The 72089-nt window shown below is 39.9% G+C and overlaps 1 protein-coding gene across 5 annotated transcripts; it reads right to left on the bottom strand.

The window, feature by feature from the left end:
- Positions 1-16964: 16964 nt before the first annotated feature.
- TMEM196 (transmembrane protein 196) lies at positions 16965-37251 on the bottom strand. 5 transcript variants are annotated; one of them, XM_030010329.2, is made up of 5 exons: positions 36879-37251; positions 24118-24174; positions 22040-22294; positions 20095-20168; positions 16965-17820 (listed from the first exon to the last, which is right to left on the bottom strand). In XM_030010329.2, exons 1-5 carry the CDS (start codon positions 37023-37025, stop codon positions 17814-17816), a joined length of 540 nt encoding a protein of 179 aa, XP_029866189.1. In that variant the 5' UTR covers positions 37026-37251; the 3' UTR covers positions 16965-17813. The 5 variants fall into 5 exon arrangements, with proteins under 5 accessions (XP_029866189.1, XP_029866187.1, XP_029866188.1 ...); XM_030010327.2 differs by having other exon boundaries at positions 36861-37245; XM_030010328.2 differs by having other exon boundaries at positions 36867-37211.
- Positions 37252-72089: the final 34838 nt, after the last annotated feature.

Raw genomic sequence — 72089 nt, 5'->3', positions numbered from 1 at the left:
AGTTTAAAAGTGGGGTTGACACTTGAGAAGTATTAAAAAGGAGAATGAGGGATTCAGTTATGTAGCTATTTTATTCTTTTCATCTACAGACTTTAACAGGTAGATTGAGTATCACCTGTATTTATGGTAACAAATTATTATGTTTTCTTTTGTCTATATTTTCTGATGCAGTTAAAGTTACATGCTTTCTATTTCTTTAAAGTTATATGCTTTTCTATTGAAAGGCCAGAAAAACTGAAGCTTTTACCCCAAATGTAATGGAAATGAGAGCCAATTAATTTTTGAGGTTCAAAAATGTAATTAGTTTTTGTCTTTTGACTATATGGTTTTGTTTTGGATCAAATATGGCCTTCTTTGGATATCATCAAAAAAATTGTTCTCATTGTATTTCCAACCTACAAGAATGAAAAAAATACCTCAAATCTGATGGGAATTTTGTTCTCATATTGTAAACCAAAGAGGCTGAGTAAATATCATAACATGTGGCTGTTTATTCTGAACAAAATCTCCAAAAATCCTGGCATTCCTTTTCCAGGAATATCCTTTGTTAACTGAAAGATAAGCTTTTAATTATTTTGAATCAGTATATGATATATAAAGATCTGCCTAAATGATGAAGAAATTCTTCCTCATTCTCTGCTTGAAGGCGAGCATAAAAAAAAAAAAGTCATCAGTATGAAACAATTCCAGACTTATTATTTTTCTGCTACCCTTCTCAGGCAGTGTATACTACTTCAGAAACTCTTTAATGTCATTGATTTTCTTAGAAGAGCTGAGCCTTTGACTATCAATAGCAGCATTACCTACCTTCAGGCAAATAAAGGGTAGTAGTCATTATTCTGAGTGGATACTGAAGAGCTCGATGTCTCCATTTGCATTTGAGTACTGCAGCTCTAGGTGCTGAAGCAAATGCACCTGCAGTAATTTTAGGTTATCTCCAATGTACCGTGCCTATAGTAGCTGTTATCTAAAAAAGTGTTTGAGTGTCACTCACCTCTGAGTGATTCAGTGCTAGGTATCACTTGATGCCTGAATGACCTCTCTGAATCATAAGGCGTAAGAACAGACATAGCATAATTTTTAGGCAATTGCCAGGTTGCCCTAGTTTAAAGAGAAAATTTTATGTTCTTACTTAACTTCCTGCTGAGTTCATGGTTTAGTTTGGCAGCTCACAGGGTTCTCATTGAACTGGTTCAATTGTTTACCATCACATCCATCCACCCACATGCAAAAATCCCAAAATAACAGAAGTCATGGTTATAGTAAAAAAAAAATAAAATCAAAACACCCCCCCCCCCCCCCAAACAACCAACCACCCAACAACCAAAGCAAAACGAAACATGAGAATCAGGGATTCTTCTGTGAGAGTCATGACAAAAATACAATTTTAATATTCCCTAGACTGGTGAAAGTAGTAAAAAAATAAATGCAGTGTGGGCAAAATCCTGCTCTCATTTCAGATTCTCTTTTCACTTACTCAAATCCCTTAAGAGCATGAGAAATTTCTGAAGTGCAGCATTGTCCTTTATGTAAATTTAAATGTGACATTATTCACAAGGTTCTCATTGTTATTTTTACCATCACCATCTTCCTGGAAGCAAATGAGATGCAATAGTCAAATCCCAAGATATTTGTTAGTCTTCACTCAAGCAAATTTCAACTGAAGCCAAAGGAATTGGTCTGAGTAAAGACCAGCACGGCATGCTTGCTCCACCAGAGAGGTACCCAAGTGTTGCCCTAAATGTCACATCCATTCTCCAAGGCAAAGGTGTCTGTTTAATAGAAGTGTAGCCCTTGGTTGCCACCTGGACAATGCAGTGCTCTGCATTTCCACTCCAGTCCAACAGATCGTATTCTGCCAGCCTTGCCAGTACTGGCTTGCACACAGGATAGGCAGTTACTTATGCACCAAGTAGCTGGAGAGGAAGTCCCTTGTGCTTCTGTTTGGGCCTTAGAAATCTACAGAGGGATCTGAAGACTTAAGAATACATTGTGAAGTGCATCTGTTCTATATATTAGGAATAACTTACTCTGTCTCTAATTCTCATTTGTACATAATGCAGTGGAACTCTTTTCAAGTGTTTGTTGGACCTATTCAGAAATACCAAGTTGACTCTGAATGGGGAGAACTCCTTTTTCTGTTTCATTGTGAAAATGGGTCTGAAAACTGGAGTGTCTTGACTTAAAGCCAAGACTGAGTTTCTGCTTTGATTTCAGTGCATTCTGGATTGGGCCTTTAGAAATGGTTTCTGCCTCTACTACACAGGATTAACATGGTAGCAATCCTTGAGCACTCTGGCTAGTAGACACAGACAGTTGAGTCTCAGTTAGCCAGGTTTGCATCATCAACATTAATGATGATGCAAATGAAATATTACTATATCTTCAATGAGTAACGGACATACACTGCTGTGCCATAATTGACACAGGGAAACAATAGCACAATGAGAGAGTTGGGCTTGTTTGGTCTGGAGAAGAAAAGGCCAACAGGGCTGTCTTCAACAACCTAATGATTAGCTATGAAGAAGATGGACCCATAGTCTTTGTGGCAGTGCGCAGTGAAAGAATGAGAAGCAACGGCTGCAAGTTGTAGCAGGGGAAATTCTTACTAGTTACAAGGAAAGGGTTCTTTACAGTTAGGGTGATAATCGCTAGAACAGGTTGCCTGGAGAAGCTGTGGGATCCCTGTTCTTTGAAATACTAAAAAAATGCTTTGGACCAGATGGCCTCCGAAGGTTCCGTCTGACTTAAATTATTCTGTGATTCTAGATTGCATGACAGCTTCATTACAGAAAAATAAATATTTGACAGTGACACAAACAGGGCCAGGGCAGTCTTTTAAATCAGGGCCATGGCAGTCTTTTAAATTAGAGTTCATACTAGTAAAAGCTGAGGAAAGCAGAACAGATATGACTGTGCCCTGCAGCAGCCCTCAATCTGTCCTGTGGTCTGAGAAACTCTTTATTTATACATCTACAAGGCAGCCATCAGCAAAAGCATTCTAGATGCCTCAGGGAGTGCTTACAAAGTACTCTCTAGTTGCAAGATGAGATAGTATAGGATATACATCACTATACTCCTCCTGCTCCGGGACAAATAGAGGCCATAACTCCATTGTGTCAATTTGTCATTGACAGAGACTTCTCCAGAGACCCTGGTGGCTGTTAGCTGTACTCCAGGTGTGGCCTCAGCGGTGGTGAGTAAAAGGGAAGGATAACCTCCCTCAACCTGCTGGCAATACGTTGTCTAATGTAGCCGAGGATACCATTTGCCTTCTTTGCAGCAAGGGCACATCACTGGCTCATGTTCAACTTGGTGTCCACCAGGACCACCAGGTCATTTTCTGCCAAGCTGCTTTCCAGCTGGGTGGCCCCCAGCATGTACTGGTGCATGGGATTGTTTCCTCACAGATGCAGGACTTTGCACTTCTCCATGTTGAACTTCATGAGGTTCCTGTCAGCCCATTTCTCCAGACTGTCAAGGTCCCTCTGGATGGCAGCACAACCCTCTGGCACATCAGCCACTCCTCCTCTTCTTTTGTTATCTGTAGACTTGCTGAGGTTACGCTGTGCCCCATCATCCACATCATTAATGAAGATGTTAAACAGGATGACACTGTTCAGTTAAACAGATGTTAAACAGTAATGCCACTGTGGTTGTTATCCATAAAATAGCAACCACCCTTCACCAAAAATTACGACACTGTGGTTGCTGAGTTCTGCAATATTCATCTCAACTTGAAGCAGGAAATAAATGTCCTAGATGCCACTATGTGGTTACTGTTGGTTCACTGACATTTAATTAATGACGTTTGTTGTACTGCTGCTCAGCAGATATTTCAGATTGCGTAGTATATGCTGGATGAGGCAAAGCGTAACTAACATGCTTACTCAGCACAACAGCAGTGTATTGCATCAGCGTACTTTGCAAATTGAAGTAGGCTTTTTAAAAGCACTCTGTGCTCCAAAAATAATGTGACCCTCCATTTGCAACTCTCAGCGCTGCTCAGTATTGTGACATTGCTGATATTTGCTAATGATCAGGTGCTGAAGGAAATTTGGAAATGTCACATTGCCAGCCTCTACTTGCACAGCATTTTAAATCTCAGCCCTTCAACACTTAGGCACACAGAACACTTTGCTCTGAAAATGGACTTCAATGAAACTGCTCATGCTAACAGATAAGCACGTGTCAAAGGGTTGGCAAGGGCTGGAGTCTTAGGTATTTCCACAAGCAGTGTCGCTTCCCAAGCGAGACTGGTCTTTGACAAAGAGGGCAATCCAGCAAGACTTTGAATTAGGAGTTTAAATTATTCCCTCACCAGTGAACCAGTCTCCTGGGCTCATACAACACTCTGCAGTCTCTGCACAGCACAGTTACTGTGGAGAGTGTGGGGAGGAGAGGAGTCTAGACCAGGACAGCAGAGCACAGAGCAGTCTTTTAACTACTTGCGCCTAATGCTGATCTTGCAATAGTCTATATACAGACCCTGTGTTCCCCTTATGTATTCTTATAAGTCTTGTAAGACATGTAAATGAGAACTTTTCTTGAAATCAGTGTAACTTCCCACAGGGTATTTCTCCATTGCATGCATTTTTGCAAGATAAGGACTGTGCATATTAGATATATGTGATAGATGAGAAACGTGAGTGGGAAGCTGAAATGCTAAGTGTATTTATTTATGTCAGTTTATATTTGGAGCTTAATGAGCTAATAGTGAAAGAATTTAAAGAATACATGTATGTTTTAAGGAGGAATTTGAATCTACAGACAGCTTGATTGAATTGTGCAATTAGAATAATTTGCACTTAGTACACAGACATTACCCATGATTTATACTTCGTAAACATCTATATTAGCTTGTTTTGCATGGCTTTAAAAATATTTGCTTTTGTTTTCTTTAATTAAATTAATTTCTTGTAAATAACTCTAGCTATTTGTGATAGTTGCAAGTGCTCTCATCAATAAAGGAACTCAAATATGCTGAAAGAAAATGATCTGATTTCCTGAAATACACCAGTTAAACATGCAGCTTAGCTGTTTGAGTATGCTATCTGCAAAATCAAGTAAAAAGCATTCCTCTTGGGGCTGGCTACTATTATTATGGCATTATTTAAGATTAGTAAGAGGCTCCTGGTGTATGATTTCCTTTTTTTTTTGTTTGTTTGTTTTGTTTTTGCCACTACTGGTTGGGTTAGTAAGTAGCTAGAGGGTATAATAGCCCTGTTGAACTGGTGAGGCAAAGCACGCTGGAAGTTCTTACTAGCAGTGATAAGAAGCCATATATTACTGCTGTTAAAACACTTCTTTCTGCTGTTGCCATAAAAGAGTTTCTCAGATACCTAACGCTCTGGAAATACAACAAATTTTTCTTTTAAAATTATGATCATGTAATTGTATCATGTTTCCTATACCATTTTTTTAAGCCTAACTTTGTTTTTATGTTGAAATGTGTGTACATGTGTCTGTAAGGCATGTTGCCTAATAGTTAAAGTTAAAATTAGATGTTTGGTTCGTTCAGTTGGCACTGCTAGTGACTGCCAGGGTGCAGCAAGGGCACTGTCCCACAGGACCTGAGCTAGAAGAGCAGAGCATGTCCTTGATGATAACCAGGGTCAGCTGGGGTCCACTATGAGCCCAACAGGTCCGTAGAGAGGAGGCAAGTCTGAGGTCAAGCCTAAAAGTCAAGTTGCTGGGTCAGGGTCAGGTTCAGAATCAGAGAGATTCAAGACCTAGCACATGTGGACCTGCAACAAGGACCAAGGTTCAGCCTCCACTTAAATTAATCTCCCAAGAAAAGGGGAGAGCTTCTGCTGAGGCTTCTTCCAGCTTTTTCTCAGAGAGCTCTTTCTTCATAACCATTTCAAGGCCTGAGAGCTGCTTGTTGAGGTTGGGTCTTAGCCCAAGCAGCCAAACCCCCAGGAGGGAGGGAATGTACTCAGGGCCCTGTCAGTGATTGAGTTAGTTTGAGACTTTGGGCCCATCAGCTTGACTGTATTTATCTTGACTTCAGATTACATATCAGTTTGGTACAATAATATCAACCTCACACAGATGTTTTGAGTCTTAATTTATGCTCATTAAGTACTTTGACATGACTAGATGAAATATGCTTTTTTACTTATCATAACATTATTATTGCACGGTGTTATTTCAGCCACTGAGCCAGTAACATGCCATGTATTTTTGATTCTTTAAATAGAATTTGAACCCCACCTCTCAGTGTTCCTCATATAAAACCAATGATTTTGTGTAGTCGTGGCTCCTTGGCAGCATTTGCAGGTGATTACATATGTACTCATCGGTAAGAGAGACTGAACTACAGCTGCATTGTTACTATTAAATAAAGGTACTTTATCTCACTATGAAAAGACCATATGAGTAACCAAAATACTCATACTTTGCCATGTCACAGTAGTTGTACTGCTTTTAAGTCTACACAATGAAGTCCTTTCTTTCCAGTAGTCCAAACCATGGGACACAATTACATGTAGGTAAGGAGAACCTTAGACTTGAAAAACTGCCAACTAAAGTCAGTGTGAGGATTCATACTGCTGTCAGCATGCAAAGAATCAGATAGTCCCACAGCAACAATAGGACACAAAATCTTGGGGAAAACTAGCTTGTCACTACAACAATGGGGAAAAAACTCTGCCCAGTCTTTTTTCAGCTAGACAGGATAAAGAAAAAGCAATAAATGAAGCCTTTGAACTCTGAGTTGCTTTCCATGAGCAACAGCTTTCTACAAAAGCTTCAGGTTAGTAATGATGTAACTCCCTCAGGTGTATTGCAATAATTATCAAAATGCAAAGTCTTTTCATTCATGGAAAGTATTTTTAAATTATTTTTTTAACCACAGGTAGAAGAAGCAGATATTTTTCATCTTTAAAGTAATTCCAGTGGAACATCTTTTGCAGAGTAATAGAGTCTCTCAGGTGATTTGATCACTATGGTGAGTTATCATCATTCCTTTTGGCAATACTCTAATGAGGAAAGGAATACAGAAACATTGGACATGGTTGATTTAGGAAATAGTAGGAAGGAACAACCTCGAAAAACACTGACTTGCCGAAGTTATTTATGTTTTCAGTTGCATCTTGTACACCTCACTAGTTAACTTTATGCACACACTGTAGGTTTGGAGGGTTTTGGAAGGGTCTCACTGTTGGCCAGTCAGAACTGATTCTTCTCCCATGTCTGCTTTTAACCTTGCTGACTTAAATAGAACTAATACTGATTTTCAGCCAGGGTAAGAAAGGGGATAACAAATCTGAGTGTTTTGGTTTAAATCTTTACTTCTGAGAGTGAAAAAACAGTTTGCCAATTAAGTCTGTAATAGAATTTTCAACTAATGGGGGGGGGGTGTCCCCCTTTTTTTTACTGGATTGCTTATGGTAAGGGCAAAGGATCAGTGATGTTACAGGTTCATGCCTGGATATACCAGTGCAGGAACTGTTGTTAGGCTGCATTGTGTTGGTGAAACAAAGCTCTGAACTGTCTTGTACAAAAAGAATCAGATCCTGTGAAAGACTTAGACAGCCAAAACAGGATTGAGATGCATTTCAGGTGCCAATTCAGAAACTCCGTTTTAATCCTGGGACAAAACTCAGTATGAGTTGTCCTGTGCTGCCTGAAGCTCAGTGTGGTGCACTGGGCTGACCTGCCCCGCTTCAAAAGGCTCCTTCTCCAGCTCCATTCTAAACATTGCCAGGAGCCAACCTCTAAGCAGAACAGGTCTTGAGGGCCCTAATCTGTGTGATATGATGAGAATACCTGTAAAAATACATGGATAGTATCATCTGTCTGCTCCCTGCAACCCATTTGTAGTCTTTTTTCAAATGCGGGTGGATGACAAGCCCTTATTTTACATAGCAGCCAGAAGAGTGAACTGGGAAGTGGCTTTGATTCCCTTCCCAGACAGAGGAGATACAAAACTGCAGTATCAGGGCGTGCTTTAACAACCCAGCTGTATGACTGTGGGACGACAGGAAAAAAGTGGGTTAAAACTGAGCTGTCCTGCAGCTGCTGGAGCGGGGAGTGGCACCGAGTAATGCTGATTTTTTTTCAGTAGTCTGCTTCTGCTTTCAGGTTTGCTTAGGCAGTCGTGGAGGAAAGAACCCCCAACACCCAAACCTGAAAGAAACGGTGTGACAAGCTGACAGCAAAATTCAGGGCTTGTAGCTGACTGTCCTAATCAGTAGTTCCCAGAGCTGTGCCGCTTTGTGTGCTCCTCTGTGAAGTAAATCATGCCTGCTTCATTTCGACAGAAGAGGGCCTCCCAGCTTAACCTTTAGCAAGACATTTGGTGAACACGCTAAGAAATGGGGATAGGAGCTTGAATGCATTCAGGCTGAGCAAAAGGGGCTCTTGCTGTTGAGTTGTGATGCGAGAGGTAGAACCGTGAAGTTGTCTCGAAGCAGCCTGAGCTTTTAAGTGCCTGGTTCCTTCACAGGTTCCTGATTTAAGGTAAAGATTCAGAGCTCTGGATCCCGAGAACAGGAAATGTTTCCTCTGGAAACGATCCCCTTTCTCCCTGACTAGCCAAATATCTAAAGAAACTTGGGATATCCCACTTTGAGAACAAGGCACATAAGATATCAGGCTTGCAAGGCCTAGTCTGCAGCTACCCAAACCATTTATCAGAATCTAATGCCTTTTAACGCTGTACTGGACTCATTAGTGGGATTTAATTTTACATGGTCTTAAATTATGCTTAGCCTCAGTTTGAGTCCGTGTTACGCTATTGCCATTAGAGGCTTTCTAAGAAAATCCAGGCCTGTTGTCAAACTCAGCTTCACCAGCACAACCAGGCTCAAGCCAAACTCCAGAGGAGAGTGGTGGGAGGACATTGCGTGCTTTAGTAATCTCCCAACTTCTTCATGGCCAGAGGAGTCAGGTGTGGTGCAACTGCATGCAGCCCGGTCCACTCCCAGGCAGCCAAGGGTCAGTTCTGCCAAGGCAGCGTGGCTGCGGCAGCCAGGCTGGCAACCGGTGGGAGCTATGAACAGTGAAGGCCACAGGGTTCAGCACACTTAAACCCATGCTTAGGCTTGCTCCTAATCTCTTGCTGCTGAGCTGTCCAAAAAGCTAAGTAATCTGGGCTAAACCAGCACCGCGCTCATTCTCGGTGAGCAGCATCTGCTTCTGTAATCACCCCCTGTGCAATCAGTGGGCCTGCTCATGTGGCGTTGTGTATTGAGGGTGTCAGTTGGAAAAATACACTCTTTTTTTGTCATTCTGTTTTCATTCTGTGTTTCGGAGCAGAAGGCAAGGTGCCCACGTCAGTGTTGCGGATCTTTGGACCATCTCCACAGACTCTTGCTGACAGGAGGAACTGAACAGCTCTCCCTGGCAGCCTCCTCCCTGCTGGGCTGCCTGCATACCGGCGAAGAGGACAACTTGGGGCGTCTTTCTCTTCCTCACTTTTTGCTGATTTCCGACTCAGCAGAGAACTGTGAACACTCTTAGGAGGAAGAGGCCTCCTGTCATTTTTCACTGCAACTGTATTCCAATGAACCTATGGGATATTCTAACACAATATAATTTTCCTGGCAAGTTGCTGCTATTTCATACCGAGAGGTTATTTATTTATTTACTGGACATGTATAGTCGTAATTATGCCTGGGCTGATGCATTATTTTGGATGACCTGTCTTGTACAGATTTATAGATTGAGAATAATTGAACTTGTTGGCTGTCACACACTTTTGGTAGGAAATATTACATATGTTTATATGGAAAATGATTTAAAGTTCTTATATTTATAAAGTGAGCATGAGCCTGCCAAGTTATGAAACTTTATTTGGAAATAAAGGTTCTACTTAAGTGTTCTTAAGACAGTAGTATAAACATTGGAAATGTAAATGCCAAAGATATGAGTGTTGTCAAAGAGGGAGATTTAAAATTAGATTCTTAATTCCAAATAAATGTGCTGTTTTGACAGAACCTCTTCTCTTTGCCAGTAAGCTGGTGGGCATCTGTTATGTTTCCATTCCTTGACAGACCCAGTGAATATCCTGGAAGTCCCCAGAATGTACATTTATTTGAAATCGAAAGTAAATCCTTCCAAACAAACCTTCCAAGTTCATGCATGAACCTTTTTTGGGGTTAGGAGCAGTGTGTTTGGGGGAACCATTAAAAAGAGTCATCTTAAAGACTTGCAGGTATTGCAGACTATAATTGTAGGTGCCATGAGGGGTGAAGGATGGTGCAGTCTACCTCGGGGGACTGTGCAGGCAAGGCAGCTGTGATTGCATTGACTGATACAAATGGGCATTTTTCACTATTGAGTGCTAATGGAAAGATGGGGAGAAGGCAGTAGAAATCCCTTTGTTTGTCTCTTCCCTTTTTTTTCCCTCCAATATATCTGTACTTATAAAATTCATTTATTCTGACTGATCACTTCTGTGCCTTTGGTCTGCACATCCAGTTGCTATTTTTGCAGAATTCAGGACGATGCAGATTAAGGGCCTGATTCTCACATTGACACCACTGGAAACCAAGTGTTACTAGTCATTGGACTCATCTCAATGTTAGGCTGTCATTCACAAAAGAATCCTTGTTTGAGACAGTGGTCCAGGTTTAACTTTAAACATAAGTCTTAGTCTCATTGCTCTCAGTGGAAGCAGTTCCTTAAGCACATATTTATATGTAGTCCTCAAAAAGAACATTAATTTGGTATTTCAGAAGTTGGGCCCCAAGATACACGTACATACTACCCTTTGTTCATAAAGCATGAACAATTAATGTCATTATTTTTTATGTGTGTGTGATTTTCAAACCAAATGTTGAATATAATACTATACAGGATAGGAGACTCCCAAACATGACATAAAAGAATAAATTGAACACAAAAAAAATTGTTAAAATGAAAGTGAAAAATTTAAAAGTATATTGAATAAACCTACCTTTTTTTCCTTCTTTTTTATTTTACTGCCATTAGATGTATGATGTGCCAATACATCATTAAACTCTTTTTCCCAGAATTAGGTTTTTTTCCAAATTTTCCAGTTTTGCAACAGGGATGCAGTTGGTTCCTTTGTGCCTACACAAGCTCATCACTGTAGCCATAGAATTACCACAGAGTTAAGAATGTTGCAGCACTTTCTTGAATGGCAAATTGCAACAAATTAGTATTTATATATCCTTGAAGCTGTTTTGTTGGATGCTCATTCTGGCTGCATTACTTGCCAAGAGGCTGTTATGACCCAAGCCAATAGCATAGACTCTGAAAAACCTAATGTCTACCATAAGGTGGGGAAGAAAGGTCACTCCCTCTTGAGCATGCCATTTAACATAAGGCAAATGTCTTTCTTTTGACAGATCGAAATGTAATTGTGTAGTCTTTCAGCTTTGTTTGACAGTTGGCTTTGAAAGCTAGTTATAGCAGAGCTAGGCATGAGTTTGAAGCACTATAGGTGTGCCTGTGCCACACAGTGCATTAATGTACATGATCTGTAATGTGCAGAAGCAATATATTCGTACGTGTGTGGTTCTATGTTCAGGTTTGTCAGCCCTACCTCTCAGCGTGGCTAATTAGCTCAGGTTAGGAGTGTCTCATTAATACAACTACACCGTAACTGGTTCTGCATCTGAGGATTACGGGGGTTCTGCAGAATTCCTTATTGCATGGTGTAAACCTTTTAAGATCCTAGGTGTATAAGCAACAGTGTTAAAGTAAACTTGCCAGCCTGAAATAAATCCACACAAAAGATTTTTCTATCCACTGATAGAAATCAGGGAAGGAGACAGATTCTAAAACATAAAGAATTCCTTATTTTCTTCATTACTCCTAGGGGTAAAATAGGCCATTTGTCTGAGAAGAAACTGGGGAAAGAAAGCCAAGAGAGTATGAAATTTTATTGAATTTTAAAATCCTTATAGTATAAAGATTAGTTCAAGGCAATTGGGGAAAGAGATGAGATGAGAACTCTTAGCCTGCTGGCTGTCAGTCCAATGTAACTTTGGTAAGGCAGGGGTGAATGGGATAAGTAGTTAAAGGTACTGTCATAATTCCTGTGCACAGGAAAGAAAGAATAAGTTTACATGGAAAAATTGGAAAAGGTTTGGGAAAGAAATAAAACATATATATATATATATATATATATATTTGATGTCTGGAAATCTGCCCCACAGTGAGGGAGTTTAAGAAGCTGACCCAAGAGATGGTTAAGACATGACTTGATCCCAGTTTCTCCCAGGCTCCTTAATTTAGCAGACAGTAACATAGTGAGAGCCAGTGCCTGGGAAATAAAGCAAAAAAAATCTGCATAGAAACAAATCACTTTAAAGTGGGAAAGTTTCTGCTCACTGGAATAAGGAAAGTAATAGATTACATCTTTTGAAGTCTTTAAATAAGGATCCAATTTCATTCTAAAAATATATGTTGCTTACCCAGATGTTATGTGATTGATACAGGAATTGTCAGATGAAGTATCATGTCTTGTGCTATACAGAAGGAAAAACTAGTTGATCAAAAGGTGCTATCTAGTCTTAAAATCCATTCAGACATTTCTTCATGTTTGAATGTCATAATTTACAAACTTAACAGTGTTATTCATAGTTTTATGCAATATTTTTAGCAAGGACAAAATAGAAAAAAACCAATCCCTTGCACAAATATGATCATACAAAATCCCATGCCTTTTGTGAGGTTTAGATCCAGAACTCTTGGGCCCTTTCAGGTTCTCTGCTGCTGCCACCACAGTGTGGGTATCAGTATTAACCTACTGTCCTTTATGTGTAAAGGTTACCAAAGGAGCTCTGATACACATATTTTTCCAGGGTGCTACACAGTTAATAAATAGTCCTCAGAAAAACATTAGCTGTCAGCAGTCCTGGAGTTTATGCCTGGATTTAGGGGGGAAGACAGCCATGATATCAGTACGTGTAGCAAACCACAGGAATTTAATACTGTCAGCCTGGGTGTTTGGACTTCATGGTTTAGATTTAGATTTGCCTGTAAAATGAAGGCAATGATCTGTTTGCTTTCTCTGGGCAGGGAAGGCAAGAATTTATTCAGTACTAGAGACTTTAAAGGATACAGCTGTACTTTAACAGAAGAGAAGAGGTAAGGGAAGATATAAGACATGACCTCCTAGCTTGAACCAGCATGAAGTGGGAGGGAGAGAAAAAAGGTTCACCTAATGATGTGGGAGAGGATCTGCACAAGTTTGTGGGCCCAGTTACATCATTTGATTTGTCTCACACTAGCTACTAGTAATGGGATGTGAGAAATAAGGCAGGAAATCCTAACGGTTCTTAGCTCCTTTTAAATCTATGTCTGCTTTCTTAGGGTTACAAAGAGAAGTTGTGTTGACTCATATACCTGGTTTGCATCAGTAGAATTATATGCAGCACTGTAATGACACTTTGCAGTTCAAGGCTTTTTCAGTTGGGTTTGTGGTCCCTCTTCCTGCCTGCCTTCCCAGCGTGTTCCCATTGCACATTACGCCAGTTCATCAAAACATCTATTTTCATGGATAGAGAGTTATTTTTAATTAATGTACATGGTCAACCTGTTCAACATGCCATAACTATATATATTTTTAGAATGACACATTTTGCAGTTTATAGCAGGATTAAAACTGGATTTCAGAAAGGATTTCTGGGGAAAAAAAAGCCCTTCTACTGATTACAAAGCTGGACTTTTTGCTCCAAATCAAAACTACTTCTTTCTGAAGCAGAACAACACTTTCACAGCCAAACAAGTCTCTCCAGGCACACATCTTTCTGCTGACATTCCAGCTGCTGATTCATCTCACCCAGTTCCCTCTTTTCCTTCAGAACACTGAATCACATTTTCATAATTTTATAATTAGGGGGAAAAAAAAGGTCTTCCTGAGCAAGCTTCCCAAGTTCACTCAGAGTTCCTCAGGCTGATGATATTAAACAAGGGTGGGTTTAGCATCTTCACTCAAATCAAATTATGTTTTACGAAGAACATTCTGCTTTTTCTTTTTTTTTTTTTCCCGCCCCCCCTGGAGACTGTGAGTCTGTCTGGCTAGCCCCTGTACAAGTTCTAAAAATATTCTTCAAAATCTGTCTCCAGGTGCATGTACAACAGCTTTGTGGAACTTGTTGGAGGTTTATAGTGGAGCTAAAGGTGTCACTTTGATACAGGAAGGGAAAGCTAGCTAGAATAATTTTAGGCAGAAGGATTATGCAGTAATATCTACAATGGTATGGTAGTCTAATACCAGTCTGCTTTTAGATATTTCTAAGCTTTTAATTACAAAAGTCTCCTTTTAACTCCTTAACCTGCCTGGGACTGGCATCTGAAAGGATTAAAAATGAATGGCTTAAGCCATTATACTCTCTTTTCCCTCTATCTTCAAAATCACACTCTCAAAGAAAATTTTGATATGACTAATTGTGATTATGGCTTACTGCATATAAATTTTCTATTGAATCTGACCAGGTCCACTGTTCTTCATACCTCCCCAGACCATCTGAAGGGAAATTCATATGTCTTAATGCAACAAATATATATTGAAGATTGTGCAAGACAAAGATTTAAAACATATTATATGCACTTTTTGCACAGTTTGCAATAAGAACTGTTGATTGTTGTAAATTCAAAACAAGCGTGTGTTTCTCATATGCTGAGGTTCTATGAAATGTCAAGCATAGCCTAAAATATAGCCTAAAATATTAAAACACACATTAAGGACTTACCAGCTAAGTTCTACGCACAAAGTTCAATAAGTAAGCCCCTTCAGGAAGGGTGTTGCTTGACCTAGTGAATAACGGCTGAGTATCTCTGAGAGAATCTGAGCCAGCATCTGCTTTTACAGCAGCATGGATCAGAAATAACTGTATCAAGGACAATACATGCTTCATCTTATTTAGATTAAAATGGATTTTGGTGCCCAGCCTTTAAGCTATTGGTGTAGATATGTTGGCTGGTCACATTCTGAAAACTGAAAGTTTTGGTTTTCATACAGTTGGATAAGTGGAATGAGTGTCCTTTCAACTGTACCAGTAATGAAAACATGCAGAAAATATTATTTCCATTACAGCTGAACTCTGTATGCAGTTATGGAATAAAACTCCATTAAACGAAGCGAAACATTTCCTAGAATTCCCCTACCACATCCATATATTATAGTAATTTACTTTGAATTTAAGAATTCTGATCCTCTTTGTATGTCTCAGGTAGGAACAGTCGTCTCTGTCACATTTGTTCCTAAGTCTTTTGAATTCCAGCTTTGCATTTTCAAGGCTTTTATTAATGCAGGGACCAGCCAGTTTTTCTGCATTCTACAGGCTTGGCAGCAAAAGAAGAAAAAAAAACCCCAAACAGTTGAATCTTTTGTTCTCTGGAACCCAGATCCTCTCTCTCTCTTCCCAGCACCTCCTGAAAAGCAGTAGAAGTGGTGTGGTTGTATTTCATAAATCACAGTAAGGCTTCAAACATTGTGAGCTTGGAGAATGTGTCCTCCTTTCCCTTCCAAAGCATGAGAAAGGGGCTGTTGCCTGGACTACTGTGTTGGGTATAGAATAATCACCATTCCCCTGCACCATCCCATACTCTTACTACCATGCCAGGAAGTGAAGTGTTTGTGATAAGTAAATGGGTGGCGTTATGGTCTGTTCTTTCATGTCATTCCTGAGCAGATTGTGAACTGCAATTCCAAACCACTCTCTGAAACTACCATTCCTAGTCCTGAGGTGTCACAAGATACCTCTGTACGAACCATGTTTTTACAGTTGTCCTACAGAGCTAGTGATGAACCTCAGCCCGGTACTTCTGACGTAGATTTTTGAGTCATTTTTTATTTTACTTTTGCTTTTCTTTGATAAGGCCCTTTTACAGGCTTTTTACTGGTGCAATGAGGAAGGCAATCTTACAGAATGACCTCTGGTTCTACATCCAGTGTAGATTTCTTCAACCTGTATGAAACTCTGCAGCCCATTTAGATGGTAGTCCTGCCTTGACAGGTTGTCTCCAGAGCTGCAGCAAAAGTGCTCCCAGAAGGGGCACATACTGGAGACAGATATATCCCATGTTTCCTACTGCTGAGGAAGAGGAGCATCAAGCTGAAGAGGCAGTGGCACCTATAAACAGCCTAAACAAGCGGGAATGTAGTAGGGGAGACAGTCTAAAGGCTGGTAGGACCTGGGAAGGGAATCACTTTCCTTGAGCAGGGATGCCTTAACACCTAATTCTTTTGCTATGACCACATTTATATCCTTTGAGACAGTAGGTAAGTGAAGAGAAGCCTTATAAGGTCGACCATTTTTTGACTCACAAGCTTAACCATCCAACTAATTTGCATGAAGTTTAAGGGAGAGACTTACATCACAGTGAAGATGTTTTGTATGTTGTAATTAGACAGGAAACTCCCTTACAGACTTAGACAATCCTAAAATAATTGGATTAAAGATTATTTTATACCATATAGATTCACAAAACAATTTAATGTAATTTCTATTTCTAGAGGTTTTTATGGCATGGCTTGAAGAAGGTTCTATTCACATGTGTCTGGGAACATAGGTATAAAACACCGAATGTTGCCGGTCATCAATAATGCTCACATCTCAAACTCATGTTGAAGTGCTGGGCTTCACAGCACAGTGATAGACTCACTATGGAATAATGAAAGATTTTATATGAATATTTTATATGAATATTATGCTGTATATGTTCTATTACAGATTACGTCTTCCATTTTTCATGGCTATATGAGCCAGTAGGTCTTACAATAAAGTTTGGGGTCAGTTAAAACTGCTGCCTTAACATACACACCACTTTAACAGACCCCAAACTATTGTGGGTGTGCAGAATTCCCAGTGTGTTCTGACCTAGACCATGCCTCTGTTCAGCATTCGTTTTTCTTCTTTCTGAGCTTGCTTCACCCCTTTAAGAACCCTTCAATGTGTTGTGCAAAACTGCAAGCGTGATGGTTCAGCTTTGCAAGATCTTTCTAACAAGAAAAAACTCCAAAATATCTCTCTAAAATCTCTGATTTAGATTTAATTTTATTTGTCATCTTTTATGAACAAATTACGAAATATACTTCATTCACAAATTGGAAATATTTACAATTTCTTTACAACAAGGCATTGTTGAGGTTTTGATTTATGGCGTTCTTTGAGCATTCTGTCTTTCAAAACAAAGACATTGGTGTTGTTTTCAGCACACTGTTCATTTACACTCTGAATGTGAAATGGGAGCCTTTTGGAAGAGTAATTTGCACTCTCTTTTGATACGATCTACTGGGAAAACTGAGGCTGGATGCATTCGCAGTGTAGGGAGGGGGACTGTGCAGATGCATTGCTGGTACCATGCCACATGAACTGAAGCCATCATATTACACCAGATGCTGCTAAAAGTGGGGAGGAGAAAAAAATTCCCCTCAGCCATCCTTCCTCTGCCCTCTTCTCTTCTCTTTAGGAATCCTGTGACCAGGCTAAATGTGGTCCAGTTTAATTATTTTTTTCTGGGTTTTGCATCTTCATGAGAAGAAGAGTCTTGAGAAGTCTATTTCAAATACTATTACAATTCTGAAAAGTTATTCAGACAAAAAACCAAAAGAGAGTAGCCAGGAAGTGAATAAATATTGTATATCCGCAAAATGTTTAGAAGACAGGTTTTGAACGTGTTTCTAAAAGGGAAATGCAACTGTGCTGTTCTGCAGTTGTGACATTTGAGCCATAAAAGCTAAGATAGTTCCATTTTCTCAGTTTCTTGGAGTCTATTTTTTTCCTGAAGAAAATTCTAAAACCTCTTCTTTCCATGACTTTTTAAAATCTCTTAATATACACTTCCATTATAAATCAGGTGTGGGCCACCATTGCTTAGGTTGTCTGTCATTTCCTAGAACAAGAATAGAAAACACTGATTAAAATTACAATTATTTTATGGTATTTGAAATTCAGTTAACTAAGGTTGTAATAAAAATTTAACAAACTCTGAATTTCAAACATTCAGAAAAACTTTACATTTTTTATTTGGCTTGATAAACCTCACTAAAAAAAAAGAAATCACATTTCTTCCTATGTAAATTAAGTACATTTGAAAGCTGATAGACTCATTGATACTGATTGAGTTGGACAACACTCTCAGACAACATATATAGCATTGATGGCATCTATGCAAGTTTTGTGACATTGTCCTTTGAAAGTGCATCAACTCAAGCTTGTGTGGTAATCTACAAAGGAACAAGATGGTAATTAAATCTTTGTTTCCATTCAAACTTTTTTCTGTGCTGACATGCTACAAACAGATGCCATTTGTTGCTAGCTGGAATAGACATTTGGGAAGTAGGCCTAGATCCAAACAGAATGTAAGGGTTTTGACTGCTTGCCTTGGGATGGGACTGATTTTGGTTTTCCCTTAATATGCCAGTTTTTAGCAGTTCAGCAATTGCTACTCAAGTGGCAGATGAGTCATCCTGGAGTAAACTGACCTGATCATGAGTCAGAATCCTAAAGTACCTAAACCAAGATTTGTTTGGAGTTAGATTTTCTAATTCTCAAATTGCAATCCAAACTATACCTACTTAGCAGCTGTCTAAACCTGGAGATGGCTACATTAATTAAGCAGTTCTCTGACCTTCAAGGCTGCAAAGCCACATAGAGTTTATGCTCAGAATGGCCTTATTCTGAGCAGTCCTAGGCCTATTTCATACCAAATTGAATCCAGATGCAGAAGTGAAGTGACCTGCTGCTTATGTCCAATGACAGATCCCAGAGAATATCCAGCTATGCCAAGAGGAATGGGCACACATAAAAAAGGAGTTTGGGCTATTCTTTTTAAAATTCAGGTAGAGGTGCCACTGTTAGGCTAGTTCTAAAATATTTGCAGAAGAACCAGAAGCTTTTCTCTGCATGGAAAGATTAAATTCATCTCTTCTACCCCCTAGTTACACTTTGGAGAAAATGTGGAAGGAAAGGGATTTGTTTGTCCCCCTTCTTGTGGAAATTTCTATGAAGAAAGTAAAGGAAGATTCATTGGGCTAGATAGAGAAAGACAGAAAGAGTGAGCCTGACTCTATAACATAGTAGCTGACATTCTTGGTAAAGAGAAGAAAATTCTGGGACCTGGTCTTTATTCCTAGTCTGACTCTTTCTCTCTCTTCTTTTAATCCACAATATTTGATTTATAAATAGTTTGCAAGGCAGAGACCAGAACTCAGAATGCCTCCTCTCTCAGGTGTTACCAGCTACATTTTAAAGTAGATCACAAGACAATTGTTCCCTGCACAGTTTTTCAAAGGAAGGATATCCTATTTCTCTCTACAAAGTAAACTTAGAGCCACCAAACCAAGTAGCCTTGCCAATTAATACTCCTGAATCGAGCGTGAGCTTCAGAGAAAATAAGGTCTGTAAACTTACTGAATTTTGAGCATTTTCTACTATCCATTTGGCAGGTGATGGTGTTGGATGCTTTTGTATGGTGCCTTATTCTCCTCATATACTGAGGAGGAACAGGCATGCCTAACACTGGACTCTGGATCCCAGTTTGGGGGTTGTCTGCTCTGAAACAAAGCACTACATTTTGCCTGTTTGTAGGTGCCTAAACCCTTTGTTGGATCTACGCTGAAGATATCAGTCAGCTGGGAAAGGGACCAAGAATACTAAAGACGTTTAATATTAACTATCAGTCAACCACTGTCAGAAGGCTACTCATGAGTGAGTGTAAATTTCCTTTTGTCAGCTTTATCACTTGAATCACTGCAGACATCAGCTATTAGAATATCATCATAGTTTCAGAAAATATTGAAAACCATTTATTTTCCCCAATATTTCTATTTTCAAAAATAAAAGTATTAATAAATAAAAAAATGTTGCTGAATTCAAGAAATGAAGGAGCACACAGATTAGAAGCAGAGTGAGTCAATGGTGGCAACATCCAAATAGGAGCATTTGGATGTCTATAACTAGGGTGAATATTTTAAATACTCAACTTACTTCCAGATTGCAGCGTTCACCACGTAGAATTATGTCACTACCTGGAAGCACCATTCCTGACTCAGAGTGACATCACAGCATCAGCCAACTTTGATTAGCTGAAACTATGACTTCCTCTTAGAGGTGGCCCTTCCTGAAGTGACATAACAACATGGTAGCTCCCTAGTGTTCAGCGTACCTTGGAGGTAACTCTGGTGTCGGGGGAACCACCGGGCAGCTGGGCAGGTCGGTTATTTCAATACCCCTCAATCTCTAATATAAATATAACAATTATACAATAAATATAGCACAAAAATGCACATGCAGTACATGTCTATATTACTGTATATCAGTATAAATATACAAAATAGTCTTATATATGAAACACTTTAAAGCTATTTTCTAAATCAGGGCCTAATTTAATGTAAGTTTTTCAGTAGCCTTCATTATTTTTTAGGGGCATGCCTTGAGCTAATGTACTCAAACCTGCCAGCAGAAGGCAGTCCACAGGCTGTAGGTCTAAGAAGTCCCAGATCAGACCATCTATGCATGCATACTTGATTCTACAACACACATGCAGGGAGTCCACCATCGGTGGGGCACATCCCACATTCGCTGAGCATGTGCAATAGGGTTGCTCTGCACATGCATCTTGGCCCCTCACCCAAGATAAGTGGGCATCTGACAGTCCTCACTGCTAAGTCTCTAAAAGCTCAGTAGGTCAACAGGCCAGGAAAGGAGGCAGTGAACTACTGCTACACATGGTCATCTTCAGCCCAAACCAATTGATAGGGTTGGCAGGTGTTTGTATTTTGAAAAGTTTTCCTTCCCAGGCCATCTCTTCTTCTCTCAAAGGGGCTTCATCTTTGTCCTTGATGAGGCAAGAGCCTCTTTGACAGGCAAGATCTAGCCTATCATCTGCAAGACCATGCTCATACTTGCCTACATAGCTCATCAGAATTCAGCTTCATTTTAAAATGAGAGGGAGAAATGTATCTCTTCTCTTGATTTTATCACCCTGCTTCATGTTACTGTTGTAACCTGTACTATTTAACTTTTTAAAACACATTTCAAACATAGTCTAAGGTGAATTCAGTCTATATTTCTACTTGGAGTCTCATCTCAGTTAAGAAACTAAAGAATAGTGACAAGTAATTTTTACTTAATGGACAATTAACTGCTATATCATGTTTTGTCAGGGAATCTGAAAACATTCTACAGTCTGAGTGAATTAATCCTCGCTCTGCTGTTCAGAGGTCTCAGTAGATATGGTACAGACCGTTGAACTTTTACAGTTGTAATGCAAAACTTGCACATGGAGCTTTAGATGGGCAGTCCACTTGACTTTTGTTCCTTTCTCTACTAATTTCTCAAATGAAAGACATTGGGTATGAAGTCCAAATGTAAAGCGCAGGATGTCAGTGAACATTTTACTCCTCAAATGTTAATCAGATCTGTAAATCCCATGCTGATTTCAAGAATTCTATTCAATTAATTCTTTTGGTCCTATGTGCTCAACTGCAAGAGCTTAAGTTTCGGCACCTAAACATAGACCTAGATGCCTTGTTAAGCTTCCTTTTAACAGAGAAAGGCAGTAAATGCTCAGTGCTGCAGCAAATCAGACCAGTTTCATTTAGGTGTCTAAATATGGCCTTAGGTGCTTAGGTTTAGTCATCTAGGTTTGTGAACTGTGGCTTTTGTGTTTAAATAACCTACTTTATAAGCTGAGTACTTGGGAGAGGAAGAAATTGATTAAATCCTGGAAGCATGCAATGATGTGGTTACAGAAAGCATTCTGTGCCTTTTCATAGTACAATACATGATAATCCATATTAATAAGGCTTCCAATTATTTATGAAGTGCTATATTTAGCAGCTAAGCCCTTGAATAGCTATACAATGGAATTATGTTGAAAATGGATGTACTTCATTGAAATGGATGTACTGCAAATATACAGTACCTAAAAATAGCTCAATATAATGCAACATAATAAAGCGTACACAGAATGGCAGCATTTCATTTCCCAGAAGCTCTTTCTCATATAAAACTGAAAACTGAATACATCTCTTGCCAACTGTAAACATTAACACATACAGTAGCATTTTAGGAGAAGCAGAACAAATAAGGGAGGACACACAACTCACTTTTTCTGCCATTTCATGGGAGTGATGCAATGAATGTTCTCTTTCTGAGAACATTCGCCTTTGTTCATAGCTGGCTAGCCGACAAGTGAGCCATGAAGAAAGGGTGCAACCACCAATTCCAATGCATGCAAGAGACATGGAGGCAAGATGCAAAGAATAGAGGGCAGACGACTTCTTTGTCAGAGCACGAAGAAATTGAAAATTTAAGATTCCTCCGATTAGTCCACAGATGCAACAGGCAGAAAAAAGTATCATCTGTCAGGAAAGACAAGAGAGGTTATGTCACAGTAACATCTTTCAGAGACAGATTCATTCATATAAAAAATGAGACTAACCATAGTTCAATGCTTCCATAGCATCATGGAATACAAAACACTGCACAGACACTAATTTTTAACTCTCTCAGCTCCCACAGAGCTCCAAGGGAATACAATACCTTCTGGTGTACAAGAGTTGAGACTGATGTTGCATGTAAGATCAAGTTGGGTAGAATGAGTTGGTCATGTTAAAAGCTAGTCAATGGAAGAACTACTAGGACACAAATCTTCTGATTTGCAGCATTTTACTTAAACCAGTAACATGACAGTATATGTTGTAAATTTCTATTGTGCAGTTTCTCACCACTCCTCAGGAGTGAACGCCTCATATTTGCAGTGAATCTCTCTTGCTTTGTGTGCCCTCTGACTCTGTCTCCTGTTCAATTCTAGTTTGTTCAGTCAGACAGCAGTTTGGAGGCATTCTACAGCTTTTGTGGGGACTTCGAAAGTGTTCAACGTGAATGCGCTGGACAAAGAAGCAATAGAAACAACAAAGAAATCTGTGATGCAGCTCTACAGGTCAGTGTGGTGACTATATGTTTGTTTGTTTGTTTGTTATTAACTTGGTTAAAATATTTCTGGGAACTTAAGAAGGATGTGAAACAGGCTGCAATTGATGAGACATTTAAAGACCTCCTATCAGTTTAATCACAAAGATGCCGCCCCGATTCAGGATGTCCTTGAGCCACAAATGACTCCAGGGCAAAAGACATTATTATGAAGACACTGCTAAATTATTGTCTTATTCACTTCCCTTGATACTGCTGGTCTGTCAGATGTTGACCTAGATGGGCCTTTGATGTTACTCAATACGGCTTTGCATAAGTACTTATCTACTGTGGTAAAAACAATTTATGGAGCCTTACAGACCACTTCTGTACACATGATGAGAATTTCATCATCAGGAATGTGGCATTCAGGCTATATGATGCAGTCCACTGGGAGCTGACTGTTCTATGAGACCACCAGAACAGACAACTTTTAGAAACTGATTATGGTCCATATGCTTTAAGAAATGAGACTCTAATTGTAACAGGGTTTAGGATAACTCATTGATATTCAACAATAATCTGAGAGAAATCTTGAGTCCCTTCACACTTATGTGACTTCCCATCTGTATATGGCAGAATAATCAAGCTGACAGAAAATTAAGCCAGACATTATCACTTACAATTGGATCATGTCTTGAACATGAAGTTCTGCTACGACTTGAGTAGTAATAACAGCATTTTGCTGCAGTCAGAAAAATGGCTGTACTTCTGATTCTTAGAAGAGACAGAAAATATCCACCATCACTTTAAAACTGGCTTATACGTGATTCTGATTGCAAAAAGAACTTATTAAAACAGTGAACAGCTATGATATCTAGAATCAAACTTGGTCAGCAGCCTCATTGACATGGGAGCCCAGTGTTTGTTTTTGAAGGAGAGAAGACACAATCCAGTGACATTATTGGGGAACTTTTTATTGACTTGGCATAAATTTGTGTCAGGAGGTTTTCCATCCAAATTTATCCAGGCAGGGATGAATAAGGATGCATGGCTTAAATAGATATGACCTAAGTAGGCCATTTCAGAGCTGCCTTGTTTTACTTGATTAACCCAAAGTGCTGATTGCTTTTTTGGACTGCTGACTTGCAATAATTTTTACTGACTTTTTATCAGAAACACTTGGACACAGAAAGACCCCAGTAAGGAGTTTAAGTTGGGTAAGTATGCCTTTCCAATACTTATGTATTATATATGCAGTGGAAAAACTTACAACAAGTCCAGATTTCTTTTTGGCGCACAATATTCCACATATGCCACAAAGCAGAAACTGCAAAGAAAAAAAAACCCCACAATTATTTCATCATTTAAGGTCTCAAGTTTAAATCCTGCTGTGTTGCTGTAGTTGTGACCACAACAGTAGGTTAGGCAATGGTTACAATTGTCATCATTTTTATCACAGACCTTATCTTTCAGGAAGTTATAACTCAACCATAAGCACGCTTATCCAAGAAGAAGAAACTGGAATGAGAGGTCAGACTGAGGATGACTACTCATAAAAAAAAGAAAAAATAAATAATCCTACTTTTAAGCTGCTTGGGTAAACAAAATTTTAAGCATAGCTTGGGTAAACAAAACATGAAAAAAAAAAACCCCTAATGTTGAAAGCAAAAGAGGCCTTTTTACTTTTTTTCCTCAGAAAAATTTAGCAAGGTAGTAGTCAGTGGTCCAAATCATCTACTTTCAAGCATAGCTGAGGTACTTAATGCCCTGATCCTACTCTCTGAACCACTGAGGGATCATACATGGATTGCTGTCCTCAAGACAGTGGAACTCTGGGCAAGAATGCAATTCAGTCACCTCTGTGGGTGCAGGTGTAAATACAAGCACATCTGTTGGTGTGGCTACACTGAGCATGCAGGAAAATCTGTTTCAGATTCTAGATAGCCCGCTTTGCAAGAGAGCCCATGAAGGTATCTGTACTTTTTTCATTTAGTTCCCTTTCACAAACTGATCTGCTAATTGTCACATCATGCATTAGGTAACAACTAATTAACAACACCAGGAACACCCCCTACCAGCTGATATGAATAGATGTTGATGCTTTTTAGTGACCTGCATCAAAGACTGATGATGTTCTCTGATGTCTCTCTTTTCTCCTACAAAAAAGTTGAACCAGGGAAATGGTGAATAGTCCCTGAGGGAGCAGTCATGGTAGGAACTACAACAGTTGTATGAAAGCAATAGAGCTTTCTCCAGGTGTTTGTAATACTATCAAAAGATTTCTTTGATACCTCCCATACCTCATAAACTCCTTTATTAAGAAATCTATGCTGCTTATTTTCAGTAAAGCTAACCCTACACTCCTATTGGGAAGTAATTCAGTAGGTTTTAAACTGGATTTTTCCACATCCTTTTTGCACTGAGATGGTATTCCTAGCAAAAGGCTCTGCTTGACCTTGATTTAGGATTAAATCACAGAACAGACCTGGCTGTTACATAAGAAATGGAAAAAAAAAGACCCAAACCAAACAAAAAACCCACCCTAGTTTCTATACAGCATTCAGGGTCTGTGTTAACCTCTACACTAAGCATGGGATGTGGACTTAATACCAATCTGATTATGGAAGGGGCTGGGTCATGTAGACCATGGAGCTGAATGGCTCATGACATACTAAGACATACAACTGGTAATTGCTACTAGAGCTCACCCATTGGAATAACAATCGAAAAACCAATGGGTAGGGCTCCTTCTGCCCCTTTCCCACAGGCAGAGGAGATTGCAGCTCAGAACTCACACACCTGCCTTTTAAGTTTTTACTCAGGCTTTCTGTGAAGTTTTGGAATTTCACTCCCAGTCCTGTCATTGCAGATTGCCTTCGGCTGAAGGCATGCTTCAGATCTTCACATGTAGTGTTTTGTATTTCTCAAAATTAATGCAGAAACCTCAAAAAAAGAATCACTGTAATTAAGTTCTATTCAGTAATATTTGATAAAGGAGATTAATAATATAATTTCTCTCTGTAATGTTTGAATAGAATTGAAAGGAAAATTTTGTATAAAGAAAAATTCATGAGTTCTGGAAAGCTTACAGAAAGAATCTGGAAGATACCATCAAAGATAGTTTCAACTTGTAACAAGTGTATGTTAGCTAGTTTAAAAAGCTGGGGGTTTGATAATATACCTTCAAAGCTGAAAGAATAGGTCACCCATTTTTTTCAAGAATGCTCTAATTCTGCTCTTATTAGAGTCAATGGATTTTTTTACCATTGATTTCAATTGAAGAAGACTTTCTATTTGTATTGGTTTTGTGTGGCAAGGTTTTGGTAGCAGGGGGGGTGTTACAGGGGTGGCTTCTGTAAGAAGTTGCTGGAAGCTTCCCCTATGTTCGAGAGAGAGAGCCAATACCAGCCGGCTCTAAGACGGACCCGCCGCTGGCCAAGGCCGAGCCAATCAGTGATAGTGGTAACGCCTCTGTGATAACATTTTTAAGAAGGAAAAAAAGGTTGGGACAGGCAGATTCGGCAGCCGGAGAGAGGAGTGAGAACATGTAAGAGAAACAACCCTGCGGACACCAAGGTCAGTGAAGAAGGAGGGGGAGGAGATGCTCCAGGCGCCGGAGCAGAGATTCCCCTGCAGCCCGTGGGGAAGACCATGGTGAGGCAGGCTGTCCCCCTGCAGTCCATGGAGGTCCACGGTGGAGCAGATATCCACCTGTAGCCCGTGGAGGACCCCACGCTGGAGCAGGTGGGTTCCCGAAGGAGGCTGTGACCCCGTGGGAACCCTGCGCTGGAGCAGGTTCCTGGCAGGACCTGCGGATCTGTGGAGAGAGCAGTCCATGCTGGAGCAGGTTTTCTGGCAGGACTTGTGACCCCGTGGGGGACCCACGCTGGAGCAGTGTGCTCCTGAAGGACTGCACACCGTGGAAAGGACCCATGCTGGAGCAGTTCGTGAAGAACTGCAGCCCGTGGGAAGGGCCCACGTTGGAGAAGTTCGTGGAGGACTGTCTCCCGTGGGTGGGACCCCACGCTGGAGCAGGGAAGAGTGTGATGAGTCCTCCCCCTGAGGAGGATGAAGCGGCAGAAAACAACGTGTGATGAACTGACCGTAAACCCCATTCCCCGTCCCCCTGTGCCGCTGGGGGGGGTTGGTAGAGAAGCCGGGAGTAAAGTTGTGCCCGGGAAGAAGGGAGGGGTGGAGGGAAGGTGTTCTGAGATTCGGTTTTCTTTCTCATTACCCTACTCTGGTTGATTTGTAATAAAGTGAGTTAATTTTCCCCAAGTTGAGTCTGTTTTGCCTGTGACAGTAAGTGGTGAGTGATCTCTCCTGTCCTTATCTCGACCCACAAGCTCTTTGTTATATTTTCTCTCCCCTGTCCAGTTGAGGAGGGGGAGTGATAGAACGGCTTTGGTGGGCACCTGGCAACCAGCCAGGGTCAACCCATCACACTATTTCCATTGTACAGTCTTTGCTAGCCAGAAGGGAATGCAATGAACAAGTTATATTAACCTTGCAAGTGACCAAAGGAGCAACAAGTAAATTACAGATTCACTCAGCATTAGAACCTACCAGTTCGGGTAGTTCTGCTGTTCTTTACTGTTTTTCAAGGACAGGACACACACCCTTCCAAACTACATTTATGTAGTGCCATATACATATATATTACCTAATGTATTTCCCAGTTGAAATCCAAAGAATAGTGAATGAGCTATCAGCCATCCCTAAGGTACTGGCCCCTCAAAAACAAGGGGTGACTACTGTATTCCATAGTTGTTAAAGTATCTGAGGGACTACCTGGAGTAAAGACCTGGATGCAGGAGATGAATGTACATTAAGTAAATTTGCCGATGATACTAAATTAGGAGGAGCTGTGGACTCCCTCGAGGGTAGAGAGGCCTTACAGAAAGATCTAGATAGACTAGAGAGCTGGGCAATCACCAATGATATGAAATGTAACAAGAGCAAGTGCTGGATTCTGCACCTAGGATGAGGTAATCCTGGTTATACATAAATATTGAGGGACAAGAGGCTGGAGAGCAGCCCCACGGAAAAAGACCTGGGGGTCTGGCTTGATAGCAAGTTGAATATGAGTCAACAGTGTGCCCTGGCAGCCAAAAGGGCCAACCATGTCCTGGGGTGCATCAAGCACAGCATAGCTAGCCGGTTGAGGGAGGTGATTGTCCCACTCTACACTGCACTACTCCAGCCCCACCTAAAGTACTGTGTGCAGTTTTGGGTGCCTCAATATAAGAAGGACATCAAACTGTTAGAGTGTGTCCAGAGGAAGGTGACCAAGGTGGTGAAAGGTCTCAAGGGCAAGACGTACGAGGAGTGGCTGAGGTCACTTGGTTTGTTCAGCTTGGAGAAGAGAAGGCTGAGGGGTGACCTCATCGCAGCCTACAACTTCCTCAAGGAGGGCAGTGGAGGGGGAGGTGCAGATCTCCTCTCTCTGGTGACCAGTGATAGGACACATGGAAATGGTATGAAGCTGCGTCAGGGGAAGTTCAGATTAGACATTAAGAAAAGATTCTTTCCGAGAGGGTGGTTGGTCACTGGAACAGCCTCCCCAGGGAAGTGGTCATAGCACCAAGCCTGTCAGAGTTCAAGGAGCGTCTGGGTGATGCTCTTAGTCATATGGTTTATTTTTAAGTAGTCCTGCGAGGAGCAGGGAGTTGGACTCAATGATCCTTATGGGTCCCTTCCAACTTGAGATATTCTATGATTCTATGATAATATTGTATTGTGTCAGGGTCTGTGTATGTACTCTGTATGTATTTTCTCTCTCTGTACATCTACAATATTTATACATATATGCAAGGAATAAGGTGTCCTGTAGTTAAAGAACTCAACAGAAAACTAACTGAAATTATTCTATTCTGTTCTATTCTATTCTATTCTAACTCAGAGGAGTTGGGTATTCCTGGTTCTTCCATGTTCTTCTGTGTTAGCTTGAGAAGGTCATGCCAAAGTTTTATAATCTGTGTGACTATGAGACAAACAAGTGGTGAAGCTGAATGCACTAGTGTGCCTGAACATGTTAAAAACCTTGGAAGAAAAGCACTTGGACAGTAGCAAAGGATTAATATTATTTGGGTGGTTTTTTTAGATGTCAGTGTGTTACATTCACAGAGAAAAGGCTTGCCCAAAACCCAGTATGGTTATTTATTTATGACAGCAGGCATTTTGCTATTAAAACTAATGGATGAATTTGAGCCACAGTGTCAGGCAATTAAACTTCGTGCAAAGCTTTGAAAATGATCAGCCAAGTTTACCACTCTCTTCTGAGGCTACAGAGGCTTCTGATTCACTGGAAGCAGTGGAAACCTGCTTTACAGAGAGAATATTAACAATACCTGGGGCTCAGGAACACTGCTCATGCAGAGTTGCCTTAGCCAGGCTTCTCAATGTGGAGATCTCTAGAAAGGTTAGGAAGTTAGTGGGACATTATGTGATTGATTCTGATCATTGCTTTTTTGATAGAATAGCTAGGGACTCGGGAATTTTTTTTGTTGATGCTATAGTAATTTCCTGTAAAATTTTTGATGTCTCAGTGTTGTGATCAGCAGTAGCGAAAAGTAGATGGGAGAAACTACACTAGCTCTTTGTACCAGAAAAAGGATGTGAGTACAAATCAGACTCAAAAGGAATTTCCTATGTTTGTTCCTGTTTGTCTTTTAATTTTGAACTATTCTATTTTATCATACTGCCAACTGGAATACAGCCACCAGGGGCTGTGTTGTCTTGCCACTCTCTGTCTATTCCTGGCTACCCTGAAAGACTTCATCTTCATGTCACTATATCATACCAGTTAAACTTGGCTTGTAACTGTTGAGCTACTCTGGACTACAGTTTACTCATGACTAACTAATACTGTCATGGTGAGGACTTGCTCCTTTCTACTTAATCATTGATTATCCTCAGTCGATTTTTAGCAACCTCTTGGACTCTTTAAATGTAGTTACATTTTCTAACCATGTCAAACCTGAAGTAAGTTAAGGTTAACACACTTACACTGAAAATACAATAAATCAGGAGTGGAAAAGAAATGTATTGTTGAAGATAAGCTCCTTATAAGGAATGATCAATTGTTGAAGTGTTCACAGTTCATGCTGAGAATAAGGCTAAAACATTTCATGGAGGATAAGCTAAATTAATAAGCCCTCCAAAATGCCCTGGGAGCTAGAGAAGGACCTTCAGCTGGGACTTGTTGAAACAGATGTTTCACTGTTGGACTTTTGTTTTAAATATTATTCATCAGAAAAATCATAAAAGGCTGAAAGATCCAAAATCTTACTTAAAAACCTACATAGATCACTACTTCCAACCAATTCCCAGTGCTTCTGGGGTTACTTTTGGTTGCAGACTTATTCATACCTCCTATGATACATGATGTTTCATGTCAAGACTAGCAGAGGAGGCAGGGATTGAATGTATCATCCAACGATAGATAGGGGCAGAACCGCTCTTGGGTGATTGATAAAAAGTCCAAAGAAAGGTACTATAAAGCACAAAAGCTACTTAGTGACTCAGTAGGCTGTGGGTGCCTCAGTCCCCCTCTCAGTGAAGATTTGCCAGGGACCTAGCAGAGTCAGAGTCCCTCTGATAACACTAGTGTCATTGCAAGGTGATGCAGTAGTGTCTATTTGTCTGTGGAGACTTTGCTATTCACCCTGCAGCCGTGCCTGCTTATGTTCAATATGCATATTTGAAAATCTCTCTTTTGGTCTGTTGAACTTTGGAATAAAGAACCAAAGACCTCCCAGAAAAGGAGAATGTTTATTTTGAGCCTGCTTTAATTTACTTTATATTAAATATGGGCTTGAAACGAAAACCTCAGATCCAAACACCCAGAAATTTTGGTAAGAAGACTGAAATCTCAATTTAGATTCAAGTTCTGTGGTTTGGATCTATCCCTATTTCATATTTCCTGGAACAAAAGACTTGGCCTCTTTCACTTTCTCCTGGAAAAAGGGGGCTTTCTTACTGGTAGTCTGAAAAAAAAGATTCAGTTTTAGTTGTATCTGCAGAGAGCCAAAGATTTGTTGGTTTCCATCATGCAGAAGAAAAGGAACTATTTTTATTTTATATATTGAAGCTAAGAAACCTTTCTTTCTTCTGTTTTGAGGAGGCAAAAACAATAGTGAGTGTAATTCCATTGAGAAAATGAAAACTATCTATGGAAAAATCTTTCTGGAGAGAGGCTGAAGAAGATCGTGGAGAAAACCTGTTGAATATAAGGACTGCTTGATCCCTAGTTATTGTTTGTGACAAAGAAGCAGCCTAAACTACACACACTCTGTGGAAAGCCCTCCCATGTTCTGGGTCATCCATATGTATCTGATGAAATAGAGGAAGGGAAATTATTCCAAATTTGAATACAACACAGTGAAAATGCAAGCATATCATACCTATTCAAATAATCCTCTACTTGGAAGAATAAACCATCAAGACAGAATCAACAGCTTCCCTTCGGTCTACTCTTTTCAGGTGGTAAACCACAAAATCTGTTTTACACTAAAACTGTATAAACATGTGACTGCCATAAGAATACCCAGAAATGTGAAATTAGTAATGTCTAGAAAGGACCATTGTATTTTATAATCTCATTGCTTCAACTCCATCCAAATGAGAAAAAAAGCTGAAATCCCTAATGGATGAACTGAGCAGACAAGGTACCTCTAATTGTAACTCTTCTTCAAAGCAGTATTTCAGGACAAGGATTAAGTTTTCTTAGTGCAGCCATAAAGGGCACAGAATCCACTCATGAAAACAAAGGCATCAAACTAGAAAAAAATTACAATGGGCAAAAAAAATGCGAGCCTAGGTGGTAGGTTTGCCTGTTACCTCCATAGAGAAACACAATAAACTTTGCAAAAGGGGGATGGAAACTTCTAATGGTGGTGGTGTCCCATGCAAGGGGTTGCGGGGAGAGGAATGTCTAGCTGGCTACAAGTCATCCAGATGCAGAACCAGAAGTAACAGCATTGCCACAACCTAACCCTGTGTCCCACCAAATCTGTCATGCTGAGCGGAGGGGCTTTGCTATTTGAAGTGAGACATAGTATTAAAATGTGTCTAATCTGAGCTAATACCTTGAGGTGGCAGTGTGCTGTTTGGTCATTTCAGCTCAGGTGCTGCTACAATTCCCACTGATTCAAGCCATATTCAAGCAGTTTTAATTCTATCCCAGTCCCTGTGATTAGTGTTTCCATTCATTGGGTTCTAGGCCTGCAGAGGTGCTTTAAAAATAGGTAATAGTTTTTAGAAACACGCAAGGAAATTTAGAAGTGGGTCTCTGAAGTAATAAATTAAAGATTATTCCCTGCAGGTGAACTAAAGACTTAGCAAAACATTTAAGCATATGTTTAAGTCAGTCTATATTCAACAGATCCTCTTAAATACAACCCAGGATCTACAAGTCCCCTTGGACAGACCATCTTCCAGATTGGTTTATGCTTCTGGACTGTCTGAATGATAAAAAAAACTACTGAAAGACTTCTCAGCTGGAGTGAATTGTTCTGTTTCCACGCAAGGCAAGAAGCTCCCAGGCTTGGTACATCCTCCCTCATCCATAGGTACAGAACATACTTCTGGAGGGTCTGAATGATAAAGAAAACCTAGTGAAAGACTTCTCAGCTGGTGTGAATAGTCCTGGTTCCATGCAAGGCAAGAAGGTCCCACGTTTCGTACACCTTCCCTCATCTATAGGTACAGAACTCCCTCCAGCTTCCACTGAGCTCACTGACAGTGCTGCAATCCGTTTCATCAGGAGCAGGAGCCAGCCATAAATATGGTCAGTTTGATGAAAATGCAATGCACATGTTAAAATAAAGTAGGATCACATCTGCATTTTGTCTGCATGCTAAACAATAATGTGAATTTTTTAGTGTTCTTTTGAAAAAAAAAAAAATAGTTTGACTGTTCTTTCCAAAGGAAACTTGGCAGCAGTAAAAACTAGATGTAAAATCTAATGTTTTAAAATTTTAGGCCACCAACATTGATTTAACAGTCTAAAATGATGTTCTTGCTCTGGGAGAGTTCCACACTGACTGACCCTTTTTCTTTTCCTTCAGATCATGGGTAAAAAGAAGTCACTGAAATGAAATATTTCAAGTGCTAACTTGGAGCAAATTTCTGTAGCCAAACTATAAATGCAGATTTTTAATATGCAGGAAGACTACCACTGTGCTAAAATCACAAATCATGGAAATAATTCTGCCCCTACAGACAGACAGACAGACCAACCAACATCCAGAGAATGTATCTCTCTGAAATACATTTAGATATTTGTCTTTGTAAGGGAAAAAACTATTAATCTTGAGAGGCATAGCTGTAAGTGAATCATCAGGTATCTCTCTTGCATATGAAGATAGATGGCATATTTGACTAAAGATGTGGCTTTTGTCTCTCATTCTCTCTCTCTCTGAGAGGATCTCATTTATAGCAAGAATTTATTCATCACTACAGAATAAATGAGAATTAGAGCCATATACGTGTGTGTGTGTGTGTGAATATATAGTCACTACTCATAGTGATGCAACCATTATGTTCTAAATATAGATGGGAAAGTATGTGACCATTTAAAAAATATCTCTGAGTACTTTTTGAATTATTATCTTCTGATTTTTTTTTTGTTTGTGCAAAAGCCTTTGCTATGGATGTTGTCATTCTTGCTATGTTAGTGTTAGTGGTTCAGCATGCTCATTGGTTGGATCATTTCTATAGTACGTCATATAACTGAACTGGAATGGTGGATTTCAGAAATATATCTCAATTTCTGGAAAAAAGAAATCTGGGTGACACTGAGTACAGCCTGTGGAGTAGATTATACCAATACAGTCACAACAAACAGAAAGAAAATCCAGAAATCAACAACACGTTCACCTTAGATTCCTGACTGCCTTTTATTTATTTATTTATTTATTTAATTTAGCAGCCATGGATATGATGTAAAATAAATTGGATAGTCATCTGAACATGCTCCAGATAATTTGAGAAGTCAGTCACACCTTCAGTTGTTTTCTTTTGGCTACTTTTTAAACAACTCTCACTATCTTAATCCAGCTCAACTCCAATGAGAACAAATTTAGAAACTGTTTTCTCATTTCCATGCATTTTTGATGCAGACATTATCTAGGCTTTCCATTTCTTCATTCTTGTCTACTCCACTTTCCCTGGCTTGCTTATACATAATGCAGGGCATGCAACGATCAGAGCACTTCAGCCCATGCTTAACTTCACTTGTACTTCTCATCCTATGGGTGGGATTCACATGCTTAAAGTTAGGTACGTTAGTAAATTATCTGGCTGAATGGAGACAGTGAACAGTAAGAACAACTCTTTTAAGAAGAAAGCTAATGTGCATCAAATGCAAAGCATCATAGGGAGGCGAGTATAGGAGATAGAATGTGCATGATGTTAAGATGCCCAAATTTTAGGAATTCAGGTTAGGGTTTCCATGGTGATGCTATCTTCATCTACTTCCTTATGAACTTGAGCCTCTGCTGAGTTCCACCCACATAAAAGGATAGAACAGGGTCAAAAGCTTTCAGTATATTTCCAGGTAAATTACAGCAGGAGACATGACACTGTTCAACTTAACTCCAGTGTTTTGCATCCTAATGTGTCAAAGTATTAGTTTTTCCTTTAATGTCCCTTTCTTGTCCTTAATGTTCATTTCTCAAAGGGAAACCTTGATTCAAGAGTGTGAATTGGAAAAAAAAGAATAACAAATTTTATGCAAGACAAATTCTTTAATACAGGCAACATGAGCTCAGCGTAAGATCCAGTGAGCAGAAAGGCATCTTATGCCATTTCTGCAGCAGGACAATTCTGAGGATTGTGCAAACAAACCTTTCTCCAGTTGTTTTAATTTGGACCTAGTTACCCATGGCCCTAAGCATCCCTGGAGGACAGTAGATCTCTGGCCGCTTTCTTGTCCTGTCTCACCTGCTAGTCCTCTAGTCAGAAGAACACAACCTATGACACATTTGAACGGCTGGAGTGGTACAGAGAGGGGTGCCATAATGGTGACAATTTAGACCAAAGATCTTTAGTTCAAAGCAAAGGAAGTAAGCCTTTATAACCATGTCACCCCACCCTGCATACCTCTGTGATTTCTCCTTTCCTCTACTACATGAAGCATAAGCTGTTTGCTTCCACTTTACAGTTTCTTTGTGGCCTCTCTCTGCCTACCCAACCTGCAGTTGTTTGCTCAGTTCCTAGCAGCTGATGCCTGTCTCTTCTGGCTTTGGTTGTGGGCATCCTTCACCTACTTGTTACATTTTCAAACAAGTCCCTTGGGGTTCCTTTCGATGCCTCTGCACCCATGTATGGGAAGAATTTCCTATAAACATCTGCAAAATCACTTCATTGTCCTCTGCCTTATTCCTCTCTCAAACTCTACCTACGAACAGCTTGAAATCAGCCAGACTGCTGCTGTGTTAATGCAACCACCTGTTATACCAATCAATTTTGGTCTGTTGTTTCTTTATACTCCCTTACGTCCTTTTATCCTACATCTGTCTCTTGCTTTGATTGTAGGTCCTTTGAGCCAACAAGAAGATCTTAATCTATGGCTAGTACAAACTCTGGGGTAACAGAAACCATAAAAATGAATGAGGCAGTTGTGCAGGAAATGTGCATTGTCATGAAATGGTATCAGCTGTGATAGCATTGTCACAAAATGCAATCACTGCATAAAATACTGATCTCACTGACTGGCCAAAACTCTTTGGCTTCAGTGAAACCCAGAATATTGCCCTCTGTCATTAAATCTTCAGATAGACACATGTTTTTGAGTAATCTTTTTTCTTCATCAGCAATGATCAGAAACCTCCCTCTTTGAAGTGATTTTGATTATATCATTACCTGTTGGCCACTGCCTTATCTTATCTGGTCTTCATTCTCATTTCTCACCTACCTGTTCTGCAGTGCAGAATTATGTGTGTGTTTATATACTGCCAAAAATATTTATGACTGTTGTCGATAATTAAAAATTATTGACAGTGGGAATATTACACAAAGCACTTTGTCAGAATGAATCTATAAATTACAGGAGATTACGCTGATGAATAACCAAGAGTGTTTTGCATTTATCATCTTATCTCAAGCAAAGCAAACAATCCTTTTAGAAATACTGCTGTACAATCCAAGCTGGCGAAAACCAGCTTTGGAGTTCAAAAATGCCCACTCATGTTTAGGCTGAATACTCAATATTTCCTACTCTTTGTTTCATAAATATAAATAACCATTTGGAGGAAAATTCTTCCTAGAAACATGCATATCTCAAACTGAAAAAATAAGAAAGGTTTTTGAGAAGTGAGAAATGCTCTGTGATATGAACATGCTGCTTCTATTAACCCATTATTGGTGTTTGATTTTTTTGTTCATTTTACAAGAAGCTCGGGGTGCCCCAATCATGAGAACATATCTTTCATTTTCCTTCCCATTTCCTCTTTCTCTTTTTCCTCCAAAAGCTCAGAACTCAGCTGTTGTACCCTTGACGTTATTTTAAAACACCTTTTGACAGTCTCGCCATAAGGGACAGGGCTGTTCTTTTTTAAAAGCAAAACTCACAGTCAATTTAAAGATTGTAAGCTATGGCCCGTGTGCCACTCGAGGCATCGGGCTTTCCCAGGTGTGAGAATGGGTTTGCAGAAAGTTCAATTGTTCACAGCAAAATTGAAAAATGAAAAGGACTGAGAAAGAAGGGGTCTCCCCCTGCAACACACACATACATCTCTCCCCTCCGTGCCTCCCCCCTCGCCCCACGCGTATGCCGACCGTACCCCATGCACATTGGAAATGGACCCGGCGAGGCTCTCGGCGCAGCATGCACACGCGGAAGGGAAGGGAAGGGAAGGGAAGGGAAGGGAAAGGAAGGGAAGGGAAGGGAAGGGAAGGGAAGGGAAGGGAAGGGAAGGGAAGGGAAGGGAAGGGAAGGGAAGGGTATGCCTTCACACGGTCTGATCATCACCATAAAGAGTTAAAGAGAGAGTGAAATGGCTAACGTACACACACCCCGCTCCATACCGGAGAAGAGTCTCCCAGCTGAGGTTTATGCTCTGTGAGGACCAGGCTGAAACTGACCGCCCCCACGGCCACGCTGGACACCCCTAACCCTATCTCCAGCACGGAGAGCACCAGGAGGCTCCCGATGATCTGGCTGCTGGTGCACATCCTCCCTCGGTCATCCTTCCTTCCCGCTCAGCCGGGGAAACCGCGCATCCTCCTTCTCCTCCGGCGCTCCCGCGGCCCTAAGTCGCCCCCCAAACTTTTCTTCCTTCGCCGGCAGCCGGGGCGGAGCGCCGCATCCGCGGCCGGCGGGCGCTGCCCAGGGGCGGCGGGGCGGCCCCGGCGCCGCCGGGCCCCCGCCGCGAACGCCGCGCAGCGCCGCGCCGCGCCGCGCAGCCGCCGAGCCTCGCAGCGCCGCGCCGGCAGCGAGCGCGGCCCCGGCGCCGCGGAGCTCTCCAAGGTGCCGGCCCGGCGGCGGGGACAGGGCGCCGCTGCCGGCCGGCTGGGCAGCGCGGCGGTCGGTATGCAGCAGCACGCTCCTCAGGGGCTGCGCCTCCGCCGGAAAAGTCGACCTTGTCTGATCGCCTCCTGCGCTCTCATTGAAATGACCTCACTGGGATTTTTTTTTTCTTTTTTTATCCACCCCCCCCTCTTATTTCTCTCCCCCCCCCCCCCCCCCCCCCGTCTCTTCCTGGGGGGGAGAGGAGTGTGGCGAGCCCACCCCGGCTATATTTATGTATGAATCTAGACCCAATGCACAGGCGAGGCGCTACGGCAGCCCCGCCCCAGGGCCACAAGGCACGGCACCTTCCCCCGGTCCTCCCCCCGGCACCCCGGCTCGAACACCTCCTCCGTCCCGCGCCCGACCGGGCCGGCGGCAGGACGCGGAGAGCCCTGGCGGTGCCAGCCGCGGGCTGCCGCCGCGCAACGCTTCCCTAAAAGGCGAGCCCCCTTGATGGGGTGTGCGCAGGCCTCCCCCCTCCCAGGTGCTGCCGTCAAAATTCAGGAGGAAGTCCGTCTTCCTCTTGTAGTAGTAAAAGGGCTGGAGTCCATCATGTCTCACCACTGCAAAACTCTCTGGTCTCTTCCAAAACAGTCGTAGCCATTCCTGTCACTCTGACAACGGCCAGAACTGTGTCAGTCCTAAAGCAAATGAGCAGCAGAGCAAAACATAACAAGAGATCCAGAGCTGCTACTTGAGCCGTACTGGATTGCTTGGTATCAATCTTTATTCCTGTGGCTCAGATACAGGGAATGCTTCGCCACTCGGACTGCAGTTTTACAACCCGGATGTGGCACACAACATGGTAACACTCCAACACTCAACCTAGCACCTCGGCTCTCCTAAATATGGATCACCAACCTTTGAACGGACCTTAACAACAAGGCAAAAGTGCTGCTTACACAATTACATACCCCAAATCTAGTTCATGATTCAAAATCGTCAGCATCCTCCAGGATTTAGCTAATTTTCTCTATATACATGCTAATTTTTTTTATTCTAAACAAAACATATATGGAATTTTTCCTTGTATGCAAAAATCTAGAATTCTTAACCTGTGTAGAAATCCTACTACACTCAGGCGTCAGAATCCCAAAGCGCAGTCTAGACTGAGCCATTATTTTGATGGTGCAATTTGGAGGCAAGAGCATAAGATTAGCAAGGTCCTGACTGAAATTTTTCTTTGGGCTCCAAAACCTGTGTCTTGTGTTTTGAGAAGACAGCCATAGAACCACTGTCATAAGCACTTGCTAAAGTGCAAGAGAACAAGCTATACGTAGTTATTACATACGCTTGAGAAGATTAGGTCCACCATTACAGGCCAGAGTTTAGATCTCATTTGTAGAAGTCTTGCATACTTAATTGCTGTGAGTGGAGTTAGACTGGCATCAAAGTCTGTCACCTTAAGCTGTTTATGTTCTTTAGGTATCCAGGAGTGGGAGAAAGGGGTCCTGAGATAGGATCTTAATGCTTTCTAGTTTAAAACTTCATCTGTTTCATATTTTCTCACACTTTTCCCACTTCACAGAAGCAGAACAGGTGACTACATCTGAAGGAAAGCTGAATTGTCCCCTTTTCATCTCTTATGTTTTAAATGGTACCTGACATCTCTTATCATTAAAAATCAAGGCACAGCAGAAAAGTTCCTAAGCTACTATATTTATGTAGGAGGATGGAGAAAGCACAGATTTTTCAAGTACCCACATGGGTGTAGGAAGGTGTTTCTGCAATGACAGTATCCTTATTATGTCAGATTGTTATAAATGTTAAAGTGTGCTAAGGTGCAATGATTTTACTGCTCGGAGTATATTTTATCAGGAGTATAAAAACCAGTGGTGGTAAAAGGGGAATTGCATAATGACAGATATAATTAATATATTTAATACTTGCAGCCAGATAGAGCGCCTGTCATATCAGGGTAGAGCTCATGTGACAGAAATAAGATTTCCATAAACAGCTTGTTTTATGTAACATTTCCACTTCAGTCATAATAAGCTATCAGAAAGACGGTGGGAAAAAGACCTTGTGAAAAGTGTGTCCTAGATGGAGATCACTTCATGCGACAGTTATTAAAACAGGGATATAAAACTGGAGTCCAATGGCAGGAGAGGAAGTGCTCTGGGTGCCTGCTTTCTAATCTGCAGGCTGCAGAGAGGTGAAGAGCTAAGCAAGACCTCAGTCAGAGTAAATAAGACTGCCCAGGAGGAGCTGCGTGAGTTATCTCTGGTTTGCACCCTTTCAAATAAAGACAGGAAGGAAATGTAATATTCTAATCATTATCTTTTTAAAATGAAAAGATACAGTCTTTGTCCATGTAATCACTTTAGTTTATTTGTACTATGGTGCTGCATCATCATTATGTGCTGATCTAGGCAATTAACTTTACACACGGGACTATTCATGCATACATTTCAGCACATGCTTACATCTTTGCAGCATTAAGGCACTCTTTTCCAGAGTTATTTAACTGCTTTCTGTCTCAACTGGCTAGTTTTGAAACGTTTCCCGTATTTGTGATTCCCATAACAAAAAGATTATGACGAAATACTAGGGGAAAAAAATAAAAAATCATTCAATGTACAGGCAAGTTTTCATTATGACTGCAGAAAGTTAAATACTGAAATCCCATCTCCAAAGTACAATTAACTAGAGTCATGAGGGCATTGGATTTTTTAATTTAAAATGTTGGATTCATGAACAAAAGTCATCAATCTTACTCTTCTTGACTTCTTTGAAGGAATTTTTTTTTTCTCTTTTTTATCATTGGAGACTTTAAAAATGGTTCATGACAAAAAAATTCTAGTCATGCAGTGGGATGAAGGGTAATTGAATAACATAGTACTGGCAATGAAGAAATAGAAATCAGACTACAAAGATTTGTTTATACTAACTCCCTCTTACACACCTCTGATGACCAAAAGGAGAGACGCTGAGAAGGTGATAGCCTCTCCATTGGAAATGACCAGTTCTATGTAACACTTTTGAGCATGCATTCGTAGCTGAATACATACTGTTAAAGTGGTTGAATTTCTTTATTCCCTAATTCCATGCATCTCTAAAACAACATTGTAAAGATCTTTATTGTGAATAAGAACTGGGCCTATAGCATTAAATCAGAATTCAGGCCATTGAATCCAATTCAGCCTAGGTAAATTGTGAATAAAATGGAAACTGTACAGCCATCCTACGGCTGCTTAGAAGATGAGAAGTAAGTTGTTGCAGTTCCAAGAGAGGAGGTACTCACTCCCTAAACATAGGTGTTACTAATATGCAGGTATAAGGTAGCAGTCTTGGGCAAATAAACAGAAATTTGAGTGATCTTGGAAGATGGATTACTCTTTTACCTTGTGGATTTATTTTCTAGCCAGTCCCAAGGAATATCTGTTGAGCTATCTTGGAATAAATGACATAGACTAAATGACTTCTACCAGGACATTCTTTAGGAAACGGAAAAATTCAGCCTCAAGGGCAGCTTGCAAACCCTCTTCTTTTCACAAGCACCTGCCTTCGCCTTACTTTGCAGATTCCATCTCTTTACACTGTTTTGTCATCCCTCAACTAAGTTTGACTGAAGCGAAAGCAATGGAAAGCAGCACTGTAACAAATGCCTTTTCAGTTTTTGCAGTGATACAGTGCCTTTGGTTCTACAAAGAGATGCCTATTGATTTCATTCTAAAACCAGCTGTATCAATTGCATCCTATCTATAGAAATGTGTACAAAACAGCCTTTAGAACATTCCCTCTTTTTTTGTGCAAAATCAGCTCTTAGTACATTTTACTCCTTAGTTTGTTCATACTCTAAATTAGCATGCACTGATGTTTTAAAATGGGAAGCAAACCCTATCAGAATCTTGTATGGGAGAGGATAAGGGACTGTCATTGATTTTGTCTATTTAAAATTCAATACTCAGACAAACTTTCTGCTGAATGAGTAGCTTATCCCCAGCAAAGCTGAGATCTGTGGCACTTATGTGGCTGTTAAGGTTATTAGGTCTCAATTGTTTTTCTTGGACCAAGTCATTAAGGTATTGGCTTATAACAGGCAAAAAAACTGATGGCATATTCTAAAACTAGTTGGCATATGTTTTCATTCAAGAGAAGCTAGAGGATTTGTGACAGTCATTGATGTTGGATGGAAAATTTCACATGTTTTCAGCTTTGGGTTGGGTAGTGAAAATTGGATGGACTCTATATAGCCCAAATTAAAAGTGGGTATAAATTATTTTTTCTTGGATTTATTCTTAACTACGCCCTTTTGTCTAAAACTGTAAGAAAGTCTGTTCCCCTCAAGGCACCTTTTACTAGCTTGATCAGATGGGAGAAGGATTCTCCTTCAGTCTCCTGCTATTTATCAAAACATTAATTAAGAGTGCATGTGAAATTACTTACGCCCATGTTACATACGAGGATATGAGTCACAGAATCTTTAAAGTGACTTGTCTAATATTGTACATAAAGTCTGTAGCTGAACTGAGAAGGTCTCTTTCATCCAACATCAATGTCCTGTTAAGTAAACACTCTTTCTACATTAATATGGTTTCTGTGGAAACTGCAAGAAAGGATGATCATCCAAAAAGACAGGAATTGTGATTCTCTGCCTCTACAGCACATAATTCCCTGCCAGTGAAGATCCTTGGACACATCTGCAGACCCATGTTCACCCAGCAGTTCTGTTCATGAGTATAATATACAGCACTGAAATACCCAATGAAAACAAGTACACCTCCATTACTAACATGAATTTGATACTTGTAAAACAGTTCCTGTGCATTTCTTGGTGCAGTAGTGCCATGCTAAACAGGCTGTCATAGAGATCTGGGGGATATAAATCAGATGAAGTGACATTCGGTAACCCACAGGATGAGTTTTGTAGACCCATCAACTCTGATTCACTAAAAGGAAATGCCACCCACTGGGGAATCTGGGGCAGAATGGAAAACTGATTGCTCTAGGAACTGTTTTGAACTGTATGGTCAAACACTGTGTATGAAGTAATTATATATTTATCAGACGATCATTAAAATATTTACCTTCTTTCACAGGATGGACAGGCTGTTTACTAGGGACATAGGAGAGTTCAACTGTACACACTTTCCAAAGTGGTTAGGGCCAGTGATGGCCTGTTAGCACAGTTTCCTTTGAGAAGGAGCTCTCCCTGCTTAGTAGGAGGAAGTGATTTAAGCTGTTAAAGGGGGGGGTTCTGGAGATGGTATCTGTCTAGGCTTGTACCCTGCCAAGTAAGATCTAGATGTACGGAAAAATGGTCTTGACATGACATTTCTATGGGATTCAGGATTAAAGAAGAATGAAGAAAAAGTTCTCCCTACCATGGAGAAGAAAGACTTGGAGCTATCTGCTTTTGGGGGTCAGACGCAAAGAGGGCTCGGGACTGACAAGACTGGAGGCCAGAAACTTATCATTCTGAGACAAGCTGTTGTTTTATGCTAAAAGCCAGAGGGGGAGAACATTTTGATGGAACCTGTTGCATTTGTTTCCATGAGGATGGAAAACAAAGCCAATACTTGTCTTCTTAACAATCTAGGCAAGTGTTACATTTTTCTACCCACTTTTGTCCTTATTTTGGGGCTAGCAAATGCAATTTTGTGATGATGACAGCATAGCTTGTTGGAAAAGGGTGAGGAGGAGAATGGAGAGGGATTAGTGGGGACTGACAGGGCTGGGAAGTGTCAGGAGTGCTCCTGGGGGTAAAGGAATTTAGGAGGAATCAGTGGTTACTTTGGTGGGCTAGGGCTGTGAGAGAGAAGATGGGACAGTTTGGTACGGCATGAAGGGGATGACAAGTGAGAGTGTTTGGAAAGTAATGCGGGGTCTTGTCACTTGTTTATCCTTGCAAGTATGCACGGACTTGCTACAAACCCAAGCCCTTACACATGAATATCTTGAATATGTGAGTGGAAGAGAAGGGTCACATAATGCCATTCCTTCCACAAGAAGGGAAAAGTATAAATAGTGTGGGCTAGCAAATTCAGAAGAACCTTGCTGAGGACTTTTCATTTTGATGCCAAGGGGCTGTGACTTAAAAAGTGTTGGGGCAAAAACTGCTTTGCGTACTCTAACCTGTGCATCAGCAGGAACAGAGATTCATGTTGATCCATTAAGTCCCTTGTCTGACCAGATAATCTGCTCCCCTGAGCAAAGTGATGACTTAAGCTATTATGTATGTTGTTTATGAGAAACTGAGGCTGGGATGGGGTCTTATACTGAAGGAGTGAGTCCTTGTTGAAATCTCCAGCTTCTCTCTGTCTGATGTGTATAATTACAATCCACATCTTAGCACCTCTTAAGGTTTCTTAGTAGGAGAGGATGCTCTGAAGAAATCAGGACAGAACAGGATGATTTCCACACCACCTCTGGATCTAAGTTAGAAAGAAAGGTTCTATCTTGGACCTTTGCCTAGATGATTGACAAGAAGGTCATCTGTAGTAATACACTAAATAGAGGCACTTTGAATTTCTCACTCTCACTTTGAACCACTACAGAAGTTATTCCATAGCTCTATAGTACATCTCATAGCTCCACTCCTGAAGCTGTGAAGCTATGGAGAGGTTTTGTAGAGGTATATAGCATGCTTATAGCAGCTCTACAAATTTAAAAAGCCCTTGCTATGCAGTGCTTTCTTATACTCTACTCAGTAATCATTAAATCTACTGAGACAGTGAGCATTTTCTTCAGACAATTTCTGAAATCTGCCTACAGTCTTGAAGCTATTGCAGTTTAAGTAATGGGCTACCGTACTAGGTGCAAGGATACAAAAGTTACCAGATACAGTTCCTAGCACCAGCTATGCCACAAGGATCTCACTGACATCTTCTGAACACATCTCATTTTCATCTTGTCCTCTGAAATAAACTGAGCAGTTTTCAAAGGACATTTATGTTGTCTCTGCTTGTAAGAAGTCTCCACCCATTTACCCTGCTGGTTGGGATGAACACTAAGCATACTGATCTGAAATAATGAGAGGAACACAAATCTTTATTCCAAAGAATTCATTCAATGTAATGCCCAGGAAAAATCCTGACTTAGTCACCTTTTTTTTGCTTTAATACATTAACCTTGGATGTTCAAAACAAAGTAAAAGTGAGATAACATCATTACTGTCTTGCTATATAAACAGAATGTATAAACAGTCTCTGCAGGATAGTAAATTAAAGTGCTCTTTGAATTGCATGACTTACATAACCCTTCTGACATTCTGCCATCTTTCAGTCTCTGGCCTTCACTTTGTGGGGTAAGTAAGTTTCATATTCCGCAGAAGTCCATTAAATGGAGATTCAATTAAACCCTTCCAATCTGAATGCAGTCAAAATATTTTCTTACAGTACAGGCTGTAATAAAGCATTCTCAAACCTAAAATGCCATGAAATGAGTGTCTAACTAGAACCTCAGTACATTATAGATCTGCCATCATTTTTAAGAATCCTGCAGCACATTTGAGTAATAAAGGTTAGAAGGTGTCTTAGTAATAGCCCTCATACAGTACAGCACTCAAGTGTGTGTTCAAAATTCACCTTATGAATAACGCTTTCCTGAAGGAGGATGAACCTAACAAACACATGTACAGCTAAATATGCACTAAAGGGCTTTGCTGAATCAAAGTCATTACAGCCTCTATCATGTAGATTCACACAGCTCACCTTTGCCTAAATGGGAGCATGGCCTGAACGAGGGTCAGAACAAACCTGTACATTTTAAGTGGACTGACAGATTGTGTAACTCATGCATGATAGGGATTTATTCTGCTGCAGTAACTAGGAAAAGTGCCAACCCAGAAAGTAGCACTCGAGAACCTCAGGACCAGTATCTGCTCCCATTTTGGGCATCCAATACACTGTAGAAAAAGGCAGAGTCCAGGCTCCAGCTCTTGCCTGCTCATATTCTTTGGATGAGTCATGAAAGAGATAACAGCTGGGACGAAGCGTTAGGAGCCCTAACCTGAAGCCTGTTAGGATAGTTTTGCAGATGAATAAGGAGCGTGGTTATTTCTCCTTTGCCAGCTCTTTTAATTAGATCAGAATCTATTTCCCACTGAGTAATTTTTTCCACTGATGAGATGCATTGTGTATAGCAAAGTCCTTCAGCATGGGGCATCCGAGTTGTTACTTGAGGAGATTTGGAACTGGGTTTTCTTTTGTTGCATTATACTTCTGCAAAACAATTATTAAACTTTTTTGCCCAAGGTAGAGTACAGAAAAAAAATCATAAAGAAATCAAAATAGAAATGAAAGTATTTGGGGACTAAACTTTAATTATTTCCATTTTTTCAATGTTAGGCAAAAATAGGAATTAATGGTTAACAAAGGGGTTTTCCTTCAGCTGTACATGCCTCTATCACCATTTTTCTCTACCAAACATTGATAATCATTTTTATAAGAAACAGACTGTATGGAGAAAGTGAAAAAGGATTCCAAAATGGTAAGCTCAGAGGGCATAGAGTTGAAAGAGTATTTGTCAACATGCTTGGAAATCATAGTTTTTCTTGGACTACTCCCAGCAAATTGTTAGTTTCTGTAACACACGATTTTATCAAAGATCTATAGTCTGATCCAATTCCTTGTCTAGTTGGTAGAAATCTTTCTAGTGAATGAAATAATGAAATGTAATTTGAATTGGGTATAGCTGTGTAATGGCTATTAGTTGGTCAACATTTACAAATAGTTTTTACAGCTGAAACAACACAGGGTATATTGCTAGCCTAAAATCCTACTACATCCATCTATAATGCTGAGACCATTTTTGGTCAATAATTTCTGTATATTGATGACGGTTTAGCAGCAGCAGCTCGATCTGCTGTCTGTCTGGGAAATTTGTCCAGTCACATCACTGTCATGGGATTAGGGAGCTTATGCAAAAATGGCCAGTGTTAAGAGCAGGAGGAAGCCAAAGGCACCCTGGCTCTATTTTCACCTCATAGAATCACATCTGGGCTTTATATGAATATATGCTGTAGATATAATATTATAAGTTAGAAATCTGGTCTTACAGCTCTGAAAAGCAAGTGTATCTGAAACAACCATCCCTAGAGACACACCTTCAGTCCTCTGGACTGCTGGTTGCCCTTGGTTCATGTGGTTCCCATGGGCTTCAGTCAGGTCAGTTCACACATATCTGACAAAGAAATGAGGTCCCATCGTCAAAATCTCACCTCACTTAGGTACTGCCGCACTTCATGCTGGGAGAGCTCTGCTTACACAGGTAATTGCCACCTGCACGTGGTGGGACAAGATAGTGCACTTAGGTATGCATCTGAGTCTTAATGATCTGTACTATCATGCTGTACTGCTAATCAGCTCTCTGACTCTTTCTAATTAAATGTTAAAAATAACAGCGTATCAACAAAGCTATATTCCTTAGCTAAATTGTACAATGATTAATTCAGTAGCATTTCAACCTGGGTGAGCAAGAAAAGAATGTGTCTCAGCAAAAAACTACTGAGGAACATCTTAATTGCAATTGTTTCAAGATAAAATACTGAGGGCACAGGAAGGATTACAAATAATGATGTTAAAATTGCATCCATCTGGCAGCAATTACTGTAGCTGAGCAATCCAAAAAAACCCCATACCTTCCCAACTAGCAGAACCATGAGTACTAGCTAATAGTAAAGACTGATTTTGTAATAATTTCTAACAGTTATATTGCAATAGTATTTTCACTTCTGCCTGGTGCTTTCCATCTTGAAAAGATGATCACAGAGCTGCGTTTTGTTTTCAAAGCTCATTCCCCAACATGTGTTCCTGATATATTTCTTGACATTGTGTGTTATATCTCCATATGATAATTACACCAAACTACTTTAAAAGCTGCTTATTACTGCATAATTATTTTTGAGGGTTGGGATTTTTTGTGTGTGTAGAGAGAAAATCAAAGCATCTTAAAATAAAACAATAGTACTCTAAGAAATGTGTATTTTAAAAGCCTTCACAGACTCTCTCATGCCTTCCTTAAAATGCACCTGCGAGCACTGCAGCCTCTGATGGAATGGAGCAGGTTATCTTCATGGGACTGACATTTTCCTTCAGAGCTGGGACTGTGCTGCTCTGAGAGAGAGCCTCCATCAGACCTTTGGTAGGGGAAAAAGAGCACTGCCTTAGGCCATCTCAGCCATCTCTAGGAGACTTCATTCCCATTTGATTTTAACATTTCTTCTTTCACTGGGCCTGAACAGACTGTCTCTCACGAAAGCATGATTTCTCTCACTGCTGTTCCAGGCTGTCTCCATTTAAACCATACCCACAGAAGTACTGATTTCGCTTTGCATCTTTTGACTGCTTTAACACTACCATGAAAAAAAAAAAAAGTGGAAACTATTTTTATGACCTGCCAGCCATTTCAGCATGTTTCCCTGTTAGTACATTCACTATGAGCCTTTTCTCCCAAGTGTATTAGGAATAATTTTTAAGGCAGTTGAACTGTATATTTTTTCTCAAAAATTAACTTTTAATCTAAATTAAATGCCCCCCAAACAATATTTTCCTTTTGAAAATGAAATGATAAGTGTACTTGTAATTTTAAAAGATATTTTAAAGTTATTTTTAAAATGAAATTAAAATATAATGTAATGTATCATGCCTGCAAGATGACTACATGAAAAACGGTGACAGTTTAGAGAATAGATGTTTTTATGAAAAAAAATATTTTGGAGAAATAAAGAGAGGTTACTTAAACATAATAAACAGAAAAGATATTTTCCCTCTGGCCATGGTACCTCATCTCCCTTCAATAGCACTCTAGAAATAACAGCATAGATTTCTGCTTACTCCTCCATGATATTTGGGAATTGGAAGGAAAAGATAAAATATAATTGAAATAAGCATATTTTAATTGGTTCCCAGCTAATGTGGTCAAATGCAACTCAACCTAGATCAAACAAATACATTTCTGTCATTTACAGACTTAAATAGACTTAAAATTAAGCATTGAGTGCATTAATCTATTTTAAATCTGGTGGAGCTGAACCAATGAATTATCACCCAAGAATCCACCTTGTGGGAATGGATATGAATAAAAGCCTCCTGCATGCATATTTAATTACAGAATAATTATGGTTTTTAACTTTGCCTACTCCTACCACGTCACATACACCTTTTTATTCTTCAGCTGTTTCTCAGACTTGTAGTACCTCAGGGAAAACCATCACCCCTGTAAGACTGTCTTGTCATTTGTAATTCATTTATGGTTCCCCTCACTGTAGATATAGATTACAAACCAAGATATGGAATTTGAAGAACATAGAAAAAAAACCCATGTTGTTTACAGGAGACTGTCTTTTTATGTTGTATCTGTTTTAGCATTGCTTCAAATTATTTAATGTTCCTCATTCTGGTTACTGATTTAGAAGGAATATTTGCACTTTCAGTGAAGAATGCGATTGTCCCAGTTAAGCATTCAAATAATTTAAATATGTCAACCAAAAGGTGTTCTTACTTGTTTAGGATCTAAACAAAGCCTTTTCTGAAATCTTCCTAGCATGCAAAGACAGATAAGCCATTTGTACATGGCCCTATCTATATAATATTGATAAAGAAAAAACAGGGCATCACAACTTGAAAAAAAAAACCAGAAAACATTCACCAGAGTAAAATCTGCAAGGCTAGTGAAATACACCACAAATTTACTAAGCCAAATTTAGTCACATTTAAAGTTAAATAATAAAAAGCCCCATCCAGATATACTTTGTATTCCCTAATAGCACTATAAATCAGGAATATGTGACTGACTAGTGTGCCATCAGCAGATGTCAAAATGAGAGGAAACACTTCTTTGACAAGGTAAGTCGTTTCTACACCACATGCTCATGTATAACCCCTGCATTTCCAGAGCAGCATAAAGAGATCTAAGTATATATAAGGATCAGAGTATTTATTTCTCATTAAGTCATGGAATCTGTTAAGTAAGAACCTGTTGTTCCCTGAAAACAACATAAAAATGAGTGAATAAACTATTCCACAAATAACTTAAGCTCTGAGGCACAGAGTAAGGGGCTTCCTGCGCCATTGGATTGAGGATGAGCAGTGGCAGGGTCGGTTTCCAGATTTGCTGATGAGACAGAATCACAAGATGACAAGATGATTGAGGTTGGAAGGCACTTCTGGAGGTCATCTGGTCCAATGCCCTGCTCAAGAAGGGACACCTAGATCCAGTTGCCCAGGACCATGTCCAAACAGCTTTTGAATATCTCCAAGCAGGCAGATTCCACAACTTCTTTGGGCAACCTGTGCCAGTGCTCCATCACCCTCACTGTAAAAAAGTGTTTCCTGATGTTCAGACAGAACGTCCTGTGTTTCAGGTTGTGCCCATTGCCTCTGGTCCTGTCACTGGGCACCACTGAAAAGAGCCTGGCTCTGTCCTCTTTGCACCCTCCCTTTGGGTATTTATACACACGGAGACCATGTGAGCCCTCTCAAAAGGCTCTTATTTTCTTTCTGCATTTCCCATTTGCAAGATAGAAATAATCCTTGTGCTTTCCTTTTTGTCTGATTCGATTTAGAGCATGCCCTTCTCAGCAGCTGGTTCTTGTTACAAGTCAGCACTGTGCCTACTCCAGTGCTGTTTGTTCACGTAGAAGCAAGCAGTACATGTCCCTCCAGGTCTGAATCAGTAGGGTTTTGCTGTGATGCCAGCTCAAGGCACAATGTTCTGTTGTTTTGGACAGACATGATGACGCCTCGGCCCAGAGTCTGTCAGCAAGAGAGTATCCTCATTAAAAGGAAGATCCCCAACTGTTTAAGGTTTCCTTGTGAGATGGTTCATGATAACCACCCCAACTCTTGAGGACAGGCCGTGTCCCTGACTTCCACTCTCATTTCAGGCAAGATAAAGGCCTCCAATTAACTGAAAAGCCACTAAACAAGCCTTTCCTTTTTTGGAAATAAATGAGTGCTTTTTGGTTTAAACTTTTTTGCTCTCCATTTACAAAAGTATGTAAAAAGAAACATTAATTACAGATTTTTTTTATTTAATCTTTGCTGCTGAGCAGAGAGAATGCTGTATATATACTCTTGAGAATTCATAACATGTCTGTTTTCTTAATTTAAATAAAAAAAACAATTAGTAGCTTGACAAAAAGGGCTGAAGTTTTTTCTTGTTATTCAGTTTCCAAAACAAGCAACTATTATTCAGTGTATTTTAACATCAGAAAAGCATTTTTTGAATTAAATTAATTCAAAGAGATCACAGGAAAATGCCTCAGGATGAGGTAAATACAGCATAATCTCTGACACAGGCTATTTTAATAGATGTCACTGGCTTCAATCCTTTGTGTTGCCATATAAGCATAAATCGCAATTTGAAATTATTTGAGCAGTAATGCAAAAAGAAACAAATAAGAGCAGAACAAACAATATCTATAAATAGAAAGGGTCAAACAATTTTAAGAGAACTGTTCTTTTGAGAAAATATAAGTTACATGGGAATGACTCAATTTCAATAACATTTTTAATTAAAAAAATATGAAAGATTTGATTTATTTCCTCTTAGTAATTTTGTTTTCCATTTTTTGTGGATTGATGTGAAATTATTCTATATATAATAATAACTATTAACTTGATGTTGACATTCTGTGGCAAAAGGAAACATTTTAACTTGACTTTGTTCCAACAGGACAGAAATCAAGTTAGAAGTGTTTCTCACAGAAAGAAATGTAAGGTTTCTGACACCCTCCACAAGTTATCGTACTGGTAATCTTCGACAGCTATAGACACTAAGGTGTAGGCCAACTGGTTTGTCTTCCCTACATGCAACTTGAAAACTAATGTTTTCCATGTATAAAGAAATTGCCTGACTTAAACTCCTGACATGTACAAGACATTTCCTGCTCCACTGGTCAATCTGCAAAAGAAAAATAGTTCCTCTTCATACTCCAGACACCCTATGTTGTTCCCTCCTCATCATCTCTCGTCTTCCATTTCTCACTCCTCTGCAGGTAAAAGAGAAGTCTCTCACAGATTACTGTGGTACTGTAGAAATGCTCGTATCTGTGAATATTTCTCTTCTACTTTGGGTTCTTTAAAGTCAGATTTGTTTGAAAAAATATTTTAAACTATCATCAGCTTCTTCCTGTGTGTGTCTGCAGGTACTGGTGTCAACTATTGAAGGCTTGGTCCCGCTGTCACTGAAGTCATTCAAAAAACTCCTGCAGAGATCAGGTACACTGGAATAGCTGCTGCAGTACACCCAACTACAGGATTGTAGAAATTAAATGATAGCAACATTGTGGAGTATATTAATTTTCTACTAGGTGGGAGTCCATCCCACTGACTTCATTGGGCTTCTGATCTGGCAATGTGGATGGAGGTACATATCTGCTTACTATTCCAACACCACCACAAAAAGCTATTATATCGGCAACATAGAGCTAAAAGAGATTTGGAAGAACAATCTGGATTTTCATCTGCCTCGTGTATCAGCAAGGAAATTGCCAGCTAAACCCTAATTGTGGATTCTTTATGACAGGTAATAATAGGAGATGCAGAGAAGAGCACAGCTTGTATTTCAGCTACCATGCTGAGCTGAAAGAGCTAGCAGCTTAAAAAAAAAAAAAAAAAAAAAAAAAAACACGTTTGGTTTGTAAGCAAAACACATTTTATTTGGGTGTCACCAAGAAAGAATACACAAGGGACCATACTGTAGATGGAAGCTGACCCTGGGGAAGTCAATAGGAATTTTCCCAATGACTTTAGTGGAACCAGGATTTCATCCAATATCTGTTTTTTTCAATATCCCGCAGCTTTGCAGGCTTATTAAAAAAAAACAAAACAAAACAAAACAAACAAACAAACCAACCCCCCCCCCAAAAAAAACCCAAAACAAAAACAAACAAAAAACCCTCCCAACCAAACAATACTTGTAAAGAACACAAGAAAGATTTCTCTGCAGAAATATATCTTTGTTTCTTTGTCAAATCCTCTGCCTTGCAATGTAGGCACACCGCTCACATTGACTTTGGTAGGAGCAGGGCATACTCATGTAGTGAAGAGTTGGCCCCTGAGCTTGGTGCCCACTCAGTGGTTTGGCACACAACCACCAGACCCTTTGGAGAGTGGTCTTGTTCCTTCTGCCTATGCATTGACTGGAATTTAACATTACATCCACAGCTAATCTAGCTCTTGATAGGTCTTTGAACAAAGCACAACCTCAGATCATAAATGAAACTAATTCTTTTCAATGCATAAACCCAGCCAGAAGTTCCGGGACAGCAGATAGTTTCTAAATTGGTTTTGCTATAATGTACCAGAAGATATTTTGTTTTCATCAGTACATTGTAACTTTCCCTATAGCTAGTTTTGTGCAGTAACAGGCTCAGTAAATCTCTCATTTAAAAATGTGCTGGAGCTGATGACTGAACTTGCAAACACACAGCAGGGTTTTTAAGATGAATCTCAGACACGTTTCCTAGAATATGAAGCCTGCTCAGCTTAGCAGTTTTAAATATAGTCTGGTTGGGAATGACTTTTGCCCTCACTTCATTGTAGTTGTCAATTATTTAGACAGGCATCTGACATTCCCAAGTCTGGTGTCTCTTGTAAAGTATCATGCCTGGCAGCAGAGCGTCTTTGAGCTCATTCTTTCTGCTTTGCACCCACCAAGCTCATGCTCAGAGGAAGTATGAAGTGACTTTAAAATATCACAAAATTGGAATAAAGTCATCTCACCTCAAGAATATGTGTCATGGACAAAACAAGCTAACAGCCTGGGGAGCTGTGGACCAAATTCTGCTTTCTGATACATAGTATGGTTATTCTTATTTTCTATTGATTCTTTTTGATGGCAAGGTAAAGGTGTATTTGATCCTCTAAATCTTAAGCCAGGTTTTCCCTCACTGTAATAAATGATTTAGACCAATATCATTAATTTTTATTCCATGGTCTTCCTGGTTAATCTTTGTCTAAAGGTTTCAATTCTACAGAAAAGTGTTTATTAAGAAAAAACTTCAGTTAAGTCTGTGCAGAATTTGACTCGCATACATTTATCAACATGCCATCTCCTTTTTTAAAATGTTTTATGTTGATTCTGCAAAATCCGGGAGACTTTTTATTTATTGTGAGAGGGAAGTTTTAGGTAGAGAATCCCTTGATCTAAAGCTTCACAGAATGGTAGTAAAGTTCCTAAATGTAGATCCAGTAACAACTACTTAAAACTATGTATTTTGATAGAATTCAACTTTTCAATCCTTATTTTTAATAAGCCTTTGGAAGGAAGAATCTTTCACAAACAAGGTTCTTTTAATTCCACACTCACTTTTTTTTTGTGCCACCACAGGCCTACTTGATACTGGGAGATCTCTTGCTGACTGCAGTTTCCTTTTCATCTCTCAGAATATAAGCATCTTTCAGAAAAGGAAAGAAAGCACAGAAGCCAGTTCTGCTCTCCATCACAGTGATGCAGACAGGTCGCTCCAGTCTCCCTAGGCTCGTGGAAGCCTCTGAGTTCAGAGGCTCTTTGCTGCTCCATGCACCAGCTATTACAGTGAGACCTCATCTCCTCCAATTGAGTGGCTGGGACTCGAGAAAGAAACCCAAGTTATAAAAAAAGAAAAATGAAAAAAAAAAGAAGCAAGTTGTTTCCTTCTCATCACTTCTGTGAAATTAATTACCCTAAATTTAGCTACTCTGAAGCTAATTTTCCAAGGAGCTGCTTCTTAGTCTTTTCTGCATTAACCTGTGGGACAGAGCAGCAAAGGTCTCTGTCAATGGCACACACTGGTCTGAACCCATACCAGAAGGCTGCCCACCATTAGTCCACCTGATCCTTTTGAGCCCAGGAATAAGAGGCGGCTGATCCAACTCCCCATGCGCTGCTCATTACACAGTCTGCTCTGCTAAAAGCTACACTGACTCAGTGGATCCTCGAGGCTTAAGTGACTATTTGATTGTGGTCTAAAAGAGCTAATGCCACTAATTATTGCAGCTGCTAATTATTCTTATGGAGACTTGGTCTCAGCTTCTTGGAAAAACACATATTGGTCTTGTACTCCATTTTTGCACTGCAACTCATTTTAGTCAATGGGACATGCTTTGTGTCTGCAGAGCCTTAGTGGGTACCTGCTTATGAGTCGGCATCAGAGAAGTTTTGATGCATAACTGTTACAAAAATGCAGTTCATTTACATAAATATGCCTATACGCACCATAAGGAGACTGGTTATACCAGTTTCTCCTGTCAGTAACACTCTTCAAGCTCCACCAACAATTTATGCATTGAACTTTGCAACCTTCAGATCAATGGCAGATTTAACATTGCTGTATGTTGTCTTAATACTAGAGGGGAATAAAAACCATCTAATGTTGGTGCCAGTCAGGCTACCCAAGTCTATCTGGCAGTTGTGCCAGCTCTTGAGCTCTGCAGAGCACCTTCTGTCTCCAGTTTCATTAGTACACAGCTCCTTTGCTGATGTTCAGGCCCTCATGGACTACGGGGCCAATGCTGAAGATTAGTACCCTGCATAAGGCCTTGTTAGATACCAAATCAGCCGGGACTCACATTCTGGCAAGTTGTGCCCTGTAGGTTGAACTTTATTCACGAGGAGAACATCAGTCAGGCAACCGCTGCCATGCACTTTTCACAAGCGGGTAAATTGGTTTGCAAAAGCATGATTTCATAGCAACTGAACTCATGTTCTGCAATAATGTTGCTAATGTGTGGGTATAAATGGCAAAGTTGGTGGGGGCGGCCTAATGACCAACCTCTGTGGGAGGAGGTCAGGGACCGCCCTATGCCAGACACAGCAAGTTCCAGCCACCTCCACAATGGAGCCACCACAGGACATAGATGAGCCCAACAGTGGAGTTGGTGTTGCCTCTGAACCAGTCAGAGGTGTTGGTGGTGTCTTGGTGAAAACACATTTCAGAAATTAGAGAAAAGGAACAAGGCCAGAGGAGCTGGAGGAGCTCCATGCTGGAACAGGGACATCCCCAAATGAACTGCAGCCCATGGATGAGCCTACACCAGAACAGAGGCACCCACAAAGGGACTGCAGCCCATAGTATTTAAATGTTTGCCAACTTTGTTTCCCAATACCTGAATCAGTAATTAGATGTTGCAAATCAAGTTAAATTTCCCAAGTCAAGTCTGGTTTGCTCATGACAGTAACTGCTGAGTGATTTCCCTGTCTTTATTTTGACCCACTGGTTTTCTCTTGTTCTTCCTATTTTCTCCCGTTCTGCTGGAAGGTGTGGAGTGAGTGAATGGCTGCATGGGTGCTTGGCTGCTAGTCAGGGCCAACCCACCACGTAATGCTCATTTTTTTCTAAGGACTATTTTTTTCCTGAATATTCCTTGTACTTTTTGTATATTTTGATTCCTTTTAAAATACAAGAAAGTAGACTTGACAGCAATTCATGGTGGAAAAAGGACAGGGGAAAATAGTTTGTTAGCTCTAAACACCACTAGGTGTATGGGTGGACTTAATGACAGGCATCATGCAAGGTATAAACACATCTTTGGGGTCCTTAAACTCTGAGAGAAAATTGAACCACTTAAAGATGCATCCATGTGGATAAGGCTTATTGACAGAAGCACAAGTATTATTTCCCTAATAGCAATGTTCATATGTTTCTTAATCTGTTTTCGTATGTTTAAGGTTTTACAGGTTGTATATAATTTTCATGTAAGTTCAAAGTTACCTACTGGGGTTAGTTTCTTCTAAGTACGGAAACCAAGTCTTTGAAGAAGACTACATTACTGGAGATGCAAACATGCAGAAAGGCAGCTATCAATGTCAGGGTCAAATATTCATGTTTCAATTCATGTCAAAATGTGTCCAGCCCTTCCTTTTCTCTATACAAAAATAAAAGTTGATTCCTGTCAACCACAAGTTGTGAGATCTTGGTCATTTTTTATTTGAACACTGTACATGCCCAGGTATATGCAGTAGATAGCCTCTTTCTATTTCAGCTCAGACAAAATTTGGTATAGACAAAACTGCTCAGCTCATCTGTTCAATCACCCAGAATAACTTTTTATATTTCACTACCTCTTTGTCCCATTTCAAAAATGATTAGAAATGTTTTTCTTTTCTCTCTAGTGTGCGCTCTGCTTCTATTTATTCTCACCTTTTAGTTATTTCACTCTTTAATTGCACCTTGCTTATTCTGAGGTTTCCTTTTTCATGGTGTCTTTATTATTTAAGGAGAGTTGCTCTGAAGGTAATAATGGCAATATTTTTTATTAAATACAACATTTTGCTAAATAGAAATATAATAGTTACTGGTCTTACTAAAAATAAAGGCTGACCAGAGGAGTGTTAAGCAAAAATAATGGAACTTACTATTAGACTTTGTGAACGTCATGTGCTGTACAACTTCTTTGAGAAGACTCACTTCAGTTTTCAATTTTCGTTTTTTTTCAAGAGTGAGCTCTAGAATATGGGTCTTCCATGAGCAATTGTCCAACTAGAGACATTGCTGTGCAGATGCTTTGAAGTACAAAGAAGTATCTTTAAAAATAAAGTCCTACATGTATTTCAGAGAATGTTCCACATCAGCAAGAGCCCATACAGATGAGCTGGTGGGTGACAAATCTAAAGAAAGAGGGAAGAGGCACCCCACTATAAAAATCTCTCCTGAAAAGAGTGATAAAGTTACAAAGTACATGACAAAAGGAGGGGTTTGGAGACAGTAAGAACTGACTTTGCCTTACCTTTGTTAAAAAGGGAAAGGTATATGAAGAGTTTAAATTTTTTTGTTTGTTTCTGTTGGTAACTAGTTCTTCCTTTCCATAATTAAATCTGTCTCAATACACAGAGGAAAGTAGTTTGCTATATGTACAATGAAACATCATGCACTGGTATTTCACAATGTTATTTTTGGAAAACCTTAAATAAACTCCAAGTAAGGTAGAAGCTATATACACTTCATAAGGTTAAAAACAGTTTTAAGCACACCAAGAATGACTACTCCACTAATTTTTTCTCTTCAGTGTCTTAGGACAGGGTGGTTCAGCTCAAAGCATCCAGAGCATGCACAGGAAGAGAAGGTGGGATGTTTGCTGCTGATTCAGATAGTGTGCAACATGCTCAGTCTTGATCTGGTCAAATAATAGTGATTACTTGGTGCTGTGCTGAGGTACGAGCTCTTTCATGCTCTACTCTTCAGTAAAGCTCATCCTCTGTTCTTCTCTAGATATTTGCTTGGCCTTGCAAATCACCTTGACTATCCTTTCACTGTTTATTTTGGTGAAATAGCTGAACACCAACCTCCCATTACCTGCTTACTTTTTCTAGATTAGTGAACCATATCAATGGTGCAATTCATTTTTCTACCAAGTGACAGAACAAAGAGGAAATTTTATTTTCTCATGGTGAATTTTTTATTTAAATACAAGCCCACTTAACTAATCACATTTATTAGCATCCTTCTTGTAGAGTAGGTTTCTCGTTTGGAATTGTTCATGGAATATTTTCTACAAAATGCATGTTAAAAATTAATGAAATCAGCATGCACAAACACAGTAAATCACTTCTTTGTTTGTCTGACCACATAATTTTGTAGACCTTTCTTCTGTTTACTTTAATGCAAGAAGAAAAACATTCACAGTGTTAGTCCTATGTGGTTGTGGGGATAGATGGCTTTTCCACATCCTAATGATGATGGAGGTTTATTGTCAGACTTCCAGTTCTTCATTCATTACAATTCACAAACAATAGAGCTTTAACAACCTTGTCAGAGTATAAAATAGTTACTTAAAAAAAAATTAGACAAGTGAAATTAACAATACAAAATGTCAATCCAAGATAGGCTATTTATACATACTGAGCACAGGCAAATCTACTGTTGCAGTGTAAGTAAATGCTTTGAGTCAAGGACTCAGTGTGAAATTCTGATGGTACTAAGACAATGCCAAAATGGGAAAGAAGTCCTTCAACCCTGACTTTATGGGGGTGTGGACACAGCAGGACACGCTTTGGATGCTATCAGAATGCAAATAGTAAACATTGATATCTGTCTACAGTACCTGCTGTTATAGCCCTGAGCACTCAGATGGCTAACATGATATGTGATTTTTCAGCTCTTCTTTCAGAGGCTCACGGTGATCCCGTTGGCCTTGGTGGGAGGACTGTCTGATCAATGCTGAGTGTTTTGGCATCCCCAGCTGAGGAAGCCATAGAAAGTTTTAGGCGGAGTCTAATAGTACTCCTACAAAAGTTCCCTCTGCAAAAAAGAGTTTAGGTTGAATAAAGGAGACAGGGGTTTTTTTCTGTATTACTCAGGAGACCGAATACCTGTCTGGATAGTCAAATTGGGCTGTAAATCACATTGGGAAGTCTTCTTGCCTGAGGAAGAAATCTTTCTAGATAGTACTGGAGACAAGCCAGAGGGTTTGGTTGTTGTAGGCTGGCCTGAGAAACAATCAGCTCTCTGTGATGGTTCACAGCAAGCTAACAAAATGTATTCTGTAAGTTTTTGCTTATTCTGAAGCAGATAACTCTCTCGTATGCTGGAGAAATAAAGCTACTTCGTTAGAACTTTCCTACGAGCTCCTTCTTCTTTTGTGGATCATCAGGGTATTTATTATTATCCCAAGAGTGACTACATAAAGCAGAGGTGCAGCTTAAGCAAAACACAATGAGAATCTACTCTAAGGTCTGCCACAAATCTTCAGTGAGGTCATAATAAATTATGGTCAAAATAATGGTCATCTATTATAAGCCCAAGTAGCACTGTAAATTAATCACTGTGTATACAGGAAGAATAACTCTAATAGTCACGCCAGCTCCTAAAAATTGATATTAGATTCCTCCTAAAATCCAATCCTTAAGAAAATATTTGAACTTGCTTTCTTAATATCCTGCCACATGAATCCAGCTGTGCGATTCCACCCACCATAACAGACTTGCAAAAGGATGGATTTTGAATTATCTTTTAAAGTCAACACATTTTGTTGCTGATGAAGAGAGAATAAAATGCTGAATGATGGGACTTTCCTCAACTCCTCTCTCTCAGACACTTCCTGGCTAGGAAGATTCTGTACATGGTGTGGACAAGGCCATACTGACCATGTTGTGCAACACACCAGCCTCAGTTTTTAAAGTCCTTGTCTTGAGAGGTCCTAATCATGTTTTAAAAGTGGGGAGAAAATATATGTTAGTAGCATAATCTCCCAAACAGAAGGAGGAATATATCTAAGAAGAAAAAAAACTCAGGAAATTTCTCCATTTCCAGATGAATTAAAAAAAAACCCAAAACATTCAGCCTAGAGCAGTCAACATCATCTTCATTTTTATTTTGTTTGGTACCACAAAAGAATCAATACATAACCTGGGTGAGGGATACTGGGTGTACAGTATGAGCTGTGCTATGCTTTCCAAAACTACAAAATAATTGTTAAAGTGTAAAACTTGCAGCATTACTTTGATCACCAAGGATGTCCTCCAGCTCAGTAAATCTGTCAACAAAGCTACAAAACACAGGATTTTACACATTGGGGAAGAAAAATAAAACAATGGAAGGCCCCTAATTTTAAGAGAGTGGGAGAAAAGGAGGTTGTAGTCTCTAGCAGGAGAAATCCTGGTAGCACAATTTACTGATGAATGCAAAAGTCTGAACAGGAGAACAAATCTCTGAATAAAACACTATCTAATAAAATAATATGCTAATTTCATTAATAATAAATGTATAATAAATGCATCAATCCTGAACTACAGCAGAGCACACTTCAGAAAGCATTGCTGTATCATGTCTCCAAAGGTCATAACCCAAACCCATCACATATATTTTTGTGCAGTCTTGTATATGTAGTAGCTTCATCTGAGACAAGGCTGAACTCCAGATGGAGTTTTATAATACAGCTTGTCTCTGGAGAGGTGTTCCTCCACTGTATGTGTGCATATGTATATTTGTGCACAGTAAGTCTTTTATATGTAGTGCACATAAAAATATTGGCAAGGAATTATATCTAACGTAGTAAAATGATGTGAGGGAAAAACATGCATCAAATTCACAGTTAATATAACTTCATTATTGTCTATGAAATCATACCACTTTGTGATATTTATCTCAATTCAGTTACAGCAGAGATTAATATAACACAATATCTAATTCACTGAGAGCTTAAGAACTAAATGTGCAGGTATATTAAACCTATATGTATCTAATTAAAACAGACTAATAGAGAAAGTGAGGAAGATGCAACCAATATTCTATTAATGTCAATAGCTAACAATGGAATGCTAAATATTTTGAACACATGCTTCAATTTACACCATATAAGGACCTGCATTTTTATTTATCACTGATGCCCAACAACACTCCAACAGATTTATTTCTAATGTAAGTGTATAAGGTTGATTCTGCTCTGGTCTTTATTAACGTATGTCACAGAACTGAAGTAAAATGTACATCTTTGAGTAGATATGACTGGATTTGCGGAAAAAGGAAGAGCAGTGGATGTCTCTTACCTCAACTTTAGCAAGGCTTTTGGCACTATCTCTCAGTACAAGAATATTGTCTCTTGGATACAATATTCTTGTATGCAAGTTGGGACACTTCAGTAGAGATGAGTGAAAACTAAGTGGGTGAAAAACTGGTTGGACAGTTGTGTTCCAAGAGCAGTGGTTAAAGAGTTGGTAACAAGTGGAGTATTGCAGCCATCTGTACTGGGACTACTCCTTTTTAACATCATTACTAGTGACCTGGAGAAGGCGACAGAGTGCTGCTTGCTCATCAAGTTTGCAGATGAGACCAAGTTAGGGGGTGCAGCTGACATGCTGGAGGGCAGGACTGCCATCCAGAGGGACCTAGACTGGCTGGAGGAATGGGCCAATGTGAATATTATGAAATTCAACAAGGATAAATGCCAAAGTCCCACATTGGGTTGGATTAACCCCTTGCACCAATCGTGGCTGGGGCCTGCCAGGCTGCAGAGCAACTCTGGGGATATTGGTAGACAGTAAACATGAGCCAGGAGTGTTCCCTTGACAGCAAAGAAGGTCAGCAGCATCCAGGGCTGTATTAACAGGAGCAGAGTCAGTGGATAGAGGGAAGTGGTTATTCCCCTTTACTTGGCACTCATTAAACCGCACCTAGATACTGCATCCAGTGGTGGGATCCTCACTACAAGACATTGATAAATTGGCATGAGCTCAGTGGAGGACCACCAAGATGCTTGTGGGCTGCGTTTGCCCTGTGAGGAGAGGCTGACAGAACTGGCCTCGTACAACCTGGAGAAGAGATGGCTCCAGGGGCCCTGGCAGCAGCCTGACGGGGCCTATGGGGCAGTTATTGAGAAGACAGAGTCAGGTGTTTCACAGTTGTGTGTATGGTTGTGCGTAGTGGGAGACAGAGAGGCAATGGGCAGAAGATGAGAGACTTCAGAGAGCTCTTCAGACTGGATATAACACACACAAAAAAAGATTGATCATGAAAACAGTTGAGCCCTGGAACAAAGTGCCTAGCGAAATTGTGCTGTCTCTACCCCTGGAAGTTTTCAATACCAGGCTGGGCAAAGCCCTGGAAAAACATGATCTGATCTCTGAGCTGGCCTAGCTCTGAGCAGGAGGCTGGACCTCCTGAAGTCTCCTCTGACTTGTATTGCCCTATGATTCTAGGACAGTGTTCACTATGTATTCATAAGAATATAAGTAAGCAAATATTTCTCACTCCAGATTCTTGATTATCAATACAAAGGTCCCTGGTCTGTCCTGGTGTGTTTTTTCCTAAGAAAAGTTCTGCCACTCAGGAAGCAAATCTTAGTAATAAAACTGACAAACTCAAGCATACTGCACAAGTTCCTCAAACTGCATTAAAAGTGATTCACTTAGTATTTTAAACAGACCCGAGTCAGTATTTTATATAATTATACAAATATTCACCATATAATAGTAAAACGTGAGATGATTCAGCACATAGATCCCATGGTATGATTCTGCCCCATTCCTGAATGAGTATATTAATCTTAGTCAGGCATGAATATTTACAGTTATGAATGAACTTCCCTTTAAAAAAATATTTTGTAATTCTCCCTTAGAATTCATTGTTCTAGTAAATTTTCCTGAAACTGGATTAATTCATCAGAACATTTACAAAAAAGCACCACAAATGTAAACACCATAGTTGGAAGGTTTCTTAAAGTCCCTCAGAATATTCACATTTAAGAGGCCCAATTTTCTGATATCAGAAGTTTTAGCTGTTGTTCAATGACTGCTAACTTGCACACATGGCAGAAGAGTTGAAGCTCATTGCTCTTCTAGCTCAGAAAATCTTGGTACAGACAAGGAAGAAACTATGAAGACAAATATAGTAGTAGGCTGCTTTTATTTGCTTTATTGCCACTTATATCCCCCTCTCTCTCTCACCAGAAGAAAAATTAAAACAAAACTCATGATGAATGGCTTAGTCTTTTAACTATGTTAACTGTTAAAGAAATCTCTGGATAAGATTAAATTAAAATAATTGATGTAGAAAACCCTTATCGGTATCAGCTATTCTTTTCAGGTTTCTCATATAGCCTTTCTTTCCATTCTAATCATCCCAATCATTTTAAACTCTCAAGGGTATATGCTTATGTAATTTTCCTATAATCATTTTCTCATAAGGTTATTGAACATCTAGAAACTGTTTTCCCAGTGCTAACTTGGAAATAAAAGTATTACTAATTTCAAAGTACTATAATTTAAGTACAACTTGAAAACATGAAGGGATACTCCAGAGAATTTCATATGGAGGACAGCAATCCATTGCAATGAATATTGCAAAGGCTACAGAAATTTAAGGCTACAGTTGTAAAAGATTCACGTACCATTTATAAAACTTCAGTTAGCCTAAACTACCAATGTCAAAGTCACTCCTAAATGCAGTGCACAGCTGTGTAAGTTCCAGGGTATGGGGGCTTTCCTCTTGCCAGTAACCTGTTTGTCATTACACTCCAGCCACAGAAGATGATCTGAAAAGACAGGAAACATGAAAACAGATGTTCCAACTATAAAATAAAAAAGGAGGGGTGAAGGGGAGAGCAAGAGAGAGTTAAAATATGGCAAAAGTGGCATGATGAGTTTACTAAGTATATAAAAGATAGGGAAGGATCAGAGGAACAAGTTGGTCAGAGACAGGTCAGCATGGTTACTGCCAGAGTCCTCATCTGCTAATTCTACATCTTCATTAACACTTGACCCAGATGCCAATTCCTCAGCAGATTTTTATAGTGTGGTGGGGCTGTTTAGAAGCTGATTGCTGTCTACAAATTAAAAGCAATAGAGTTTCTCATTTTTGAAAGTAATGAAATGAGGGCAAAACATTTGACTGCAAAAACAGATCTATCAGAGTGAGGAAATTCAACCCACTGACATTGCAGCTATTCAATATAAGTCAGACATTAAAGACACAAAAGGTAAAGGGCTTGAAGTGCTGTGGCAACCCAGCGGAATTCATCCTATGGTTGTCTCCTATAATGTACAGTGCACTGAGTCAGATTCTCTCCTCAGCGTAAATCCACTTGTTGCAGAAGAAATTAATGATCACTGAAAGCGAACTGTATATATGCTATACTGTATGTAGTTTAGTTTGCTCCTTAAAGCTGGCCTGAACATAACCTAGGGCAGCCTTAGGGCTGCTCTAAATTAGAATAATTTCTTAAGACCCTAACATAGTGCATTAGAGCTCCCTGCTGCTTCCCATCTTTATCAGGTATAAATATAGTTTAGACAGCTGTACCCAGACAAAGGAAAGAAAATAAACAACTTTTCTGGGCTAATCTTCATATTAACAGGGCCAGCCCAAATTGGCTGTTTTTTGGAAAGTGGTCAGATAATCTGGCCCAAGGGACAGAAAAACACCAATTCAAAATATCTGAAGTACAAATGTGCCCTGAATATAAACCAGGAAGTTTGGTTTGTTTTTCCAAAGCACGACCTGAGCTGAACCATCCAGTCAATATTTGCAAGAACAAACAAATAAAAGCCATGAAATTCTTGGTTCCAGTTAAATTCCCTTTTCCTCCTAGTTTGGTATAGAAAGATTTTACATCTGCTGTATGTAGGCAGCTGCCAGTTTAGTCAGCATTTGGGAATCCCCAGATGGCATAAGAAAGGACAAAGCTTTTGCACAACATACTGCAATAGTTCTGGGCAGAAGAACGTTCCTAGGAGAGCTAGAACAACATTTCAATTTACTTCATCACAGTGCTAAAATCACCAAAAACATTTAACCAGCTGAGCTGGTGAAAATCAAAGCTGTATAGCTCCATTGTTTAGCCCACAGCATGGCCCAGGAAGTGATAATTGAATCAATATGACAAGCAGTTCAAAAGAGCCTGATCATTTTGGCTTCTTCTCAGGAAAGCAGGGAATAATTTTAGGACAAAAGTTGAGTCCTACTTTCTTGCCCACTCTTAAAGTAGAATGAAAACCCAGTCCCAGCCTTTACCAGGGAAAGTCAGAAATAAAATCCTGAAAAAACCAAGAACAATTGCCGTCATGATCTCTTGATTTTTGGACAGAAGTCTTAAGAACAACTGCACTGAATTGCCAGTAAATGTGTGTTTCCTATGCACAGTAAATATAAAATGTTATTAAATTAACATCTGCTGTCCTCTGTCATCACAAATTCCATTTGACAATCCCTCTTCATGGGGACAAATAGCTACAGAGAGGAGAATTTATGGATAACCAGACCCTTAGGTAGAATAATTCATTATATTTCTTAAATATCTTATATGTCACTACATCTTTTAGACCTGCAGTAGAATCAGTCATGTAGATTACAATAAACTGGTTCCCTTACTCTAGGCTCCTCATTGTCTAACTACAGTACCCTCTCATTATTTTGGACTTATAGGGAACTTTCATTTTCAGACTACCATTGGAAATACTTGATTTCTCTGGTGCTTTGCACCATTAAATGAAAGTAGGCTTCATCTTTGCCCAGATTTCATTCTTTCTTACATCAAAAAAAGTATCCTTGAAATAAATGTAACTCTCCTGTAATGAATGACCTAAACAATTATCTAATCCAGTTTCTGATTTGTGGAAGGTTTCTGAAAAATTACTGAGTTTCTGCTTTAAATTATAGTCTACAGCTAAAATCCTCTTGCTATTGTGCTTTTAGGTCTGGCTAGCTTTGTAGTTAGACAATTGCCAAAAACTTCTGTTGTTTGGTATACAATGCCTTGTAGATGTGCCCATTTTTCTTCTGTTCATCTTATACTTTCAGCCCGAGATATCTGCCTGGCTCTACTTACTTAACACCAAAGTGTACAGTTTCTTTAAATGCTTTTTTTTTGAGACTAGAATAATGTTGGAGGCAGCCAGCTTGCTGTGTGCAGCCAACAGATATGGGCCTCTAGAGAAGGATCTTCTGCTAAGCAAGGATTTGTGAGTAATCCAGGTCTTCAGCATAGCACAAAAAGAGCAATTTTATATTGTTATTTTCTTCACAAATGTACATATTGGGGTGTTAAATAATTGCATACTTGGCTCTCCTACCTAGGATGTTGTTAGTCTTTCTGTTCAATGAGGAACAGATTTTTCTTGTTACTCTGCGTAAGCATTTACATTAATGGTTCACTAATGAACTCCAGTGGAATTTGGTTCTCTCTCTATATAAAAGGCTAGAAAACAAAAACTTTCCATCAACATCTCTATTATTGCCCCAAACCCTTTTGCTTCATGTCCCTAGGACAATATGAATTATGCAGGATGGAGTTTAGTATTAGTCTGATGTTGTGATTGAAATACTACCAGTTACTGAGACATACAGCTAGGATTTCAGAGAAGTGCCAAAAGAACTAGCCTTCAAGGAGTTCTATCAACCATTTAATAAGAATTATATGAGAGCAGAAGTTGAAAAACAAAAGAAATTGTCATGGTTTCAGCTGGGATAGAGTTAATTGTCTTCCTAGTAGCTGGTACAGTGCTATGTTTTGAGATCAGTGTGAAGAATGTTGATAACACTGATGATTTTAGTTGTTGCTAAGTAGTATTTAGACTACAGTCAAGGATTTTTCAGCTTTTCAGGCCTAGCCAGCAAGAAAGCTGGAGGGGCACAAGAAGTTGGCACAGGACAGAGCCAGGGCACCTGACCCAAACTGAACAACAGGGTATTCCATACCATGTGACGTCACATCTAGTATATAAACTGGGGGGAGTGGGGTTATGGGGGGATCACTGCTCTGGAACTAGCTGGGTGTCGATCGGCGGGTGGGGAGCAATTGCACTGTGCATCATTTGTACATTCCAATCCTTTTATTATTACTGTTGTTGTTGTATTAGTGTTATCATTATCATTGTTAGTTTCTTCTTTTCTGTTCTGTTAAACCATGACAGAAATATAAAATATGAAAATGACATCATGCATCAAAAGTTAATCATCTGCAGTTCCACCAGAATCCCTGTTAGCCATTCAGAAGAAACACTTCTGAAGCAGCACAAGCTGGCATCTGACCTTGAGAATTTTAAAAGTCCTTTTACCTTTTGTATTTCTTTTTTCTCATAAATGCTTGATTCAACCAAATTGAGGGGACTTTGAGGGCTGGTGAAGCAAAGTGCAAATTTAAGTCTGGAAAGAGAGTCATGTGAGAAGCATGTGATAAAAAAGAAGTTCTTTCAACAGAGAGGCACAGAAAAGGTAAACGTGTATCAGTGTGCTGAGTGATGGAGAGGATATGAAAGAAGAAAAGGAGAGAAGACAATGGAAGATATTCTAAATTTTAAACAAGCTGTTTGTGGCATGATGTTTGGGGACCAACACAGAGCTAAATGTTAACCTGCTAAATGTGTGCTGTGCAATTCAAATTTTCTCTCTATTTTAATCTAAAATGGCTTATGCAATAATTGATTTTGGCCAACAGAGTTTATTTCAATACTAAATTATATAAGGTAGAAAGTTAGCTATCTTTGTATGTAGGACTTCTACATTAATTTCCACGGTGGTAGGGCAGCTAACAGTACACCTACAAGCTAGTATCGTAATGTGGTGATTTTGTGCTTAATTCCTTTGGATTGCCTTTGTAAATTTTACATTACCATATCCAATTAAGCAAATGACAGCATTTTTCCAATTAAATTCAGTGAAAGCTGTGAAAAAAAGGTTGGTTACTTTGGTTTTACATTTCCACAGATGCAAGCAAATTTTCACCCAATACAGAACTCAAAGAATAAACTCTTTAAAACAAATGGACACATCGCAGAACAAGCTTTGAAATGACACAGGCTTTTAAACAATGAAGATTCAGGAAAGACTGAAAGAATATTTGCATAAAAGCTTGGGTGAGAGATGTTTCTCCATTGTGAGAACTATCATTGAGATTTGTTTGACATTTTGTCACAATGAGCCCAGCATAACTATAAGCATTTGCAAACTGGTTACAGCTCTGACAGGCACACTATCACTGTGAATTAGTCCATCTATAATGCTATGATCCAGAAAAAAGAAAAAAAATTGAAGACAAGCATGAAACATGTAATTCCAATGAAGTCTTCGAATACCTGTGGTTTTGGGTTTGTATCATTTACACTAGTTGCACTTGTGAAGCCAGTATTCAAATGTAAGTGTATTTTTGCCTCACAGCTTTCATGAATGGCTTAACTTATTTCTAATATAAATAGGAACTTCATGATTTCTTCTGTTTGCCAGTTGCATCAGAAAAGTGACAAAAGTCTGTAAATCTGGGGGAAAAAAAGAAGCAAATATAAAAAACATGTGTTAAAATTTAAAAGCAAGCCACATATCTCAGGCACTTGAACTCTACTAGAGAAGATAGGAAAATTAAGTCAGTGCAACAGATATATTTTGAATGTATACTTGCTTTGAGCTTAGCAAGAAATTTCACACAAAGAGAAAAGATGATTAGTGATGAACACATAATGAAGAGCTCTTTCCATATGTCAAAACAAACCTTTCCTAGAAATTTTTCCTAGCATTCTGTAAGGGCAATAGCAGAGGTTACTTCTGCATGTAATTCATGAAGCCCATGGACCTGCCTCAGAAAAAGAGGGAAATATAAGTAAATTGGCTGAAAGCAGGTGATACAGATTTCCAAGAGCAACTGGAACTGGGTTCTGTTCCAGGAAATGTATTCACTTGCAGCAAAATGCTCCAGAAAAATTCACTCATTTATGCCAAAATAGCAGAAAACTTCACAGTCAATCACTGAACCTGCATGATGATTTGCATGTCACAACTTTGGGTACACTTTTCCACTCTCTTTTGTAAACTTTATTTCAAATTTTAAACTTGCAAGATGCTGGTAGTGTTCCAGCTCCTGGGCATGCAACTTACAAAATAAGACAACCTGGTATGGATCATGATTTCTACACAGGATAAGGACAGAAATAAAAGATTAAAGAGCAGGCGTCTTAGGACCAATAGGCCTACAAGATCTCATAGGTTACTTACTTCCTCTGGATCTGAGTTCAAAGTCGACCTTTCAAAGGATGTCTTTCACTTCTGTAAACACAGAATTCACTTGGTTTTTAGAAGAGATAGTCATCAAGTTACCATGCACGTAAGTTCTCTTTACAAACATTTGAAGTGAGATCAATTGAGTATTTTTTCCAGTCTTGTTAATACCTACTTGTCTGTTGTTTTGCTCTCTTTTATATGCAGGCATGAATAGATGAACTAGAGAAGAGCACTGTGGTAGGTTGACCCTGGCTGAATGCCAGGTACCCACCAAAGCCGCTCTATTACTCCCCCCGCCTCAGATGGACAGGGGAGAGAAAATATAATGAAAGACTCGTGAATCGGGATAAGGACAGGAAGAGATCACTCACTAATTACTATCATGGGCAAAACAGATTTGACTTGGGGAAAATTAACTTACTTTATTGCCAATCAGCCAGAGTAGGGTAATGAGAAATAAAGGCAAATCTTAAAACAGCTTCCCCCCTGCCCCTCCCTCCTTCCCAGCTCAACTCCACTCCTGATTTTCCTCTACCTCCTCCCCACCAGCGGCACAGGGGGATGGGGAGGTGGGTTTTGGTCAGTTCATCACACGATGTCTCTGCTTCTCCTTACTCCTCAGAGGCAGGACTCCTCTCACTCTTCCCCTGCTCCAGCGTGGGGTCCCTCCCACATGAGACAGTCCTCCAAGAACTTCTCCAACATAAGTCCTTCCCACGGGCTGCAGTTCTTCATGAACTGCTCCAGCGTGGGTCCCTTCTACGGGCTGCAGTCCTTCAGGCACAGACTGCTCCAGCGTGGGTCCCCCACGGGGTCACAAGTCCTGCCAGAAAACCTGCTCCAGCATGGACTGCTCTCTCCACGGATCTGCAGGTCCTGCCAGGAGCCTGCTCCAGCGTGGGCTTCCCATGGGGTCATAGCCTCCTTCAGGCACCCACCTGCTCCAACGTGGGGTCCTCCCCAGGCTGCAGGTGGATATCTGCTCCATCATGGACCTCCATGGGCTGCAGGGGGACAGCCTGCCTCACCACAGTCTTTACCATGGGCCGCAGGGGAAACTCTGCTCCAGTGCCTGGAGCATCTCCTTCCCCTCCTTCTTCACTGACCTTGGGGCCTGCAGGTCTGTTTCTCTCACGTGTTCTCACTCCTCTCTCCAGCTGCAGTTTCTGTGCCAGCAGCAACTTTTTTTCCCCCTCTTAAATCTGTTATCCCAGAGGTGCTACCACTGTCACTGATGGGCTCGGCCTTGGCCAGCAGCAGGTCTGTCTTGGAGCCGGCTGGCATTGGCTCTGTCAGACATGGGGGAAGCTTCTAGCAGCTTCTCACAGAAGGCACCCCTGTAGCCTGCCCCCCCCACCAAAACCTTGCCATGCAAACCCAATACAAGCACACAGTCAGTAGTGCTATGAAACATTATAATTTTCTTCCTAATCCTCATTTAATACATGAGCTAACGGTAGAAGAAAAATGAAAATTAAAGGATATGCTTATTAAGATAAATGTGGCAAGCAAGCGGTTTTGCAGTTTACTGTTTGACAGAATTAAGCACAGCTGCTTTCAGGAGCTTTGGTTTACTTACACAGTCTTTTGTATCAGTGTTGTCTTGAACTTGTCTTTCATTTTCCATGTGCATAGTAGATGACTGCGGTGCCTATGTCATGGTTTGATGCAATTTAGGGCACTTCATAAACCACAGTGACTTAACCTTTCAAGGTTTATTTTGTCAGGTCTGTGATGAAGTTTTCTCCTCAGGCTAGCGTGCTCTCCCTAAATAGTTCAAAGTATTGCCTCAGAGTTGGCCTCTCTATAGATTTTGGAAGTCTTGACGCATGCAAAAAATTACCACGTGCTTGTATTTTCACAACATTGCAGCTTTTCTAAGCAAAGATGATGATGTGATGTATGAAGATTGGAAGCCAGACATCTGGTGCTAGCTTCAGTGCTCCTGAAACTATTTTTGTACCCCTGGCCAAATGAGTGTTGATACATTCTGTATACATGTTACCCGCCCATGCTCATGTGCTATATGGAGCTGTTGAGAAGATGAGGGTCATGGTAGCTGCTACACACAAAGAGAGAGCACCTGCTTCAACTTCATTTTGAACTATGTTGCTCCTAGCTTTCATCTTACTGACATCAGGTGTGGTAGGTATCTGGGGCAGTGACCAAAGACCAAACCAAGATGTTGTATGTGTTTGTCACACTTTATTTCATTTAAGCTGCTGGTAATCTTTGTTTTGAGCAGAATTGGCCCTTCCGTAACCAGTATTTCAAGTTGAAGCATGTTGATGCTTTATTATTAGGGAAGACTTTTATAGCAATAAGGACACCAATTTCTAGTTTGTACAAAAGCTCATTTAAGAAGTAGTCTAACTATGCAGGTGGAAAGACTGAGCCATGAAAGCATGTCTCAATGTTGACTGCATGTTTAAATGTAGAGCTGCATGCTTAAAACTGCAGCTGGTGCCTGGTTATGACATTGATAGCAATGTCATAGCACAGGAATATCTTCCACCCAAACAAAGCTCAGGGAAGGGTATGTTGTTTTACCCTGACGAAAGATGAACCAAAGATACACCTAATAATGCTTTCATGATTGCAGTCCTTTCAATATGAAGGCAAGTTAATTTTACACTACTACCAAGCTTGAAATCATGCAACAGGCTCTTCATTAGCAAGTATTAATATTTTCAGGAACAGCACTGTCCTCTCACTACCTGATTATGTCTTATGGTATCTATGATGATGTTATTCTGTCTTTGGCAGTTTGCAAACTTCCTTTCCTGGGGGCGTAATTTAAAGGATTAGTTGAATTTAAAGATAAAATAAAAGCTTTTAGAACTGGAACTCCTCCTGCACATTTCAGTGATACAGTGAGGTTATCTGTAAATGCTACCTTTTGTTTTGTTTCTGTGCTGAAAAGTTCATAATTACAAGGTTGGCAATTTTGCAAATTTTATAGAGCATTCACTACCATTCAAAAAGTGAGTTCAGAGCTGCAATCCTATGAACACAATTGCTGAACAATTTCATAAGATTCAGTGTGAGATTATAACATAGCCCAGCTGTGTATTCCTGAGAAATTAAAAAAACCTATCCAGAAGCATTCATTCTTTAACAAATAATAATGTTAAATGTCAAGATCGAGTCATTAATAACTCATTCTGTAGAGTTTGTTACAAAATCATTCTTAGATTATTATGATTTCTCCCTTATGTGGAGGTAGGAAACCAATCATATATCTATTGTATTAATGACTTAACATGGTTTGACTGGAATAAGACAAGGTAGATGCCATTAAAATTCCTCATCTTTGTTTATCAAGTAGCCTAAGTGGGCTGAGGAAGGAAGAAAAGAGGGAGGCTTAGTGGTAAAGCAC

The sequence above is a fragment of the Aquila chrysaetos genome, chromosome 3 (assembly GCF_900496995.4).
Source record: "Aquila chrysaetos chrysaetos chromosome 3, bAquChr1.4, whole genome shotgun sequence".
Lineage (NCBI taxonomy): Eukaryota > Metazoa > Chordata > Aves > Accipitriformes > Accipitridae > Aquila > Aquila chrysaetos.
Note: the sequence above shows the minus strand (reverse complement) of the source record. Positions and strands in the feature narration are given on the sequence as shown.

Coding starts and splice junctions, on each gene's coding strand:
- TMEM196 (XM_030010327.2), bottom strand. CDS start 37,025: ATGTGCACCAGCAGCCAGATCATCGGGAGCCTCCTGGTGCTCTCCGTG. Junction 24,175..36,860: donor CGGTATGGAGCGGGGTGTGT/GTACGTTAGCCA, acceptor TTTTCTTTGCAG/TTTCTGCTTTGTGGCATATG. Junction 20,169..22,039: donor CCCATGAAATGGCAGAAAAA/GTGAGTTGTGTG, acceptor TATTTATATTAG/AGATTGAGGGGTATTGAAAT.